The sequence below is a fragment of the Arachis stenosperma genome, chromosome 5 (assembly GCF_014773155.1).
Source record: "Arachis stenosperma cultivar V10309 chromosome 5, arast.V10309.gnm1.PFL2, whole genome shotgun sequence".
Classification (NCBI taxonomy): domain Eukaryota; kingdom Viridiplantae; phylum Streptophyta; class Magnoliopsida; order Fabales; family Fabaceae; genus Arachis; species Arachis stenosperma.
In genome coordinates this window covers 129,322,392-129,394,480 of record NC_080381.1, presented here as the reverse complement: position 1 = coordinate 129,394,480, position 72,089 = coordinate 129,322,392, and the positions used below count along the sequence as shown (strand labels likewise).

The following is a 72,089-nucleotide window of genomic DNA, read 5'->3' as shown; positions in this document are numbered from 1 at the left end:
GCATCAATCAGTAAGAATCCCTTTTGGTACATTTCCTCCTATGCAACGAAGCAAACATTTGAATAACTATTTGAATTACTAGATATCCTCATTTTGCATCAAAGCACTCCTAGAAGTGTCGAGTGACCATGATGATTCACACCTACAAAAGAACTAAAAACCATATTGTACCTGCAAAATGGACACCAACAGTTATGAACCAAAACTCGTTAGCCGTATGAACCAAATACTATATCACAATGAACCGAATACATGTTTGTGTTGTAAGTGGTATCAAATGAAACAATATTTCCAAAATACTCGTATGTAGTCCTGCTTCTTGCATCGACCCAAAATATATTTTTGATAGAGTGATCAACTTCAAGGTTAAGCTAAAAAAAATTTGATTTTTCTCTTTCATTTTTAATAAGTACTTGCCAAATTCTTTGGCATCATTTTGTTCAAAAACATTCTGTACTACTTCCTTTGTAATGTAATTCCTCACATTTTTTTCAATAAAACTTAGTTCCTGATGACTGCCTCCTGTTGCTACAAATGACTGATATGTTTTACTCGGTCTTATTCCGGCTTTCTTGTTATTTTCAACGGTACAATGCACAAACATGCTTAGCTCCCTATTTTGTTTAAGCATCTCTGCTCGATCTGAACAGCAAGGGTGTGAATAATTCAGAACAACTTTAGAAATTATCGAAAGACCAACGTCCTTCAATATATGTACATAAATCCTGGTTGGATAGTTTATTCCTACTGAGGGGTCTGTCTTCAGAGTTGGAGATATCTTAGATTTCCACTTCCTCTCTCTAATACATGTAATTAATTGATTCTTAATTTCATCTCTCTTCCAAGTGGTGTTCCTTATTTTTGTTAAAAAAACCAGCAAGTTTGGAATAATCTTTGTAGAACTTTTTAATTTCTTCGAGTGTCTTGAAAGTCATCCCAACTTTTGGGACAAATTTTTCATTAACAACACACCTGGATTGTAAAATGAACCGAAATATTGTCATAACAAGACTATTGTGTAATAACCAATGAACTGAAATATGTGAATTCTGTAAATTCAGAAACTCCTATATTCTATCTAAATCCTATTCATTATCACTTTATTCAATTGCACTTCATTCCATTCAATTCAAAATTATTGACGAATGAACCGAAATACTATCATAACAAGACCATTGTGTAATAACAAATGAACCGAAGATTATCCGTTATATAAATTCAAATTCAAAAATACCTGCGTTCTAGAATGAGCCGAAAATTATCAAAACAAACCATTGTATAATACCAAATGAACCAAAAATTGTGTTTATAAACAACACTGGATTTAGCAATTGTGTTTCATTCCATTCAATTCAAAATTGAATAATCCAAACCTCGTCCACTTGATTCGATTCAAAAGAATAATCCAAATTGCTCTCATTCAACTGATTTAAACTTGAATCATTCATTTTTTTGATACGCTATTCAAATGCAGATCGAAATCTGAAAACATCAAATACGAAGAAAAAATGAAGTTTTACATTGAAAACGAAAAAAAAAATCAGAGAAAGCAGAGAAGAAGAGAAGAAGATAAGCTTTACGTTGAAGAGGAAGCTTCACATTGAAGAGGTTTATGTTAAAAGTCTGTTATGAAAGGTGGCACGATGGGTGAAGAAAAATAACTTGGTTGAATTTGATTAGGAAAATTACATGGATGCGAGACATTATTGATTATTTTAAACTTAATACCAATAGATGTAAATTAAATTTTTATATTTTAAATAAAAATACTCGTCTTATTTTAAATAAACGTTTTTGTATTATTTTTTTAAAAGAGAACTTCAGCAGTCAAATATAGCTTTTAAATATCTCAATAAAAAATATGAATGCACATAATTCTTTAAATATGACCTTTATTTATACAATATAGACTCTAATATTATTAATTTAAAGGATTATATACACTTCTAAAATAAATACATAATATTAAATGTAATAAATATGTAACTTTTAGATATTAAATATGTAAAATTATAAATATTAAATTAAATAAAATAATTTTAAATTATTATTTCTTTAACATTAGTCGAAGTATCACTAAGAATTTCTATTATATCATATGTGACACATGTACACACAAATCTAAAGTAATGTACATTTAGTCATTTAGTAAGCAATAATCATGACATTTACTATGCAAAATTGCAAATATACAAAGATATTAAAATCATAATAATTAAATGAAGATAATACCTCACAAGGCAACTTTGCAAAACAATGGAATTGTCTAACCAAAAGTGACTCGGACTTTCCTCCTACCTCTACTCCTACACAAGTGCATCATTTTTAATTTTGACTGTTTTGGTCTCCTCACATTACGAATCAAACAAATAGAATTTCACAACTGTCCATCCTATACAAATTATAATAGGTAACCAAAAGACAATTTACACCAGAACAAAATTAGCAAATGAGGATATATAACAATGCAGGAAAATATTAAGTAATCAATAAAATAGTGAGAATATAATTGTAGTAAATCAACAATAGCAGCAATCCTGACTCAGGAAAGACTATTATAACAATCTTCCATATGAAAAATGTCTATCCTCCTCCATTATACTCCTCTTTCTTTATACACATGCATTCTCTCTATTGTTGTAATTAACTCTCCACTTTAGCATACTATAAGAATTTCCTGTGGTACACCCTCACATCACCTTTCATAGTCCTTCGTCCACACAGGTGGTTTTCTTATTCTTTTGCTTGTTGGATCTGCAATTGGTACATTCGGCCCATCATGAATTGTCGGGTTTACAATTGTTGTATTCAGCCTATTACGAATGGGTTTATTCGTATCAAATTAAGCAATTAATAAATTCAAATTCTAATTGTACTAGGTCAAGAAGAATTTTATTTGCAGGTCTTTCAATTTTACATTTCACCCTATGTTACTCATGATAATAAATGTTACGGTGAGTAACCGGAGATTGATGGATTAAATGGCGTTGGTTGGCCCAAATGTGTGAAGGAGGAGGATTCCGAATGGGTCAGCAACTCGGGAGCCTCCGTCCGACTTGTTTCTGTGAGGAGATGGGGGTGGTACCTGCAAAGACACTCCGATGCTTAAGTTAGCAAGAGTGTGAGCAGGTCTAGAGAGTATTGGACTTAGAGATACTTGAGGGGTATTAGTGTATTTATAGTGGTGAACCAATAACCACCGTTGGAGTAGTGCCATATTTTTAGGGTGGTAACCGTCCCATTATCTTAGGGAGGTTAGGATATGGCTCGTGAAAGTGGTTAGAGAGATTCTAGGGGCAGTTACTCATTTGAATGAGTGCTTATCCGCCAGCTAACCCTCGTGCCCGACTTCTTTAGAACAAGTCGTAGTGAGTACCGACTTCGTAGGGATGAAGATTGGTACTGATGAGGCCCAACCCTTTGGATTAGGTCTTTTGCTTGATCCTGGGCCTTTATTATTGGGCCAGGGTATGAACAGTGCCCCTACTCGAGCCCAATTTTTTCAAGATTTGGGTTCGAGTATTCTACTCGGGGTCGTAGCCGACTTGTTGGAGGACCGACGTGATGGTCTGAAACCGACGTGACTTTCCGTGTCCTTTTGGTTCTGATAGTTACGTCTAATCAAGCGTCGTGTCCGTTAGGGATGTGCGTAGGTATTGGTAACGGTGCATTCTCATTAATGACTGCCCCGCTTTTACCATTATGCCCCGTAGCATGTTTATAAATACTTTCCCTCTCTTTCATTTTTTCGTTTCTGCGATTTTTCAAATTTCCTCTTCCTTCGTTCGTGCTGCACTCTTGTGTTTCGGAGACTTCTACTTCTTCCAACCTTCATTTTTGGATAAAGGTTAGCTTTTCTTCTTTCGTAACATGCCTTATGTTTGCATGCTTTTATTTTGTAGATAGATAGGTTGGTTTGTAGACTTTAGTTCCGTATTTCCTCCCTTTAGAGACCGTGTTTTTGATTTTCCTTTTCTTTTTCTTTTGTAGGTTTTTGTCACTCTTTATAAGAAAAGAAATGGCTTCCGTAGATGTTCTTTCTCAATGGGTTGATGTCACGGTCCTAGGGGAGGAACCCTTGGTCGATGCTGAGTTTATCACCCACCTTCGTACTTACCACAGAATTTGTACTTCTGAGGAGGACGAGCCAAAGTATGAGTTGATAGTCCCGGGTCCAGAAGACCGGGTTTGTTTTGGGAGGGCTAATGAGGCGGCCCCTCATTTTTTCTTTATGTATGAATGTATGATCACCCGTTTGGGTGTTTTTCTTCCTTTTTCGAATTTTGAGATGTCTGTTCTGCACCACTGTCGAGTTGCCCCTATCCAACTTCACCCCAATTCTTGGGGTTTTCTGAAAATTTACCAATTTATTAGTCACGCTTTGGACTTTCCGACCTCTTTGAGGATTTTCTTCTATCTTTTCCACATGACTAAGCCCTTCAGTGGGCTAAATAACAAGCAGCAATGGGTGTCTTTCCGAGCCATTCAAGGTCGGAGGATTTTCACCCTCTTCGACGAATCCTTCCATGATTTCAAAAATTATTTTTTCAAAGTGCAAGCTGTAGAGGGCCACCACCCCTTTTTCTTGGATGAGAATTCTTCCCCTCGCTTTCCCCTCTATTGGTTGGAGGCCTCCTCTTGTGAAAAGTACGGACTGGACGAGGTGGAGGCGGCCATTGTGGGGTTTTTCCGAGAAGTGTGGGGGAGGGCCCCATACTTGGATACTAGAAAATTTCTCCAGGGATCGCCGACTTTTGTTCGGTCGCAACTAGGTAGCTTATATATATGTATATATATTTCTTACTTCCGACTTGTATCTGCCGTTTTTGAGGTAATGACAACTTGTTGTTTTTGCTAATTGTTTCTTTTGCAGATATGGCAAGGAAGAATGCTCAGGAATCTTACCAGAGAGTCCAGGAGGCTAAAGCAAGGTCCCGGGCCAAGACTGGTGGCACCAGGGCGATCATCTCTCCTCCTCCTCCTCCTCCTCAGATCGTGGGGACTCCTTCCCAACCCATTGTGATTTCTTCTTCAGCTTTGTCTCGGCCGCTCCCCTCTGCCCGACTTCTTTCTAAGCCAGAGAAGAAGAAGCGCAAGACTTTAGAGTCTGGCTCTTCTTTTGATGGTGGGGTTAAGGCGGATGCTCTTGCATTCGTCCGAAAGAACATCTATCCTCATATAAGTATGGATGATGTCTTTGTTCGGAACCACCTTACCACTCTGGCTGAGGAGAGTTTCAGGGCGGCAGGTGTTTGTGGCAAGCTTTTGGATATTTTTGAGAAGACTCCTCTCAGCTCTTTGGGGTTAACCTCGAAGGTTGAGGAGCTGGAAGGAAGGCTTCTTTCCTATCAAGAGCATAAGAAGGAGTTGAAGGAGGAGGTCACCAAGCTGAGGGCGGAGAGAGATAGCCTTCGGGAGAAGGAGAGTAAGTTGCAAGCCCAATGCAACATGGAGGCGGGTTTGAGGAAAACAGCATAGGAGAGTTACCAGAGTTTATTTCAAGATCTTGTGTCTGTGAGAAAGGATTTGCTGAATTCTCGAAATGCGTATGCCGAGTTGGAGGACTCTATTGCTGATGGCGCCGAGGAGGCTTGGAGGATTTTCAAGGAGCAGGTCGGAGTTATTGCTCCTGACTTGGATCTTTCTCCTTTAGATCCGGACAAAGTCGTTATTGATGGTGCTATTGTGGATCCTCCTGCCCCCGTAATCATTTCCGAGTCAGAATTGAAGACTCGGGGGCAGAGGATTATTGAGTCCCCTCCTCGTTCTAAGGACGCTCCGAGCTCTTCTGTTGTTCCTCCGACTTCCTCTTCATCTCCTGTGGTTGCCTCTCTTCCCGGTCCTGGTGGCGCTCTTCCTGACTCTGGTGGTGGTGATCCGTCTACTCCTCTGCAGAAATAACTTTATATGGCTATATGGGGGCTCGGCCTGTGAGTCTCCCCTTTTTTAAACTCTTTATATCTTGTTTGTTGGTGGTGTTTGAACAATTTATTTTGGCCGTTTAAGGTCGTAAACAAAATATTTAAAAATACCCTTTTTTAATAAGGGTTTTAAATTAACAAAATAAATACCCTTTTTTGGATAAGGGTTTAAGTTACCTTATGCGTGCATGCTTTTCTGATTTTGATTTTTCGAAATCCCCTTATCTTTTTCTGAAAACCTTTCCTTTTGGCTTGTCTGTTTTTCTGAGCCTTTTTGTTTAAGGACTTTAGGATAGCCTTTAAACTTTTTCCTAGGTTTTTTCAATCTCTTTTTTGTTATTCCTTATACTCAACTTTACTTTATTGAGTTCTTATGACTTAGGTTATTTTTGCAATGCGTTTTTCTTCTACTCGGTTCTTCATTCCGATTTACGGATCGAAGTATTTCCGAGTTTTTACTATCGACTTGTATAACCTCTTTACACCGACTTGTACCTCGTCGTTTTATCCTGACGACCATCTAGGTCGGTTCATGGGATTTTCACGTTTTGTCGAGCTTAAGTCGGCGCGTTTCGTAGAAAGACTTAGAAAATAGAAAGGAATTTATAAGAGATATTGTAAATGAAAAAAGATCTTTATTGATTGGGGAGGTACCTTTTTGCTACTAAAGGTTTTTAATAGCCTATTTTCCCTTAGCCTCTACTATGATGCCTCATTAAAAACCCTTCTCCAGAAAAAACCCTTTGATTTTGGGAAAAAATCATGAAGTTGGGAAAAGAGTACATCAGGGAGTAGAGTTCGCTTTTTGACTGTAGTACCTTTTCATATTACAAGCATGCCACGACCTTGGGAACTCAGTGCCGTTCAGGTCGGTTACTTTATAATAACCTTTTCCTAAGACTTCATTGACTTTGTATGGTCCCTTCCAATTAGCAGCGAGTTTTCCTTCCCCTGATTTGTTGACTCCAATGTCGTTTCTGATTAAGACCAAGTCATTCGGGGCAAATGTTCTTCGAATGACTTTTTTGTTGTACCTTGTAGTCATCCTTTGCTTCAATGCTGCTTCTCTTATCTGGGCATCTTCTCGGACTTCGGGGAGCAAGTCGAGCTCCTCTTTGTGCCCCTGTATGTTTTCGATCTCGTCATTGAGAATTACCCTTGGGCTTTGTTCATTGATTTCTATTGGTATCATTGCTTCTACGCCATAGACTAGTCGGAAGGGCGTTTCTCCAGTGGCGGATTGGGGCGTTGTCCTGTAAGCCTATAGCACTTGGGGGAGCTTTTCGGCCCAGGCTCCTTTTGCTTCTTGTAATCTTCTTTTTAGCCCTGCCAGTATGAATTTGTTGGCTGCCTCGGCCTGCCCATTAGCTTGTGGGTGTTCCACCGAGGTGAACTGGTGTTTTATTTTCATACTGGCTACTAGGCTTCTGAAAGTAGAATCGGTGAATTGGGTTCCATTGTCTGTAGTAATAGAATAAGGTATCCCATATCTTGTGATGATATTTTTGTAGAGGAACCTCCGACTTCTTTGAGCAGTGATGGTGGCCAATGGTTCTGCTTCTATCCATTTTGTGAAGTAATCTATTCCCACGATCAGGTATTTGACTTGTCTTGGCGCTTGGGGAAAAGGACCTAACAAATCCATTCCCCATTTTGCAAAGGGCCATGGAGAAGTGATACTGATGAGCTCCTCTAGGGGAGCCACGTGGAAATTTGCATGCATCTGACATGGTTGGTACTTTTTCACAAATTCTGTGGCATCTTTCTGCAAGGTCGGCCAGTAGAATCCAACTCTGATTACTTTCCTGGCTAGTGACCTTGCTCCGAGATGATTTCCGCAGATTCTACTGTGGATTTCCTCTAACACCTCGGTGGTTTTTGAGGTCGGTACGCACTTTAACAGTGGTGTTGATATCCCCCTTCTGTAGAGAATATTTCTCACCAAAGTGTAATGTTGTGCTTCCCTCCGGATTTTCCTGGCCTCTTTTTCCTCTTTTGGAAGGATGTCAAATTTTATGTATTCGGCCAAGGGGTTCATCCATCCGAGGTTTAAACCGACTACCTCAAGGACTTCTTGTTTGTCTTCTATTTTTACCACTGAGGGTTCCTGGAGGGTTTCTTGGATCAGGCTTCTGTTGTTCCCTCTCGGTTTGGTACTTGCTAACTTGGATAGGGCATCCGCTCTGCTGTTTAGATCCCGAGTTATGTGTTTAACCTCGGTTTCTGCAAAGCGCCCAAGGTGCTCCAGAGTTTTCTCCAAGTACCTCTTCATATTTGGGTCCTTTGCCTGATACTCTCCACTTATCTGGGAGGTCACCACTTGTGAGTCACTGTATATCATCACCTTTGTAGCACCGACTTCTTCTGCCAGCTTTAATCTAGCAATCAAGGCTTCATACTCTGCCTGATTATTTGAAGCTGGGAATTCAAATTTTAGGAAAACCTCTATCTGGGTTCCTCTTTCATCTACCAATATTATGCCTGCACCGCTTCCTGTTTTGTTGGAGGATCCATCTACATAGAGTTCCCATGTAGTTGGTTTTTCCTCCTGATCCCCCGCGTATTCTGCAATGAAATCGGTGAGGCATTGGGCTTTAATCGCCGTCCGAGTTTCGTATCTTAAGTCGAACTCGGAAAGCTCTATTTCCCATTGAACCATTCTCCCTGCAACATCCGTCTTTTGGAGGATTTGCTTCATGGGTTGGTTCGTACGGACTCTTATTGTGTGAGCTTGAAAGTAAGGCCGTAGCCTTTGTGAGGCTATTACTAAGGAGTAGGCAAACTTCTCTAGTTTGTGGTACCTTAGCTCAGGGCCTTGTAGAACTTTACTGATGAAATATACTGGATGTTGTCCGACCTCATCTTCTCTTATCAGGGCTGATGAGACAGCCTTGTCTGCTACAGATAAGTATAGGACGAGGTCTTTTCCAGATACGGGTCGGGTCAGAATAGGAGGTTGGCTTAAGAACTTTTTGAACTCTTGGAACGCCTCCTCGCATTCAGGGTTCCATTCAAACTGACATCCCTTTCTCAATAAGGAGAACGGTGGAAGGGATTTTAGTGCTGATCCTGCCAAAAATCTGGAGAGGGCTGCAAGTCGGCCATTTAGCTGCTAGACCTCTCTCAAACAAGTCGGGCTTTTCATTTCTAGGATGGCTCTACACTTATCGGGATTGGCTTCGATCCCTCTTTATGTTAGCATAAATCCTAGAAATTTCCCTGCCTCCACCGCGAAGGCGCACTTTGCGGGATTTAGTCTCATCCCGTGCAGCCTTATGGTGTCAAAGACTTGTGAGAGGTCTGACAAGAGGTCGACTTCTTTCTTGGTCTTTACCAGCATGTCGTCGACGTATACTTCCATTAGGCTCCCAAGGTGAGAGGCAAACACCTTATTCATCAACCTTTGATATGTGGCTCCTGCATTTTTCAATCCGAATGGCATGACCACGTAGCAGAAATTGGCTCTGGGCGTGATGAATGATGTCTTCTCCTGGTTTGGCTCATACATTGGGATTTGATTATATCCCGAGTAGGCGTCCATGAATGATAAGTATTGATACCCCGAGCTGGAGTCCACTAGGGTATCAATACTTGGCAGTGAATAAGGGTCCTTGGGACATGCCTTATTTAAGTCGGTATAGTCGACACTCATTCTCCATTTGCCATTTTGTTTTTTGACTAGCACTACATTGGCTAGCCATGTTGGGTACTTGACTTCTCTGATGAAGCCAGCTTCCAGGAGCGCCTGCACTTGTTCTTCTACTATTAGGGCTCGTTCTGGGCCGAGCTTGCGTCTTCTCTGTTGTACAGGTCGGGATCCCGGATAAATCGAGAGCTTGTGGGACATGAGCTCGGGGTCTATCCCAGGCATGTCGGAGGCCTTCCAGGCGAAGAGATCGGAGTTATCTTTTAGGAGCTTAGTCAACCCTTGTTTTAGGGTTTCCCCTAGGTTAGCTCCTATATGAGTATTTTTCCTTTCCTCTTTGCCGACCTGTATCTCCTCGATTTTTCCTCCCGGTTGTGGTCGCAGCTCTTCTCTGGCCCTTGCACCGCCGAGCTCTATTGTGTGAACTTCTCTGCCCTTTCCTCTCAGATTTAGGCTTTCATTGTAGCATTTCCTTGCCAACTTTTGGTCTCCCCTTACCGTTGCTATCCCCGCCGAAGTCGGGAATTTCATGCAAAGGTGGGGAGTGGATACCACTTCTCCGAGTCGATTAAGGGTAGCTCTGCCGATTAAAGCGTTATATGCTGACCCCACATCAATGACTATGAAGTCTATACTCAGAGTCTTTGATTTTTCCCTTTTCCAAAGGGGTGTGGAGGGGCAAAAATCCCAGTGATTTTATTGGCGTGTCACCTAATCCATACAAGGTGTCGGGGTAGGCTCTTAATTCTTTCTCATCCAATCCTAGTTTGTCAAAAGCGGGCTTAAAAAGAATGTCCGCTGAGCTTCCTTGGTCTACTAGGGTTCTGTGGAGATGGGCATTCGCCAGGATCATAGTTATTACTACTGGATCATCGTGTCCAGGGATTATTCCTTGCCCATCTTCTTTTGTAAATGAAATGGTAGGGAGGTCGGATGACTCCTCTCCGACCTGGTAGACTCTTTTGAGATGTCTTTTGCGAAAGGATTTGGTGAGTCCCCCTCCCGCGAACCCTCTTGAGATCATATGGATATGTCTCTCCAGAGTCTGTGGCGGTGGGTCTCTTCTATCCATATCATCTCGCTTTCTCTTTCCATGACCGTCCGACCTTTCTATGAGATATCTATCAAGCCGACCTTCTCTAGCCAGCTTTTCTATCACATTTTTAAGGTCGTAACAGTCGTTTGTGGAGTGACCATATATTTTAAGGTACTCACAGTAGTCGCTGCGGCTCCCTCCTTTTTTATTTTTAATGGGTCTAGGGGGTGGCAGTCTTTCAGTGTTACAAATCTCTCTGTATACATCCACTATAGAAACTTTCAGAGGAGTATAAGAATGGTATTTTCTTGGTCTCTCGAGACCGAGTTCCTCCTTTTTCTTGGTTTCCCTTTCCCTCTCTTTTGTTGAGGGAGGGAGCCCAGGTCGCCAACTCAGGTCTCTCAGCTTAGCGTTTTCCTCCATATTGATGTACTTTTCAGCTCTTTCCTGTACATCACTTAGAGAAACAGGGTGTCTTTTAGATATGGACTGTGAGAAGGGACCTTCTCTGAGTCTATTGACTAACCCCATTATGACTGCCTCTGTGGGCAGGTCTTGAATCTCTAAACATGCTTTGTTGAACCTTTCCATATAGGCTCGTAAGGATTCTCCGACCTCCTGTTTTATTCCCAGGAGGCTCGGTGCATGTTTCACTTTGTCTTTCTGGATAGAGAACCTCATCAAAAACTTCCTTGAGAGGTCTTCAAAACTGGTAACCGACCTCGGGGGGAGGCTGTCGAACCACTTCATCGCTGCTTTCGATAGAGTGGTCGGGAAAGCTTTGCATCGTGTAGCGTCGGAAGCATCAGCTAGGTACATCCGACTTTTGAAATTGCTCAGGTGATGCTTTGGATCCGTGGTTCCGTCATAGAGGTCCATATCGGGGCCTTTGAAGTTCTTCGGAACCTTTGCCCTCATTATGTCCTCGCTGAAAGGATCCTCCCCTCCTAAGGGCGGCTCTTCTCGTTCGTCACGGGAGTTGCGACCTTTGAGGGAGGATTCCAACTTTAAGAGTTTTTTTTCTAACTCTTTTCGTCGTTCCATCTCCTCTTTTAGGTTCTTTTCAGTTTCCTTTTGTCGCTCCCATTCTTGTTCTAACTGTTCCAGGCGACTGTGGACTAATCCCATGAGTTCAGTTACATGGGGTGGTCCCTCTTTCTCTGATTCGCGCCCTTCTGAAGAGTTTACCTTCGGGTTTTTTACTCCGGAGGTACCTTCCCTGTGTTGATCATTAGTTCCCTGGTGGAGGGTGAAGTCTGCATCATTATTACCTGTGTCCAGATTCTCTTGTTCAGAATCTGTCTCCACATGACCCTCTTCGGGGAATCTGTCCGCCATTAGTGGTTGATCTCTCGGGTCCCTGGCAACGGCGCCAATGTTACGGTGGGTAACTGGAGATTGTTGGGCTAAATGGCGTTGGTTGGCCCAAATGTGTGAAGGAGGAGGATTCCGAATGGGTCAGCAACTCGGGGGCCTCCGTCCGACTTGTTTCTGTGAGGAGATGGGGGTGGTACCTGCAAAGACACTCCGATGCCTAAGTTAGCAAGAGTGTGAGCAGGTCTAGAGAGTATTGGACTTAGAGATACCTGAGGGGTGTCAGTGTATTTATAGTGGTGAACCAATAACCACCGTTGGAGTAGTGCCATATTTTTAGGGTGGTAACTGTCCCATTATCTTAGGGAGGTTAGGATATGGCTCGTGGAAGTGGTTAGAGAGATTCTAGGGGCAGTTACTCATTTGAATGAGTGCTTATCCGCCAGCTAACCCTCGTGCCCGACTTCTTTAGAACAAGTCGTAGTGAGTACCGACTTCGTAGGATGAAGATTGGTACTGGTGAGGCCCAACCATTTGAATTAGGTCTTTTACTTGATCTTGGGCCTTTATTATTGGGCCTTTATTATTGGGCCAGGGTATGAACAATAATAAAACTTTATTTTTTTTTATTTTAAGAATATACAAATTAGTCCTTGAGCACACAACATCAGAATTCATCATAACTCAATATTTTGGCAGAAAGCTATGGCCAGGAGCCCATGAATCTGATCAGTTTAGCAGCTTAGATTAAAACATTTATGAAAACTTTTTTGCTGAAATTTTCGTTTTCATTTAATTTATACTAGCTAGTAATAAGTAAATAAATTACTTATGACTTAAAAAGTTTTATTTTTATAAATTTTTGTTTTCTTTTAATCTTATTTTAACCAATCTTTCTTAATAATTTTGGGCTTTTGGTACAAAAAGTTTTTTTTTTTTTAATAAAACTCAACTAATGATCTTTTAGAGTAATTTTCTCAAAAAGGAAAATTGCATGGGATCAGTTATATGTTGTTGAAGCTTATCTTGTGTTATCTAATAAGGATAATACACCGTCTTTGTAATTGTTTTCTATATCAACATCAATATGTATGTTAAAGTTTCTGGTATACACTGTCTTTGTAATTTAAACAGCTTTCATTGGAGCTGTATTCATTTATGTGTACTATACATTTGCATCTACATTCTTTTGAGAATTTACTGTTTTACAGCTTTGCAAGAGAGGAACATGTTCATGCTCAGTAGTTGGTGATTCAGGGCTTCCAACAACTTCTTCCTCCTTCTCCTCTGCTGCTTTGCCCCACATTACAGTGTAAAATCCAATTGATGTTACAGTAGCTCCAATTATGCTGCATAATTCAGAGATCATCATGTTATGAAAATAAAAAAAATGGGTTAATAGCCACATAGTATAGGAAAATCTCCAAGTATTCCGGAAATAATGGTGTTCCAATGATTTTAGCCATTGATTTCACCTATGTATTTATTTTATGACTGAGATTAACTGCTATAATTATTGAAACACTAATATTTCTGGTATACTTGAAACTCTTTCCATATTATTATATCATTATAGGTTTCTTTTATGTATATGTGTGTGACAGTAATGTCTCAGAATCAGTAGAAAATTTTTATATGATCAGCGAAATCTTTTTTTGGAAAAAAATAAATTCTTGGTTTTTACAATTAACTTTTTGAGGTATCAGTTCTTAGAAGTAACTCCCCCCCCCCCCCCCCCCCCAAAAAAAAAATCCAAAAACATACAAATAAAATATAAGAAAAAAAAAAGATTTTGCTTAGCTTCATTGGCAGTTCTATATATTCAACCAGGGAAATATGGGAACAATTCAAGCAGAGTGGTGCATGAAGGATTCTTCACCAATGTTTCTCTTAAGGATATGTTGGCTAAAAACTGAGGTGAAAATTTCATGGATGAGTTCTGCCTAATGCTAAGTTTCCAATACATTTTTACTGGGTTTAAAATACTAACTCAAAATGCCTGTAATGCGTGCATAACATTTTTGAATTTTATATCAACGCCTATATTTTTGGCCTAATATTTAGTTGTTAATCTAACATATTCTCAACACTCTTCTTTGAAATCACTGTAACATACATGTTCTGATTCACTCTTTGATGATTTAAAAACAATAATACTACGTGTGTACAAAAAAACAGCCATCCATTCGAATACATATTGAAATATAAAATACACATTAAAAAAAGAAGTTGAACAACACACGTATTTATACACATATACTTTGTAGCTGATTTTTGGTGTGCAAGTAGCGTTTTTTTTTTCCGTCAAATTCAAACACAAAATTGATAAGCGTAGGGAATATAAATTGCTTTGTTTATATGGAATTCTTCTCTATTTACTTAAGCACCATGTTCCAAAAAGAAAAAAATGAATAAAATAAAATTGAACATAATCATTACCTTCCAACATGTAGAATATCCCCAAGGAACATGATACCCATGGCAACAGCAATAACAATTGAGAGTGGCTTGAACATTGCTACATATACAGGACCCTTTAAGTGTATTCCCCATGCATATATTGCACTGCTCAAGAACTTATTAAATATTCCCTAAAAATACAAAATGTATCATCATCAACACTTTTGCAGTTTTGCATAAGGCTTTCATTTTCAGGTGAAAATTGAATTTGCAGCAGGAATCTTACAATGCAAACTATGGAGACCAATGATAAATCTAGTCTTAGTTTCCAAGCACTTGGATTTGTCTCTGCTATTAAACCAAAAGCATATGCAAATATGGCAGCAAACAAGTTGTAAAAGCAGACCATAGATAGTTCATCTGGAAACTCCTTCAAGATTTCCACCTGTCAAATAATTATCATAGAATCGTCATAAAGTTCAGAAAATATCACATATACTATCCTAAGTCTAAGAAGATGTATTTTAAAATGTTCATATTAACAAGAGTTTATGTACCTGTAGAATGAACCATAGTGTGAGTAGGATATTGCCAGTTGTGAGAAGAAAGCCACCAATGACCCAATTTGTATCCACTGATTCAAAGTTTCCATTTAATCGTTGAACAAGATGGAGAGAAGGGGAATCATCAGCAATAATGATGGATGGGCCTTTGTAGAATGTCACTATAAATGCACCTCCTATTGATATTATGCTTCCCACAATTTTAGCTTGGGTTGTTCTAGTTTTTACATCTATCTTTTCCATCCTTAAGTTGTGGTAGTAATAGCATTGTGAAAAACAAACAAAACACGGAACAAGAATGGATAATAGGGTAAGATACTAAGATAGTGATTCAGAAAGAAATTATTGATTACATCACTTATATATCTAATATTGATCATTTATTCCAACTGTAATTAATAAATACAAAATAAGATAACTTTGATTGACTTGGAGTGATTTTTATTATCTTCTGACCATTTTTGTTTTCATTTTTCTTCTTCTTTGAAACACCTTTGAGCAGCAAATGATGATTCCACAGGTAAATCCATAAATTGAGAAAGAGAAAGGAACCTGCAAATGATGGCAAGTATGAAGGTGAAAGCAGGAATGAGATTACTGATAGCTGAGGAAAGTGTGGGATTACTGTAACTAATTCCAGCATAGCCCAGCATCTGTGATGAACATCTGCAAAAAATTCACAACAATTAAGGGTGAAAAGAGCCTTAATGATGGTGAATTCCAATAGTCAACTCAAAGAAAAGGGTACTTACCCTATGACCCCAAGCAGGGCAATTTTGGAAATGATTGAGAAACTCAGTGGAGGAACCACTCTTGATCTGCAAAAACAAGATGAATTCATATAAATCCATCAAGTGTTGATGTTTTTTCTTGGAGGGTTTGTTGCTAATTACTAACCTTCTATAGAAGAAAGTGATAGGACAGAGTACAATGGTTGAAACAGAATAAGCATATGGAACAAAGACATAGTTGCTCATGCCTCCATTGCTGGCTGCTTTGAAGAGAGTGAACAAGCCTGTGTTGCTGCATTCATTCGCCACAAGCACCACAAATGGCACCAATTCCTTGTAACAACCCCTTCTATCCATCAAATATCTCTATCTTATTGTACTCTTGTTCACAGTTCGGAATTTATGTGTTGAGTTATATGTTGTACAAAAAATAATTTATTCATTTTGTATGGAACATATGTGTTTCAAGATAGTGACAGCTTTCTTTTTATAAAAAATAAAAAATATCTGTTTTGGATTAAACTGATCCTCCACTTTCCGGTCTCTAATACTGTTTTCTTATGACCACACTTTCACAACTGGACAAAGTACTAAAGTAGTAGGAACGGAAAGTGGTTACTTGAGGACACTTGAATTTGATCACTTTCAATTTGAAGATAAGAATTTGCAACTGATCCTATATATTCGATGATGATTTGTATACATCATAAGTTTTATAGTGGAATGGTTGGATTGACTTGTATTTCCTACCGTTGTTCTTTTCCTTCTATTCTTTTTATTTTTTCTCCTAAATAATCCATGTTCACTTTTTTGTTTTGTTTTGTAGATTCGAGATTGTAACTTGTGTTCATTGTTTTTCTGGATATTATTATTATTATTATTATTATTATTATGAACATTCAATTCGGTTTTTGTCTATTTATACGAAGGACAATGTAACTCTTAACTAATCTCGACATTATTATTTAGATACAATGTGAATTTTTCATTAAAAAATCTGTCAAATATTACCAAAATCAATTTCAAGACAGTTTTATTTATAATATGTGGAGATTTTAATTTAAACTCCCCAAAAAATTCTATGCAAAAAAAAAAAAGCTAATTACCAATTTCTCTGTGTTTGTCATTATAATTTCTATCTGTATTATTTTTATTGTGTCACAATATGTTATTTCATGTCAATTCTGAATTTACTGCAGAACAAAAAAAAGCCTTATTACTTATTAGCACTCTTAGGAAAGTATAATATTCATAACAGAAACCAGTGTTAAGGCCATAAATGTTTCAAGTAATAAGTGCACATCATGTTTAATAGATTAATTTTTCTATTTTTGAAAGATATCCACCACCAGGACTAATGAAATATCTTTGTCACCTAAACCTCCATTAAAAATCACACTATATTGGTGGTGATATAGTGTTATGCATTCATAAAATTGAGGGATCGAATTCAGGACCTAATGAAATAGCTACTGAAGTACTTATTTTAACATAGCTAATGCCACATCTTATGTTGAATTATCTATACGATTTGGAGAATTTTTTTTTTATTCCCTATATACCTCCAATCTTGAATTCTTGATGTGAGTTACAGCAAAACAAGAACACAGCGGTATAAAGTACTATGATTTTTTGGTGAAGATAAAGTACTATTACTTTTATTCTATTTTGTATTTTAAAGAAAACAAAAAAATACGGTTAGTTAATATTTTTTCAGTAGAGAATTTAATATGTATCTATCGTGTTGTAATAAATGGCAAAGAAAGGTATTTTTGTCTCAGATTTCAGCTCGAGGTATAGGTCGGTAACAGCTACATAGATGCTTGTGATGCTATTCTGCTGAAGATTGTGCTACTAGCTTAGTGCGGGCCTCGTCCGAGCAGTGAGCAGTTCCTGCAAAAAGAACTCCGATACTTAAATTAGTTTCTGCACAGGAATAATAATATCTCAATAACAACTATAATGATAGTGGTGAATTCTGAATATGTCGTTGCCCAGAGCCAGTCCTCCTATTTAAGGTGGTAGTGTATCTGTTATGTGGACTTGTATCCCAAGATTTTGGCTAGTGGTTGGCTAACTCTGAGATTTGCTGGCTAGTGGTTTGCTGACTCCGAGATTTGCTGGCGTGGTTAGTCAAACCGAGCTGTGACGTGGAGTTTCGAGCTTATAGGGATGGATCACAGCCCCCAAGGTTGACTTATTTTGAGTGCCGCGAAAGTGAGTTAAGCTTTAGGATACAGTTTTTCGAACGTTATAACAACATCAAATAACATACCAACATCAAACTTAGGGTTCACAAAACAATTAAACACAAGGGTTTAGTGAGTTTAGTGAGACCTTACCTTACCCAACGAGATTAGGAGTAAAACCCAATAATATTCCAATGTTAAATCATCCCTAAACAAACAAAATCACAAAATCTACTAAAATACCAAATGTAGAAACGTGAAATTACTTAGGGCAAAAAACTGGAGCATGAGACGTGAGTTTTTACCAAAAAAGTCTAAATAGAAATGACGGACTCAACAAGAGTTTCGCGTGGCCGCAAACGACTTGTCAATCGAAATTTCGTAACTCAAGTTATGGCCAAATGAAAGAGGAGATGAATAGTAAAATCTCAATCTCTCTTCCTCTCTTCACTTCAGTGCCCCTTTCTTCAAATTAGGGTGCAAATGAGCTGAATGCTCATTAAATGGTGGTTATATATGTTGGGTTTGCGCCTAACTTGGGCCTAGTTTAACCCGTTAGTGTTTTAGATCCATTTGTCTCAACTTTGGGCCAAAACCTTTAAGATTAGTGCTCGATTTTTTATTCTAAATTATTTTTTTGTCTTTTCAAAACAATAAATTCAATTTTTAAAATCTTATTTTTCTCAATAGGCAGTTCCGGTTAGACTAGAGCCTGTACTACCGGCTTAAGCAGCGGTACGCATTTTTACAAAAAATTTCCGTAAAAGATGCATTTTTCCACTCAGAAAAATTTATTGAACTCAAATTTCACCTTTTTATTTTTAAAATATCATTTCTATATTTTCGAACCTATTCCAGGCAGTTAAATTATTATTTTATTAAAGCAGTTATTCTGTTTCTTACACATTGATCACAAACATGAGAAATTATGAAAAGTTAATCCTACTTAGTCAACCCGTTTATCGAAGAAAAGTCAATTGTTAAAAAAAGTTGAGAGTGTAAAATGTGATCTCTAACCCTTCATTGCTCTCTCTCTCATATTTATTCTTGGTCCCACTTATAAAATTAATGGTGAGAGATTACACTTTACTCTCTCAATTGTTAAAAAAAATTGAGAGGATCCATTCCCGCGTACGTATAAGGGCATATGTACGCACAACTTCACATTCATGCGTACGCATGAGGCTTGCATATGCATGACCCTGAAAAGCTCTAGAGTCAATTTTTTCATGAATTCTCCACTTTTGCATGCCTTTTTTCCACTCCTTCAATCCATACTTGCCTTGTAAGCCTGAAATCACTCAACAAACATATCAAGACAACGAATGAAATTACTTTTCTTTATGAACTCAATATAGAGAACTCAAATATCCTTTTCTTTATGTTTGTATTTTAAGGCCATTAGTATGGATTACTTTGATTATTAACCCAAATTATTTGTCATTAACTCTAAGTAAATGTTATCGTAAACCAAAGTTTCACATGGCAAATACTTTACTTGAAACTCTAATATGTTGCTTCTTTTCATGCTAAAGATGGCGTAATCCACATTGCCAAGAATAACCCAAAGCCAGTAGCAGAACAACAAACTGATGCAAAGAAGAATAACTAGAAAATGCAGAGAATGGGAATTGAAAAACTATATTTTCACTAATGGAAAAATTACACACTCAAATACACTATACTCTACTCTTATATAGAAGAGAAGAGATAGAATCAAGACTCAGCTCAAGAATAGCCTTAAGGGTCCTTTCCTATAACCACAAATCAGAATTTCAATTTTACATAACTACCCTTGATCAATTTCACTCTTATCTCTAATATCCCTCCTCAAAGTGAGAGTTGGCCTTTGAGTAACTCTCAGTTTGCTTCACAATCAGCCAGGCTTCTGAACTCCGCTTTAGTCGATGATCTGCTTATGGTGCTCTACTTTCTACAAGACCAAGAGACAATGTTAGTGCCTAAAAATATACAAAAACCCAAAACAAACCTGCGATCTTCGAAGTCCAAGCCCAGTTCGCATAAGAGAAGCCATAAAGTCTAAAGTCCTGGCACTTGTGAAAGAGCAGCCTCTGATCTCTGGTTCCTTGCAAATATCTCAAGATTCGCTTAATCGCTTTCCAATGAGCAAGTTTAGGATCATGCATGAACTGGCTAACCTTGTATACTGTGAAAACGATACAACTTTGGATCTTCAAAAGATTCTGAAGTTGAAGAGAGGATAACATTGGGGTAGGCATGGGACTTGAATCTTGCATGCCTACCTTGGATAGTAAGTCATCTATGTACCTAGTTTGAGACAAGTGCATTTGGCCACTGTTTGTTCTAAAAACCTCAATTCCAAGAAAATAGCTTAATGAACCTAAATCTTTTAAGGAAAACACTTTGCCTAATTGTTTAATCATAAGGTCAATTTCTATTGCATCATTCCCTATTATAATAATATCATCTACGTAACATAATATGTAAATAACAGATGTAGTTCCATATATTATAAAAAGAGACATATCATTCTTGGTGCTATTATACCGAAAGAGTATAAGGTAGAGCTTAACTTCATAAACCACTCTCTAGGAGCCTATTTAAGGCCATAGAGTGATTTATTTAGTTTACAAACCTGTGATTCTGAGTTAATCTCAAAGTCAATTGGTTGTACCATGTAAATTGTCTGATGAAGCTCTCCATTAAGAAAAGCGTTATTGAAATCAAATTGCCTCACTATCTGTGTAAACTCTGTTCGGTTGCAGAGTGTGGTGGTGAGGCAGAGGAGTTGCTCCACGCAAGAGAGGGAGACTCATAAAATGTGAAATAGCAGAGAGAAGCAAAAGGTATGATTTTATTATTGTAAACTGATATATATACACTCAATGTGAGCCACACATTTGATAACTGCCTGACTAAATTCCTTACTCTACTCTAACTAATACTGATGTTAATTTACTAAGTGGGACAGCTTGTTATACATGCTATTAAACTATTGATCTACTCTACTACAATCTGGCTACATCCCCCCGCAAGTTGGGGGTGTGAAAATTGATCAGACCCAACTTGACTTCACAAGACAAGAAGGGATTAGGTGCTAGAGGTTTAGTCAAGATATCAGCAACCTGATTTGCTGATGAAACAGGGAGCAGCTTCAAAATGCCTTCTTGGACCTTCTCTCTCACAGTGTGGCAGTCAATCTCGATATGTTTTGTTCGTTCGTGAAAAACAGGATTGGCTGCGATATGTAGTGCAGACTGGTTGTCGCAGTACAAGGTAATTGGCGTCGGAGGTGTTGCATGAAAATCTCGAAGAAGGAAAGAAAGCCAGGTACCTTCACATGTGGCGAGCGTCATTGCTCGATACTCCGCTTCAACAGAGGAGCGCGCGATAGTTTGTTGTTTCTTGCATCTCCATGACACCAGGGACTTGCCAAGGAAAAAACAAAATCCAGACACAGACCGGCGAGTATCGGGACAAGCTGCCCAATCGGAGTCAGAAAATGCTGTCAAGTTGAGGTTGTCTGAAGCTGAGAATAGAACACCTTTGGCTGGAGCACCTTTGAGATAACTCAGGACAGGAGTGCTGCCTTGAAGTGGGTATCCGTTGCACAGTCCAGGTATTGACTTAGCTTACTTACCGCAAAACATATGTCCGGACGAGTATTTGTCAGATAGATCAGCCGCCCAATCAGTCTTCTGTATGCAGAAACATCCTGCAATTGATTCCCTAATGACTTTGACAATTTTGTGGTATAATCCATAGGTGTGGTGACTGGTTTTGCGTCTTGTAGTCCAAATTCCTCAAGGAGGTCCAATGTGTATTTTCTTTGATACATTGCTATGCCTCTGTGGCTTTTAGCGAATTCGAGCCCCAAGAAGAATTTTAATTCCCCAAGATCCTTAATTTTAAACTTGTCATCAAGCAAGTGTTTCACTCTCTCAATCTCTCTAAGATCATTCCCGCCTAAAACCAAGTCATCCACGTAGACAAGGATGCAAGTGAATGATGCAGCGGTGGACTTGGTAAACAAACAACTATCGGCCTTGGACTGAGAGTACCCAAACTGAATGAGCACGCAACATAATTTCTGGTGCCATTGGCAGCTGGCTTGTTTGAGGCCGTACAAAGAGCGTTGTAATTTGCAGACAGAACCAATTGGGGCTTGAAGACCTAAGGGTGGCTTCATGTACACTTCTTCGGGCAAGTCACCGTGTAAGAACGCGGTATTAACATCGAGCTGATGCACAAACCAGTTTTTAGTCGAAGCAATGGTGAGCAAGACTCTCAAAGTAGTTAGTTTAATCACAAGACTAAACGTATCAAAAAAATTGAACCCAGCAGTTTGGGTGAATCCCTTCGCTACCAATCTGGCTTTATGTCGCTCAACTTCACCATTAGGCTTAAACTTGGTCTTAAAGACCCATTTACAACCGATCGCCTTCTTTCCTTTGGGTAGAGGAGTCAGTGTCCATGTCTTGTTTTCTTCAAGAGCATTGAGTTCATCTCTAATTGCCTTCTTCCAACAACTATGAGTGATTGCCTCCTCATAACTTCGTGGTTCAATGTTAGTAGATAAAACAGTCGAGAAGTCCCTGTGACCTGCTGAAAGGGAATTCAAGCACACATAATTGGAGAGAGGATATTTTTTGTGGCATTGACTGGAGGGCTGTTGATCAGTGGTGGTGGATTGCATACAATGGTAGTCTTGAAGGTAGGCAGGTTTGTGTTTAATTCGAGTGGATCGGCGCACCTCTGGCTTCACATTAGGCAGTGCTGAATTCTGCATAGGTGGGTGTGATGTATCTAAATTGCGACTATGAGCAGAATCTTGTGAATGCAAATGTGGTAAAAAATGTGGATTAGTGGTAGTTGATGATGCATGAGGAGTGAGTTGAGATGCTGCCATTGGTGTGTGAGTGTAATCAAAATCTGGAGACGGATTAGGGGGCGGATATAGAGCTGCCAGCAGCACCATATTATCCAGCCGATGTGTATTAGTGTAGGGATGCAAAGTGGGATCATGGTGGAGAAAAGGATCAACATGTTCATGTGATTTATAGTTAGTAGTTGTTTTTAAAGAAATGGGACCAGTGGTATTTTTGAAAGGGAAGAACTGTTCATAAAACTTCACATTCCTTGAGATTATTATCTCGCGGATTTTTGTGTCAAGCAGAACATATCCTTTAGTTCCTGACTTAAATCCTAAGAAAATACATTTTCTAGCTCTAGCGTCAAGCTTTCTTCTATGAGAAACCAAAGTTGATGCATAAACCAAACAACCAAATACCTTGAGGCGTTTAATATCCGGTAAGGTATGATATAAGACCTGATAGGGACTACAAGGTGCTATTTTAATGTAAGGTGTTCTATTTAAAATGTGGACGGCATGAGCCACGGCATAGTGCCAAAAACAAAGTGGTAAGTTTGAATTAAAGATGAGTGTCCTGGCTACGTTCAAGATTTCTTGATGTCGCCTTTCTACCACCCCATTCTGTTGTGGAGTTTCCACACAGCTGGTTTGGTGTATAATACCCTTGGTTTGGTAGAATGAGAGCATCAAAAATTCTTGACCGTTATCAGATCGAATGCACTTAATGACTCTATTGTGTTGAGTTTCAACAAGTTGGACAAAATTTTCAATTAATTTTCTAACTTCAGATTTGTTTTTCAAAAAAAAAAAAGCCAAGTGAATTTACTTTTGTCTTCAACCACTGTGAGAAAATATTTGTGGCCCGAAATAGATGGTATAGCTATAGGTCCCCAAATGTCCATGTGCACTAGATCAAAAACATTTTCAGATTTGGTGTGACTTTCATTAAAAGGCAAACGTTTCTGCTTTGCATAGTGACATGGAGAACATGGTACATCACTATTATGATATGTAATGAATGGATATGCAACTTTCATTTGTTGTATCTTATTACATGAGATATGTCCTAAACGATGATGCCAAAGTGTTGCTGGTGCACGAAATTGTGATCACTACTTTTCACAACTCAAATAATCCCTAGTAATGGCCCCAAAGACTTGGTGCTCAATACCATGGCATAAACACAACTTCGCACAACTAACCAGCAAGTGCACTGGGTCATCCAAGTAATAAACCTTACGCGAGTAAGGGTCGATCCCACGGAGATTGTTGGTATGAAGCAAGCTATGGTCACCTTGTAAATCTCAGTCAGGTAGACTCAAATGGTTATGAATGATTTATGAATAAAACATAAAGATAAGGATAGAGATACTTATGCAATTCATTGGTGAGAATTTCAGATAAGCGAATGAAGATGCTTTGTCCCTTCCGTCTCTCTGCTTTCCTACTGTCTTCATCCAATCCTTCTTACTCCTTTCCATGGCAAGCTGTATGTTGGGCATCACCATTGTCAGTGGCTACAGTCCCATCCTCTCAGTGAAAATGTTCAACGCACCCTGTCACGGCACGGCTATCCAGCTGTCGGTTCTCGATCATGTCAGAATAGAATCCAGTGATTCTTTTGCGTCTGTCACTAACGCCCCACAATCGCGAGTTTGAAGCTCGTCACAGTCATTCAATCATTGAATCCTACTCAGAATACCACAGACAAGGTTTAGACCTTCCGGATTCTCTTGAATGCAGTCATCAATTCTAGCTTATACCATGAAGATTCCGGTTAAAGAACCCAAGAGATATCCACCCAATCTAAGGTAGAACGGAGGTGATTGACGGTCACACGTTCATAGGTGAGAATGATGATGAGTGTCACGGATCATCACATTCATCAAGTTGAAGAACAAGTGATATCTTGGAACAAGAACAAGCTGAATTGAATAGAAGAACAATAGTAATTGCATTAATACTCGAGGTACAGCAGAGCTCCACACCTTAATCTATGGTGTGTAGAAACTCCACCGTTGAAAATACATAAGAACAAGGTCTAGGCATGGCCGTGAGGCCAGCCTCCCAGTGATCAAAAGACTCAAAGATCTCCAGATGAAAATACAATAGTAAAAGGTCCTATTTATAGGGAACTAGTAGCTTAAGAATTACAAAGATGAGTAAATGACATAAAAATCCACTTCCGGGCCCACTTGGTGTGTGCTTGGGCTGAGCATTGAAGCATTTTCATGTAGAGACTCTTCTTGGAGTTAAACGCCAGCTTTTGTGCCAGTTTGGGCGTTTAACTCCCACTTTGGTGCCAGTTCTGGCGTTTAACGCTGGGAATTCTGAAGGTGACTTTGAACGCCAGTTTGGGCCATCAAATCTTGAGCAAAGTATGGACTATCATATATTGCTGGAAAGCCCAGGATGTCTACTTTCCAACGCCATTGAGAGCGCGCCAATTGGGCTTCTGTAGCTCTAGAAAATCCACTTCGAGTGTAGGGAGGTCAGAATCCAACAGCATCTGCAGTCCTTTTTAGTCTCTGAATCAGATTTTTGCTCAGGTCCCTCAATTTCAGCCAGAAAATACCTGAAATCACAGAAAAAACACAAACTCATAGTAAAGTCCAGAAAAGTGAATTTTAACTAAAAACTAATAAAAATATACTAAAAACTAACTAAAATATACTAAAAGCATACTAAAAATAATGCCAAAAAGCGTATAAATTATCCGCTCATCACAACACCAAACTTAAATTGTTGCTTGTCCTCAAGCAACTGAAAATCAAATAAGATAAAAAGAAGAGAATATGCAATGAACTCCAAAAACATCTATGAAGATCAGTATTAATTAGATGAGCGGGGCTTTAGCTTTTTGCCTCTGAACAGTTTTGACATCTCACTTTATCCTTTGAAATTCAGAATGATTGGCTTCTTTAGGAACTCAGAATCCAGATAGTGTTATTGATTCTCCTAGTTAAGTATGATGATTCTTGAACACAGCTACTTTATGAGTCTTGGCCGTGTCCCAAAGCACTCTGTCTTCCAGTATTACCACCGGATACATACATGCCACAGACACATAATTGGGTGAACCTTTTCAGATTGTGACTCAGCTTTGCTAGAGTCCCCAATTAGAGGTGTCCAGGGTTCTTAAGCACACTCTTTTTGCCTTGGATCACAACTTTATTTCTTTCATTTTCTCCCTTTTTTTTCATTTTTTTTCTCTTTTTTTTTGTATTCACTGCTTTTTCTTGCTTCAAGAATCATTTTTATGATTTTTCAGATCATCAGTAACATGTCTCATTTTTCATCATTCTTTCAAGAGCCAACAACTTTAACATTCATGAACCACAAATTCAAAAGACATATGCACTGTTCAAGCATACATTCAGAAAACAAAAATATTGCCACCACACCAAAATAATTAATCTGTTATAAAATCTGAAATTCATGCAATTCTTCTCTTTTTCAATTAAGAGCTTTTTTTCTTAAGAAAGGTGATGGATTCATAGGACATTCATAACTTTAAGGCATAGACACTAAGACACTAATGATCATAAGACACAAACATAGATAAACATAAAGCATAATTTTCGAAAAACAGAAAAATAAAGAACAAGGAGATTAAAGAACGGGTCTACCTTAGTGATGGCGGCTTGTTCTTCCTCTTGAAGATCTTATGGAGTGCTTGAGCTCCTCAATGTCTCTTCCTTGTCTTTGTTGCTCCTCTCTCATGATTCTTTGATCTTCTCTAATTTTATGGAGGAGGATGGAATGTTCTTGGTGCTCCACCCTTAGTTGTCCCATGTTGGAACTCAATTCTCCTAGGGAGGTGTTGATTTGCTCCCAATAGTCTTGTGGAGGAAAGTGCATTCCTTGAGGTATTTCAGGGATTTCATGATGAGAGGGGTCTCTTGTTTGCTCCATCCTTTTCTTAGTGATGGGCTTGTCCTCATCAATGAGGATGTCTCCTTCTATGTCTACTCCAACTGAATAACAGAGGTGACAAATGAGATGAGGAAAGGCTAACCTTGCCAAGGTAGAGGACTTGTCCGCCACCTTATAGAGTTCTTGGGCTATAACCTCATGAACTTCTACTTCTTCTCCAATCATGATGCTATGAATCATGATGGCTCGGTCTAGAGTAACTTCGGACCGGTTGCTAGTGGGAATGATTGAGCGTTGGATAAACTCCAACCATCCCCTAGCCACGGGCTTGAGGTCATGCCTTCTCAATTGAACCGGCTTCCCTCTTGAATCTCTCTTCCATTGGGCGCCCTCTTCACAAATGACTGTGAGGACTTGGTCCAACCTTTGATCAAAGTTGACCCTTCTAGTGTAAGGGTGTTCATCTCCTTGCATCATGGGCAAGTTGAATGCCAACCTTACATTTTTCGGGCTAAAATCTAAGTATTTTCCCCGAACCATTGTATGCCAATTCTTTGGGTCCGGGTTCACACTTTGATCATGGTTCTTGGTGATCCATGCATTGGCATAGAACTCTTGAACCATTAAGATTCCGACTTGTTGAATGGGGTTGGTAAGAACTTCCCAACCTCTTCTTCGGATCTCATGTCGGATCTCCGGATATTCACTCTTTTTGAGTTTGAAAGGGACCTCGGGGATCACCTTCTTCAAGGCCACAACTTCATAGAAGTGGTCTTGATGCACCCTTGAGATGAATCTCTCTATCTCCCATGACTCAGAGGTGAAAGCTTTTGCCTTCCCTTTCCTCTTTCTAGAGGTTTCTCCGGCCTTGGATGCCATAAATGGTTATGAAAAAACAAAAAGCAATGCTTTTACCACACCAAACTTAAAAGGTTTGCTTGTCCTCGAGCAAAAGAAGAAAGAAGAGAGTAGAAGAAGAAGAAATAGAGGAGATAGAGATGGCTTTGTGGTTCGGCCAAAGGGTAGAAGTAGTGTTTAGGTTGTGTGAAAATGAAGGGGTGAAGATGGTTTATATAAGGGTGGAGAGAGGGGTAGGGTTCGGTCATGTAAGGGTGGGTTTGGGAGGGAAAGTGGTTTGAATTTGAATGGTGAGGTAGGTGGGGTTTTATGAAGGATGGATGTGAGTGGTGAAAAGAATAGTGGGATTTGATAGGTGAGGAGTTTTTGGGGAAGAGTGGTAGAGGTGATTGGTGAATGGGTGAAGAAGAAGAGAGAGGGTGGTGGGGTAGGTGGGGATCCTGTGGGGTCCACAGATCCTGAGGTGTCAAGGAAAAGTCGTCCCTGCACCAAGTGGCAAGCAAAATTGCTCTATGTGCCAATTCTGGCGTTAAACGCCGGGCTGGTGCCCATTTCTGGCGTTTAACGCCAGCTTCTTGCCCTTTTCTGGCGTTTAACGCCAGTCTGGTGCCCATTTCTGGCGTTAAACGCCCAGAATGGTGCCAGACTGTGCGTTAAACGCCCAACTGCTACTTTCACTGGCGTTTAAACGCCAGCAAGTGCTCCTCCAGGGTGTGCTGTTTTTCTTTCTGTTTTTGCTTTTTCAATTGATTTTGTGACTTCCTATGATCATCAACCTATAGAAAACATAAAATAACAAAGAAAAATAGATAAAATATAACATTGGGTTGCCTCCCAACAAGCGCTTCTTTAATGTCAGTAGCTTGACAGAGGCCTCTCATGGAGCCTCACAGATACTCAGAGCAATGTTGGAACCTCCCAACACCAAACTTAGAGTTTGAATGTGGGGGTTCAACATCAAACTTAGAATTTGGTTGTGGCCTCCCAACACCAAACTTAGAGTTTGACTGTGGGGGCTCTGTTTGACTCTGTTTTGAGAGAAGCTCTTCATGCTTACTCTCCATGGTGACAGAGGAATATCCTTGAGCCTTAAACACGAAGGATTCTTCATTCACTTGAATGATCAATTCACCTCTATCCACATCAATCACAGCCTTTGCTGTGGTTAGGAAGGGTCTGCCAAGGATGATAGATTCATCCATGCACTTCCCAGTCTCTAGGACTATGAAATTAGCAGGAATGTAATGGTCTTCAACTTTTACCAGAACATTCTCTACAAGTCCATAAGCTTGTTTTCTTGAATTGTCTGCCATCTCTAGTGAGATTCTTGCAGCTTGCACCTCAAAGATCCCTACCTTCTCCATTACAGAGAGAGGCATGAGGTTTACACTTGACCCTAAGTCACACAGAGCCTTCTTGAAGGTCATGGTGCCTATGGTACAAGGTATTGAAAACTTCCCAGGATCTTGTCTCTTTTGAGGTAATTTCTGCCTAGACAAGTCATTCAGTTCTTTGGTGAGCAATGGAGGCTCATTCTCCCAAGTCTTATTACCACATAACTTGTCATTTAGCTTCATGATTGCTCCAAGGTATTTAGCAACTTGCTCTTTAGTGACATATTCATCCTCTTCAGAGGAAGAATACTCATCAGAGCTCATGAATGGCAGAAGTAAATCCAATGGAATCTCTATGGTCTCATTTTGAGCCTCAGATTCCCATGGTTCCTCATTAAGGAACTCATTGGAGGCTAGTGGACGTCCATTGAGGTCTTCCTCAGTGGCGTTCACTGCCTCTTCCTCCTCTCCAAATTCGGCCATGTTGATGACCTTGCACTCTCCTTTTGGATTTTCTTCTGTATTGCTTAGAAGAGTACTAGGAGGGAGTTCAGCAATTTTCTTGCTCAGCTGTCCCACTTGTGCCTCCAAGTTTCTAATGGAGGACCTTGTTTCAGTCATGAAATTTTGAGTGGCTTTGATTAGATCAGAGACCATGGTTGCTAAGTCAGAGTGGTTCTGCTTAGAATTCTTTGTCTGTTGCTGAGAAGATGATGGAAAAGGCTTGCCATTGCTAAACCTGTTTCTTCCACCATTATTGTTGTTGAAACCTTGTTGAGGTCTCTGTTGATCCTTCCATGAGAGATTTGGATGATTTCTCCATGAAGAATTATAGGTGTTTCCATAGGGTTCTCCCATGTAATTCACCTCTTCCATTGAAGGGTTCTCAGGATCATAAGCTTCTTCTTCAGATGAAGCATCCTTAGTACTGCCTGGTGCATTTTGCATTCCAGACAGACTTTGAGAAATCAAATTGACTTGCTGCGTCAATATTTTGTTCTGAGCCAGTATGGCATTCAGAGTATCAATCTCAAGAACTCCTTTCTTCTGATTTGTCCCATTGTTAACAGGATTCCTTTCAGAAGTGTACATGAATTGGTTATTTGCAACCATTTCAATTAGTTCTTGAGCTTCTGTAGGCGTCTTCTTCAGATGAAGAGATCCTCCTGCAGAGCTATCCAATGACATCTTGGATAGTTCAAAGAGACCATCATAGAAGATACCTATGATGCTCCCTTCAGAAAGCATGTCAGAGGGACACTTTCTGATCAATTGTTTGTATCTTTCCCAAGCTTCATAGAGGGATTCTCCTTCCTTCTGTCTGAAGGTTTGGACTTCCACTCTAAGCTTACTCAATTTTTGAGGTGGAAAGAACTTTGCCAAGAAGGCATTGACTAGCTTTTCCCAAGAGTTCAGGCTGTCTTTAGGTTGTAAGTCCAACCATATCCTAGCTCTGTCTCTTACAGCAAAAGGGAATAGCATAAGTCTGTAGACCTCAGGGTCAACCCCATTAGTCTTGACAGTGTCACAGATTTGCAAGAACTCAGCTAAAAACTTATGAGGATCTTCCAATGGAAGTCCATGGAACTTGCAATTCTGTTGCATTAGAGAAACTAATTGAGGCTTAAGCTCAAAGTTGTTTGCTCCAATGGCAGGGATAGAGATGCTTCTCCCATAGAAGTCGGGAGTAAGTGCAGTAAAGTCACCCAGCACCTTCCTTGCATTGTTGGCATTGTTGTTGTTTTCGGCTGCCATGGGTTCTTCTTCTTTGAAGATTTCTGTTAGGTCCTCTACAGAGAGTTGTGCCTTAGCTTCTCTTAGCTTTCGCTTCAAGGTCCTTTCAGGTTCAGGGTCAGCCTCAACAAGAATGCTTTTGTCTTTGCTCCTGCTCATATGAAAGAGAAGAGAACAAGAAAATATGGAATCCTCTATGTCACAGTATAGAGATTCATTGAGGTGTCAGAGGAACAGAAAAATAGAAGAAAGAGGTAGAAGAATTCGAACTTAGTGAGATAGAGTTCGAATTGTGCATTGAGGAGGAGTGTTACTCCATAAATAGAAGGATGTGAGAAGAGATAAAGTGTTTTTCGAAAATTAATTAGAAAGATTTTAAAATCATTTTGAAAAAGATTTTGAAGAAGATATGATTGAAAACTTTTTTGAAAAAGATGTGATTAAAAAGATATGATTGAAAAGATATGATTTGAAAAACAATTTTAAAAAGATTTGATTTTAAAAAAAATAATGACTTGGCTAACAAGAAAAGATATGATTCAAACATTAAACCTTTCTCAACAGAAAAGGCAACATACTTGAAATGTTGAATCAAATCATTAATTGATAGCAAGTATTTTTGAAAAAGGAAAGAAATTGATTTTGAAAACATATGATTGAAAAGATATGATTTGAAAAAGATTTGATTTTGAAAAACTTTGAAAACTTGAAAAAAATTTGCATTAAAAACAAAATCTTCCCTCTTGTGCCATCCTGGCGTTAAACGCCCAGAATGGTATCCATTCTGGCGTTTAACGCCCAAAATGCTACCTTTTTGGGCGTTAAACGCCGAGCCAGGTATCCTGGCTGGCGTTTAAACGCCAGTTTTTCCTTCTTCACTGGGCGTTTTGAACGCCCAGCTTTTTCTGTATAATTCCTCTGCTGCATGTACTGAATCTTCAGTTCCCTGTATTATTGACTTGAAAATAGAACCAAGATCAAATAAACAATGCATGCAAGACACCAAACTTAAAATAAGACACTAGACTTAAACAAGAAACAGAAAATATTTTTTGGTTTTTATGATTTTGTAATTTTTTTGTGCTTTTTCGAAAATTATATAAAAAAAAGAAAATAAAGGTTTCAGAATTCTTAATGAGAATTCCAGGAATCATTGCAATGCTAGTCTAAGACTCCGGTCCAGGAATTAGACATGGCTTCACAGCCAGCCAAGCTTTTAAAGAAAGCTTCGGTCCAAAACACTAGACATGGCCAATGGCCAGCCAAGCCTCAGCAGATCATTGCTCCAACAGCAAGTTTGATAGAAATCAACAAGCTCTTGTGATGATAAGTTGAAACCTCGGTCCAATAAGATTAGACATGGCTTCACAGCCAGCCAGATTTCAAGAGATCATCATGAAACTCTAGAACTCATTCTTAAAGAAATTCTGAAAAAAAAAACCTAATCTAAGCAACAAGATGAACCGTCAGTTGTCCATACACGAAACAATCCCCAGCAACGGCGCCAAAAACTTGGTGCACGAAATTGTGATCACTACTTTTCACAACTCAAATAATCCCTAGTAATGGCCCCAAAGACTTGGTGCTCAATACCATGGCATAAACACAACTTCGCACAACTAACCAGCAAGTGCACTGGGTCGTCCAAGTAATAAACCTTACGCGAGTAAGGGTCGATCCCACGGAGATTGTTGGTATGAAGCAAGCTATGGTCACCTTGTAAATCTCAGTCAGGTAGACTCAAATGGTTATGAATGATTTATGAATAAAACATAAAGATAAGGATAGAGATACTTATGCAATTCATTGGTGAGAATTTCAGATAAGCGAATGGAGATGCTTTGTCCCTTCCGTCTCTCTGCTTTCCTACTGTCTTCATCCAATCCTTCTTACTCCTTTCCATGGCAAGCTGTATGTTGGGCATCACCATTGTCAGTGGCTACAGTCCCATCCTCTCAGTGGAAATGTTCAACGCACCCTGTCACGGCACGGCTATCCAGCTGTCGGTTATCGATCATGTCGGAATAGAATCCAGTGATTCTTTTGTGTCTGTCACTAACGCCCCACAATCGCGAGTTTGAAGCTCGTCACAGTCATTCAATCATTGAATCCTACTCAGAATACCACAGACAAGGTTTAGACCTTCCGGATTCTCTTGAATGCAGTCATCAATTCTAGCTTATACCACGAAGATTCCGGTTAAAGAACCCAAGAGATATCCATCCAATCTAAGGTAGAACGGAGGTGATTGACGGTCACACGTTCATAGGTGAGAATGATGATGAGTGTCACGGATCATCACATTCATCAAGTTGAAGAACAAGTGATATCTTGGAACAAGAACAAGCTGAATTGAATAGAAGAACAATAGTAATTGCATTAATACTCGAGGTACAGCAGAGCTCCACACCTTAATCTATGGTGTGTAGAAACTCCACCGTTGAAAATACATAAGAACAAGGTCTAGGCATGGCCGTGAGGCCAGCCTCCCAGTGATCAAAAGACTCAAAGATCTCCAGATGAAAATACAATAGTAAAAGGTCCTATTTATAGGGAACTAGTAGCTTAAGAATTACAAAGATGAGTAAATGACATAAAAATCCACTTCCGGGCCCACTTGGTGTGTGCTTGGACTGAGCATTGAAGCATTTTCGTGTAGAGACTCTTCTTGGAGTTAAACGCCAGCTTTTGTGCCAGTTTGGGCGTTTAACTCCCACTTTGGTGCCAGTTCCGGCGTTTAACGCTGGGAATTCTGAAGGTGACTTTGAACGCCAGTTTGGGCCATCAAATCTTGGGCAAAGTATGGACTATCATATATTGCTAGAAAGCCCAGGATGTCTACTTTATAACGCCGTTGAGAGCGCGCCAATTGGGCTTCTGTAGCTCCAGAAAATCCACTTCGAGTGCAGGGAGGTCAGAATCCAACAGCATCTGCAGTCCTTTTTAGTCTCTGAATCAGATTTTTGCTCAGGTCCCTCAATTTCAGCCAGAAAATACCTGAAATCACAGAAAAACACACAAACTCATAGTAAAGTCCAGAAAAGTGAATTTTAACTAAAAACTAATAAAAATATACTAAAAACTAACTAAAATATACTAAAAGCATACTAAAAATAATGCCAAAAAGCGTATAAATTATCCGCTCATCAGTTGCATCATCTAATGTATGAATGATATTATGTGTGTGTACAAGAGGCATAGATTTAGCTACATCACCCTTTATTGTATGCATCAGTTCCGGTGTTGCTGCCAAAACAGGTTTGATCTGCATTGTATACAATCCCCCCTTTTGATCAGCATCTCCAATCGTCTTCAAGGTAAGTCGCTCCTGAATCTCACAATCATGTGCATTGAACAAAAAGGAACAAGAAAGTGCATCAGCTGCTTTTGAAATTGAAATTAGATTATACTTAAAAGTAGGGATATATAAGACATCAGTCAAGTAGAAACTTGCTGAAAAGAAAATTGTCCCACAAATGGTTGTGACAACTTTAGAACCATTTGGCATTATGACTTGAACAGGTTTTATTGTTTTAACGGATTGAAAGAAATCGAGTGAGAATGACACATGAGCACTAGCTCCTGTATCCAAAATCCAGTCATGACAATTTAAAATATGGCTGGAAATTGATAAAAGATAGAAGGTAACTGCGGATGGTGCATGTACAAATGCCAAATTTTCATTATTTGGGGGGTCACTACATTGTTGTTGGAACAAGGCAAATAGGACTTCTTTTTGCTTATCCGAAAACAACCCATCAAGACTGACTCTTTCATCCTTCTGGATTAAAGGTTCAATGCTGCTCTCTTCATTACTCGTAGCAGTTATGGAATTTACTGAGTTCATGGCACTTGGGCCATCAGTATTCCCTTTGAATTGATTCCTTTGCATGTGTGGTGGGAATCCATGCTTGTAATAACAAGTGTCTACTAGGTGACCAGTCTTGCCACAGTGAGAGCATAATTTTGGTGTTCCTCGGCCATGTCCTTTACCTCTGCCCCCACGGCCCCTACCTCTTCCTCTAATTGAACTACTTCCATTATTCTGATAAGTCCCAAATGCATTCGTATTGACAGTATTTGCCATCATTCTTGCTTCAGGATCTATTGAGTGCATCAATTGTCTCTCTTGCTGTAAAAGCGAGGAGAAGGTTGCTGCTACAGTTGGTAAGGGTGTTACACGCATGAGTTGGGAGCGTACATTCGTATATTGATCATTCAATCCTCGAAGAAACCTAATTACATGGGACTGCTCTCTGTGCTCTCTAATCATTTCAAGATTCTTTCCACATTCACAGTTATGAAGGCAAGAACACAATGCAATAGGTCTAAACTCATCTAATTCCTCCCAAATACTCTTCAACTTAGTATAGTAAGAAGTGATAGTGAGTTCACCTTGTCTCAACGAAAATAATTCTTCTTCCAGATCTGCAATTCTGAATAGGTCCCCTTGATCGAATCTGTGCTTCAGGTCCATCCATAGCTCGTAAGCGTTGTTGCACCATAAGACGCTCTGGAGAATTTCTGGACTGAGAGATCTGTGTAGCCAAGATAGAACAAATGTATTACAGTGATCCCAGGCTCCGAAGGAAGGGTCGTCCCTCTCTGGCTTCACTAGGGTTTCGTCGATAAATCGGAGTTTGTTCTTCGCATTGAGTGAAAGGGTCGCTGACCTTGACCACGAATGGTAGTTCGAGGTGGTTAATGGAGCATCCGTGAGTGAAATTCCAGGGATTTCGCTAGGGTGCAAATAGAAGTGACTAGACAAATCTTGCAGTAAATTCGTGTTGGATCTTGACGCTTGTGCTTGAAACGCGTTGAATTGGGCCATCATGTGTGCGAATTTCTGCATATCGCTCGCCGAAAACGCTTGGTTCTCTGAATTCGCCTCTCCGTCATCCACGCTCGATTCCATTGATGATCGAATCGTGTAAGCACTACTTCACACGAATCTCCTCAAAGATGTGATCTTGTGCAGGGTGGTTACACTCTTTTTGCAACTCCACGCTCACCTCACTATGTGGAAACTCTGTTCGGTTGCAGAGCGTGGTGGTGAGGCAGAGGAGTTGCTCCACGCAAGAGAGGGAGACTCAAAAAATGTGAAATAGCAGAGATAAGCAAAAGGTATGATTTCATTATTGTAAACTGATATATATACACTCAATGTGAGCCACACATTTGATAACTGCCTGACTAAATTCCTTACTCTACTCTAACTAATACTGATGTTAATTTACTAAGTGGGACAGCTTGTTATACATGCTATTAAACTATTGATCTACTCTACTACAATCTGGCTACACTATCCAGTCTGAGACACTGTGATGCTTAGGATTAATCTCATTATGGTAGGTCAAATAACAGGGCTAAAAACCTGTTCAAAGTTGAATCCCTCTGATTGATGAAAGCCTTGAGCAACAAGGTGAGCTTTATACTTTTGGATATGTCCATTTGGTAGTCTTTTAACTGAAAATAGCCACTTACATCCAATAACTTTAACACTATTAGGTATATTAAGCAATGGCCATGTAATTGTTCGCATCAAAGCTTTATATTCATCTTGCATTGCTTTATACCAATAAGGGATTTTCAGAGCTGCAGATGCATTCTTAGGTACAATATTGTCAGCTTCTACTTTGGTGACCTTGGTCAAGAGAGCTTTTGCCTTGATAATACCAGCTTTAGCTCTAGTGACCATAGGATGATTATTCTTTGGTGGTTCAATTGAAGGGGCAGGGGGAGGCATGTCTCTGTGCTAGTGGTTGGATTAGCTCCAAGTTGACAAGATTGTATAGTAAAAGGTAAATAATCTATGGAATAAGATTGAGGGTCAGTAGATGTTGAAGTTTGAGATTGTGGTTCAATGTCTCCAAGAAAAGTTGTAGAAGAAAAGTTGTAGAAACAGTTTCTGTAGAGGATGGTTGTGAAATTTGTTGAAAATCTCTCTTGTTACAACTCTTAGCTAAAATCTTAGGAATAACATCAAATTTTATGTTTTGTACAGAGTTGACAATAGCCATATCAGAATTTGAAAATAAGATTTTGTAGGAAAAGATAGTTTTATCGAACACCACATTTCTAGATATGTGAACTTTACCTGTAGGAGATAGGCATTTATAGCCTTTATAATTTTGTGCATAGCCCAAAAAAATGCACTGATGTGATTTATAACTAAATTTGTTTTGATTGTATAGAACGAAGTAAGGATAACAAGATGAACCAAAAACTTTAAGAAAATTATAATCAGGTTTATGAGTATAAATGAGTTCATAAGGAGACTTTCCTTTAAGAGTTTCTGTAGGTAGCTTGTTGATCAAATAAGCTGAGTCAGAACCGCCTCATCATAGAAGGTGAGAGGCATCCCAGTTGTAGAGAGCATTGCCAAGGCCATTTCAGTGAAATGATCAGCTCTTCCATTTTGTTCATGAATATAAGGACTTGAATATCTATGCTCAATATCATTTTGCTAAAGATAAGTAGTAAAAGCATTAGACATATGTTCCTTTCCATGATCAATTTGAAGGCATTTCAATTTGTGGTTGATTAAATTTTTAATATAAGCTTTAAATTGAATAAAGGCATTAAACACTTGAAATTTGTTTACTAAGAGAAATAAACAAGTGTAACGAGAGAATGCATCAACAAATATTACATAATATCGATAACCTAAATGAGAAATCATAGGAGTTGGACCTCAACATCAGAATATATCGATAACCTTAGCTCTTGCACAATTGTCACAAACCATATTCATTTTAGGGTATTTTGAAGGGTTTTAACATGTTGGAGTTAAAACCTCTCAAATTACCCTAAAAGATGTCGTTTATGTTCTATTTTGGGATTTTGTTTTTAAATGGAATTAAAGAATGAATTTTGAAGTTGATTTGAGACTTTTGTTTTGGTGAAAAAAGAATTTAAAGAAAGTGAAATAGATTTGAATTATTTTTAAAGAGAGATTTTGATATTTGGAAGGACCTGAGTAGTATGCAAGGGTTGTGGCTTAGTCCCACTTACTCTGGGTCAACATTTTGAAAGATTATGATTTTGAATTTGAGTTATGACCTGATAAGGATCGTAGTGGTGTACTGCTTATTCAGTGTCGCGATAGACATGGGGATCGTGGTTGTTTACTGCCCACGAGTTGTGAATGTATTTGTGGGGATTGTGATTATTTACTGCCCACATGTGTGCTGTTTTCCAATTAAAAATATCTGTGGGGATCGAGATAGTTTACTACCCATAGATGGAGGGGATTGAGGTAATTTACCGCTCACCAGTTTTCAAGAGGACGATGTCTGGATTAGCTACTGGACATGTCGGGTTGGTTATATAATCGACAAATGAACTCATCAGCCATATGACAGACATGCATCATACTTGTTTGCACATACTTCTCTGTGATATGTGTTTCTGAGATTGTGTGTGTGCGCGCTTCTTGACTTGTGACTTTTTCTGTATCTCTGGTTTGTTGAAGTTATTTGTATTATGAGGTTTGTTGCTATTGGCCATCTGTTGAAGATTGTAAGCATTTTGTTATGGAATTCCTGTGTAACAAATAATAAAATGAACATAACTATACACATCTATCCTATTAAGAAATCCCCAATTCTTACCCCCTATTTCCACCACCTTTCAACTACAGGTGCGAAGGTTTAGTGCAGAGGTACAGGAGCATAGAAGATTATGTTTACGAGTTGAGTTGTTAGATTTTATTTTTTCCTCGTCATTTATTGTTTTGGTTTTTAGAGGGCTAGGACTAGTATTTGAGGATCTTTGAATAAGTATATGTATATAATGCTACGTGGATATATATATATATATATATATATATATATATATATATATATATATATATATATATATATTTGTGATTAAATGGTTTAAAGTACAGACTCTTTGTTTTCTTGGCTAAAATTTCACTTTGTATTCGCAAAAGCTCAATATTAAATAAAGATAGTATAGAATAAAAAAGGTTTAGAGGTAAGCAACGCCTGAACTTTTGGAACGAACACAAGATGCCAAAAGTTAGGGTGTTACAGTCTCTAGTTCAGGAGGATCAAACCGAAATCGTCAATCAGTATCAATGACAGCAGCCTCTAGTTTAACTCATGTTGTTGCGTCTTCATCTCTTCATGTAATGACATTTGCGAGAGATTTAGTGGCATCTCCGTCTTTCGCAGCTGATCTACACTGCGATGAGATTGCAGAAATAGGTGCTAACAGAAATACTCCTTTATGATCCTGATTTTTTGGGAGGTTAGAAAACCAGATGTCGTGGAAGATGTACTAGGGGATGACGATGATGTAGAGCCCGTCATGATTGATGATGATAGATATGATGATATAGGGAGGAGCATTCCTGTTGGGGCTAGTGAATCATCGAGTTCAAAAACTCAACAGTACCCGTCGCATTTTTCAACTCTAGACTTAGATGCCATGAGATAGCAGGGGTTCCTGGATGTAGTATCCCGTTTCGGGGCCAAAAATTCACAGGATACCACAAGTCTAGCTGAGTTCTAATTCGGTCAGCAATTTCAGAATAAAAAGGAAGTTGTCTTATGTGTGAAGACTTATAGTATCCGCCGTGAAGTTGAGTACAAAGTGCTAGAATCAAACCATGCCAAGTACTATGAAAAATGTAAGGAGTTCGAAAATAATTGTAGATAGTTGATTCAGCTCATTCGATTTACTAGGAGCTTGTTACTTGAATTTATTCCATTCGATTTATTGGGGTCTAAACCATGGACTTATAATTAAATCGAAGCTTGTTATTTTGATTTACTATAATTAAAATCGTCTTACATTCAAACTTACTAATTCGAATTTCAAGCCATAATAAATCAATACAATTAAAATCTTTTTACATTTAAACCTACTGATTCGAATCTTATTGATTCAATTTAACACTAAAATGGTTAATTCAAATTTAATAAATTTGATTTATATATAAATGTCAATTAAGACATGCATGTAACATTTTTTTTAGGATAATATTTTTTTAGGACATTTAGATAAATTTAAAACTCTAATGTTTTGTTTATGTGATTTGCCCTTATAAAATATATAAAAAGTTATATGGTTTCAGTGTTTCACTCCATTATTTATTTATTTTGCCTCCATATAATTTTATTTACATACATTAAGACAAGCATTAATTATTTACTAAGATTGATTTATTACTAAGATATATAATTTAGTTGAATTTATCGTAAAGAGGTGGATGTAAGAAATATATTAATGAATATCCAAAATCTTTTAATAATTCATAAGTATATTTTTTCTACAAAAAGATAAAAGATTTAAATTTACATTCCTTTAATCAGTATGAGACTTATTACTAATCAAATAATTTTTAATTAAAGATTATTATACATTTATTTTCGCATTTTACATTATATCTATTTTCTTTAAGCATATTTTTGTTTCTACCAGTTAAATTTTCTATATGCGTCACCGATGTCATATAATAAGTATATAAAATGACCATCATTAGGAACCTGCCATGAACTTATGGCTTAGTTGAAAACCGAACCGTAAATTTGATTCCCATAAGGTCATAACCATATATTAAGTTGTTATACTACATCTTCTTTATATAAGGTTAAATATAGGAAAAGTTGTTTGTGCCTTGCCATTTACACATTTAATTTGTGTCTGTTTTCTTTTCAGAGTAAGAAGTGTTGTAGCTATGCAAGAATGGAACATTCTCACTAGTTAGTGATTCTAGGCTACCAATAACATCTTCCTCTGCCTCTTCTTTTGATTTTCCCCACAATACAGTGTAGAGTCCAATTGATATTATTGTGGCCCCAATTATACTGCAAAATATGAGGAAGGAGTTAAATCATATTTTGCATTGTATGGTTTGTTTTCTGAGTATGAAGAAAAGCTAAAAAGAAAAAAAAAATGATGTATAAGTGGCGACTTGAATTGATTTTATGAATGATACTAAGACCTGTTTGAAAAATTTTTAAACTAATTTTTTTTTAATTTTTGATTTATAAAAAGTAGTATTAATGTCTGGTGTAATTTTTAAAACTAAATTGCAACTTTCTAAAAAGTTATTTAGAAGCTTATAAAAAAGTTTAAAAAAATGACTTCTTTCATAATACTTTTACTTTTCATTACATTTTTATAAAATAAACACTTTTAGAGTTAAAAATCTAAACACAAAATAACTCATTTATAAGTTACTTTTAACAGAGTCATTTATTGTTTAAGTTATTTTATCAAAAGGAGTTTAATTAAGTTGGTTACCGGTGTATGAGTTATGTGATATTTCAATACAATATAATACACTATTATATGGTGTGGTTTCATTAACTCTTACTCTATAAAAAGCACATGCCTTCATATTGCGATTGATAGTTTATTTTGTATGTTTGCTTCAATTCCCTATGATATAAGCATAATAAAGAATCAAATGTTGAAAGGGAAAAGAAAAGTGAATTAATCCTACCTTCCAATATAGAGAGTGTCACCTAGGAACATGACTCCCATGGCAACAGAAATAACAATTGATAGTGGCTTGAATGCTGTTACAAAAACTGGACCTTTTATGTGCATCACCCAAGCATAAATTGCATTGCTCAAGAACTTTCCAAGTAAACCCTAATTTAAAAAAGAAAATACAAAACATAGTTCCATCAATAAATTACTATAACTTAAGATCATATAAAATATGAACGCTAATACGGACACATAACACGAAACGATAGATATGATTCATATGATTTAGAACACGCAAACACATCAAAATTTTAAAATAATAAGACAAGAACACGATAAACAACCAATATTAACAGTTTTGAACCCCCTGTTAACACTATATCTAAGTATTTGAAGCGTCAACAAATTTTAAAAAAATAATTAATAAAAAAGATATACATGTTACGTGTCATAAAGTGTCATGTCGAACATATTGACACATCGATTAAATGATTTTTGCTTTATAGTTGAGAATTTATAGTCCAAAGAGGTGTTAGTTATCTTACTGAGCAAAGAATGGAGACCAATGAAATGTCTAGCCTTATCTTCCAAGCACTTGCATTAGGCTCTAAAATTGAACCTACAATTGTAGATATGATGGTTGAAGTCACGTTGTAAAAGAAGAGCATACTTAGTTCATCTGGGTAATCCTTCAATACATCCACCTATAAAATTAAATTAATACACAAATTATAATTTGATCCTCTACTTCAGGGATATAATTATATAAGTCTAAAGTGCAAGCCATAGTGTCTCAAAAGGTTATCCAAATAACATTTTATTTTATTTTTTTAATTGTTATCAATTAAGAATTTTATTGTAAAGAATTTGAATTGTATGTACCTGTAAAATGTACCATATTGAAAAAAGTAAATAGTCAGCTGTTAGAAGAATTCCAGCAAGGACCCAATTTGTGTCCACTGCTCTGGGAATGTTAATTGGTTGTTGTAGCAGGGGCAATGAGGTAATTTTGGTATGAGAATTGTTGCTGATAGATGGACCTTTGTAGAAAGTCAACACAAATGCTCCTGCTATTGATATTATGCTTCCCATTACCTTAGCTTGACTAGTTCTACTTTTTACATCTATCTTTTCCATCCTTAATTGCAATTATGGCCATAGAAGAACAAAATAAGAATCATAAATAAAATGAGAAAGAATTCATTAATTTATAAGGTTCCTAAACATTAATTAATTGTAACTATTTGTTTCCTTTCCTTTAGTATTTAAGAGTCTGTTTAAGAAAATTATTAAGTTATATCATCATTTTAGACAAACATGTTTCTAATGGTTCAATTCATATGAATATGATAAGTTGTTGCCTTTGATACATTGAAAATTTGAAATTATAGCTCTATGGCTAACACATGAGTGTTTTAATATTTTGAGCATTTTGGGTGTCTGGTATTGCATTTAAGAGGAGCAGCATACTGGTATGTATATATAACATTTAAAAAATTAAAATTAATAAAATCGCTCCTATTTTCACAAAATCACAAAAATAGAAACAAGAAACAAATCAAACCATTTGTTCAAAAGTGAGACACATTTCTGCCTCATAATTTCTTCAATTTAAGATTTAGGAAAAAAGTTTATACGTACTCCACTCTTAAAAATATATAAAAAGAAAAAACTTTATCAACTGTTTTTATTTCCAATCTAACCCTCCTCTCTATATCCATCATCATCGTCACACTCCTCTCTTTATTCCATGCCCGCTCTACTATTGTACCATCCCATCCCTTAACAGTAGCACCCCACCATTCACCGCACTACCCTCATCATTGCCACTCACTACTACACCACCACTGCCACTATGCCTGAATTGAACCACCCCATCATCAACATTAACAACAATAACCACTATTCCTCCCCTTCATTCTCGCTATTATTGTTAGCTCCACAATATTTTAAATTGAGTTTTGATGATTAACAAGCACAAATGTATATTATTTCTTTAAGTAATATAAGCAAACAAGATAAAATTTGAACTTTATAAAGTCTGGTGACTTAAGGATAAATAATCTTAGAAGTTGAGTATGAGTCAACAAATTATCTATCCCATCTAATAAACTTTCTATTTCCCTCCTCTCTTTTCGTCACTACAAAAAAAATGCTTAATACCATTGGATTTAACACTGCAGAGCAAGAGTGTCTTTACCAGTAGATTTACTGGCGGTTTAAGCATCGAAATCGTAGTGAGAAAATATTACCGGCGAATTCTCGTTTTCGACAATAAATTTGCCACTAATAATTAGAGAGAAAACAGAAAAAATATGTTACTGTTAGATTTATCCGCTAATAAATCCGATGGTAATTGTGCCCTAAATTCAACCGCATATCCTCTTCACTCTCGTTTGAATTTCTTTCTCTCTAACAATCTTGCCCCCTCACCGTTCCTGCTACCAGATTCTGTCGCTGTTGTTGCCACCGCTTCTGCCACCCTCTTCTTCTTGGTGCTGATGCTTTTCTTCAAGTAATGCTTCTAAATTTTACTTTTTCTAAAATAGGAATAAAGTCTAATTTGTTATTATAATTTTGTGTTTGTTATTTTGGTTCTGATTTGTTATTATAATTTTGTGTTCGCTATTTGATCCTAATTTGTTATTATAATTGTGTTCGTTATTTAATTCTAATTTATTATTATAAGTAATTATAATTTTGATTCTGATTTATTATTATAATTTTGTGTTCGTTAGTTGGTTCTGATTTGTTCTTATTCTAATTAAAACATGTCTTCAGGTGTTGTTGATTAAATTATTAGTTTGATTATGAATAAATTAAAACACCTAAGTAGTTAGAAACTCAACTAATTAGTTAATTGATTAAGTTATTTTAGATATGTGTGGCTGTTTGTAAGTTTTAATTCATAATTGAAGTTGGCTGGATTTATATGAACTGTAAACATGGATATATGTCCAACTTTAGGGGAGATTATGCCAAATTTTTTTTCAAATAATATAAATGTACACAGAATTTATGTTATAGTTGTTGATTTATGTAATTTAAAGTGTCTATAAACTTTATCTTTGCTATTACATTATTTTTGTGACTAGTGTTAATTGATATTCTCTCTACAGACATGACAAGAGTTAGAGGTGTCATGGATCGACTACGTGATCGACCCCCTCTACGCCGACTACCTCTGTGGACGTCACAGGCAATGGATGCACAGGACCAATCGTTCATCATGGTCCCTAACCCCAACTACGTAGTTCCTGCTACTACGCCAATCCCGCAACCAGGAAGTCGTACATCTGCTTCATCAGATTGGACTCCTCCACCATTTTCATCTGCTTAGTAAAGCACTACCTCGACGACGGCGCCTCCAGTAACAGACACCATGGTGTCGGAATCCTCTCACGGATTCTAACCAGATACCTCTTTACCACCTTCTATCGTACGGAAGACGATTTAACCTGATAAAACTTCAGCCTGAATACTATTTTAAGTATTTTATATGCAAACCATTTTAGTTAGTCAATTTAATTTAGTTACACTCAATTTTATTAGTTTTAGTGGATTTAGAAAACAAGAAGAAGAAGTGTATTCAAGAAACAGGGAGAATCAGAGATTCTTGCAGCACTTGAAAGAGTTGAGTCTTTCAAAACCATTGCCAGAGGAAGAGAGTGACAGAGTGTTGCATCGTCATTTCATGGTTGCTAACACGCTAGGAGAACCTTGCTGCTGCTATAGGACCACCTTTTGGGTTTTATTTACAAATCTTTTTAACTAAGAAATAAAAATAAATCCCCTTCCTCCTCTTCCCATTCGTTCTTCCTTCAGTCTGAACCATCAACGCGAACTTAAGGAGGAGGAGGAGGCGACGTAATGGTGACAATGATAAAGAGGCGACATTGACGATGACAAAGAGAAAGAAAAAAAATATGGCGACATACAAAAATTAAAAGGGTGAGAGGAAGGAGGAAGCAGGAAGAAGAGAGCCAGAGCTACGAAAGCAGAGAAGAGGAAAAAGAGAGGTGGCGCTAAGATAAAGAGAAAAAAAATGATGTAAGAGAAAAAAAATGATATAAAGACAGAAGATGGAGAAGAGAGAAAGGAGGAGGAGTGACTGAATAGAACAAATAGACAAAACTCTAACCTAAAAGTAGAATGAAAATTTAAAAAAGTTAAATAAAAATGTTTAAAAAACTGTTATTAAAATTTTAGTTTAAATTTTTAAAATATTTTAATTTTTTTAATTTTTATTTTTAAAAATATTAAAAAAATTAAAATTTTATATTTTAAAATTAAAATTTTAATTTTAATTTTTAATTATTAAATATAATATAGAGTCGGACTTCTTAATATCAATTTCAATGTCCCTAAATAAACATAGCGTAAAGACATAAATTTTAAAAAACTGAAAAAAAATTACTAACAAATTACTAAGGTCGCATTGCGTACAAGGCACGTAAGTAAATAAAATGGGTTAGTTATCTATTTATAATTGTTTAGTATATATATAGTTGAACCTCAAATAGACAAAAATAAAATAACAACTTAGCTTAAATAAGCTAAAATTATCTGTTATCTTTAATTCAGAAATGGAAACAATGAAACCTGAAAAAGACTGCAAGCAAGAAGGTGAAAGCAGGAACCAAGTTGCCAATTGATGAAGCAAGTGTTGGAGAACTGTAACTAATTCCAGCATACCCCAGAATTTGAGATGAACTTCTACAGAAACACATCACCATCAAAATCCAAATAAAAAACTACAACATGAGATTCCTCTGGATCATAATCATTTATTTATTTATGAATGTTGCCAATTTGACACTTATTAATTAATAATCTAACATTAGAATCATCTAGAATAAAATGCACATCTACGTAGTTTCAAATTTCACAAAAAGGTTATACATATATATTTGTAATTTAATAAATCTAATCTATGATGAAAAATCAATGACTTTAAATACTATGCATTTTACTTTCTAAAGTGCAACCAGCAGTTTAAAATTAAAGATCCATAACAATTACTTTGATCATACTTTAAAGTAATCAAGCTAGAGTGCCTTTTTTTTTACCCTATGATCCCAAGAAGGACAATTTTGGAAAGTATGATGAAACTGAGTGGAGGAACCACTCTTGATCTGCAAACAGAAATGAACAAAACATGAAGATAGATATATTATATCATGTTGATGCGAGAGCATAATAATAATTAACCATATAATCAATTTGGAAGAAGAATAATTTAATAAATTCAAACCTTTTGGAGATGAAAGGTGCAGGAATAAGAACAATAGTAGCAATAGCATAAGCATATGCAACAAACACATGGTTGCTCATGCCTTTATTGGTGGCTGCTTTGAACAAAGTGAGTAACCCCATATCATTGCACTCTATACCAATAAGCAACAAGATTGGAAGCAGATTCTTGTAGAAGGACCATCTTCTTGCCATAATTATGACTTTGATTTCCTCTGATTTTTGGTATCCGAATGAAGAGCACAGCAAAAAGTTCAGTTCATCAGTGAGAGTGGACTCATTTTGATTAATTGTCTCTATGTCATATCAAAGGGGTGTGACTATCGTTCTAATAACCGGACCAATTTTTGTCCGGTTCAATCACGTGAGCCATTTGGTTCAGAAAAAAAAAATCGATTGTGAGAGAATTGGTAAAAAATTAAAAAATTAGTTTAAAATCAATAAACCAATAATGGAGTCGATTTTTTAGTATTTAACCAATTTAAAATAATAATATATAAATATATTATGTATTTTACATATAAATATGTTATTTTATTATATTCTGTTTAATTCTTATTAAGTCTTAATTGGATGTGATAAAGCATCTATGAAAAATTAAAAGTTTCTATTATTAAATATGTAGTAACGTATATTACAAGATTGTATCCAACCAAAAAATTATGAAATATGCATGTCTTTTTTCTTATTTTCTTATTTTGGTAGCTTTATATTATTTTTGCATTAAGTTAGAGAAAAATTATATCAAAATAATTTGACTTGTTAAGTACACACATTTTTAAAAGTTAGAATCAAAACACAAATTTTATTTGGACGCGAGTTTTTTTTTGTTTCAAAGATAGCTAAGTTATTTTAGCTAAAATAGTGAAAGGTATGGCCCAAATTAGAACTACAATAAAGACATTATTGAAAATGTTCCACCAGTAAAATAAATACTAAATTAATCAACTTGGTTGGTCGAGTAGTCAGTTCACTCGTCCGATTAAGTAAGTGTCGGGGGGTTCGAAATCCGCCTTATGCATGCAATAACCCATTGGGCAGCGGCAGACCCTTAAATAGAACTCACATCAGCGAGTTCTTAACCTGTCAGGTTGGGGGATATCATTTGAGTAAACAAAAAAATTAATTAATTAATTGAAGAGAGAAAATTTCATGTCTTCCATCTAATTCTTTTCAGCTTCTTCAAAAAGATCTCCATGTTCCTAACTCGCCAAATCAACCACAAGATAGTCGCTACCAGAGTCTTCATTTTCTTTCCACTTGAGTTGCTCCCAACTGAATTCATCATCCGAAACCACCATTTCCATGGAGTTTCTTCCTGGTTCGGTGATGGAAGATTGTTACTTCTCCAAGCTTCCCTTGCATCTAGGCAGGCCCATAAACAGTAAAAGACCGATTCATCTTCTATTTAACATCTTGGACAAGTAGATGACACTGATTGTAACTTTTTTTTCAATTTTTATTTCACTGATAATCCTTTATGCATAACTTTCAAAAAAAAAAATTTGATATTTGGACGCGAGTTTGAAATAAGTATTCTGTGTTTTTAAATTTTTTCTCAAATGAAATAAGAATGTTATGCTTCTAAGGTATGCTATTACATTGTAATATGTTACTGAATGTCTATTTATTCAATTTCTAAGATTATTTTAAGCTTTTTCAAGTACAGATTTTATCTACCTGGTTTGCTTATATTATTTAAAGAAATTTTTTTTAATACATTACACACTTTGAATAATGTTAGATAATAAATAATAAAAATATTTTATTATATTTAAATTAGCCATCAATATTTAAAAATGTGAACTAAAATATATTATTAGATTACTAGGCTAAAAAAATTAGACTCATAACTATTAGCTAAGAGTAATAGGCAAAAATAATAAACTTGAATGGTCTTTTAATATTTTTTGTTTGAAAAAATAATACTAAAGGACTAGTAAAATTTATTATTTTTTACTATCATTTTCTATTAATACAATTCTTTTAGTTTAGCAATACAATAACATATTTTTAGTTTATATGTTTAAAATTTATTGTTGATTCTCAAATATTTTCCTTTGAAAAACAATAGAGCTAACAAAAAAGGAGTAAAACTCACGTAGAAGGAATGAGGGTGAAAATGTAGTGGAAGTGCTGGTGGCAATGTTGAATAGGAGTGGACGGACGGCGATAGAGGATGTGGTGGTAACAACAATTGTGTTAAAGGGCATATTAACACATTTAATTTAAAAAGAAGATTAAAATTGATTCGTTACGTACAAAACTAATAAAAATTAAACATTATGGATTGTTTATAAATTTTTTTAATAAATATTAGAAAAATAAATCATTTTTTTCTAAAGATAATTAATAGTGGTATTTTATTCAATAGAGAAATAAATATAATATCCAAAGTTCATAACAAAAAAAAAATAGAAAAAGGAGATTCTCAAATATTCACGAATAGGTAAAATTGTAAGAAAAAAATAACATAGAAAAGTAAATAAGGAAAAAATCTTAGGGCACATAACGCAAAATAGATAGCTCCTGGTTCAACTTAAACAATGTTGCTAGCACTTTTTCCAGAGGCTCCTTGACATGCTCGAACACTCGCCGACACCTCTCCTTTCAAATATTCCAAGCTATAATTAAAATCAGTCGAGCTCTTTAAGGCTTTGTTCCTTGAAGTCTAGTTTGTTATCCCTGCGCTCATATTGACAAGAACCTGTGGACTCTCAAAACCTCATATCAAATTTAATGCAATTAACATCTACAAGCTACAACATCAGAGATGAATAGATAAGTTCCTTGTCATTAGTAATATTTATTTATTGGAAAAGTATGAGGAGCCAATGAAATATTTATACAATGTGTACAATGGAGGTTTATGGAGTATTAGAGATATAATTATTAGTGTTACTTTTTCCATCAGCTGAAGCTTTTGGGATGAGTGGTATCATGACATGGTATTAAAGCGCTAGATCCGAAAGGTCAAGAGTTCGATCCTTGGTGAACCCAAAAATTAAACTAATTTTTCGAGAAGATGTTTATTATCCCTTGTACTCGGATGGTTATTCTAAATAGTATAGGAGATGTTCATTTCATAACTCAATAGCCATTGTACACATTATACAAATAGTCCATTGTCTCCCTAGCAGGATCCTAAGATATATCGGACTCCGTTAACATTGAGGCACAAACAATCCTCAAACAATCTAAGGTTGTAAGCACATAAGTTCGGGCTCAACCTAACCAATCTTAACCTTTATTGTATTGAAAACGTCAACATGATTTTAAATTGTTGTTGTATCAGGGTCTAATTTTACATTATCGAGTATGCTCTGGATGTCCACCCTATTTTTAATGGCAATGACAAATTTAAAATATTAAAATTGATCAAAATTAGCAAGGCTACAAATTTCATGTTTATCTCATTCATCTTTTCAAAAATTTGTATTGTGTTTTGTTTATTAAATTTGTCCAATTAATCGCTAATTCAAGTTCCAAACTCGTTATCTATGGGAATAAATCACAGGAATAAGAATGCAATTTATTCTTCCTAAACTTTGTCTTATGTGTAATTTATACAATTTTGCATTCATAAATGTATAGCAAGAAATTAACCATGCCCTCATGTTGTCAAAGACTTTTTGACATTCAGAACCTAAAATCAAATTTAATGCAATTAACATCTAAAGCTACAATATCAGAGATAAAGATATATGTTGCTTGTTATTTGTAATATTTTTTTTTACAAATCAATAGTTGATCTCCATTTTTTACGCCATGATAATAATAATAATAATTGGGTACAAGCAAACATTATGCGGATATTTTAATGTGATATTTTTTTAATAAAATAACACATTTGTTTGTGTTAATAAGATGAAATACATGTGACTCTGTTAATATCGAGTCACAAGCGAACCTCAAAAAATCTAACATTGTATAGATATATGTTCAGACTCAACCTGACCAAAGTCAACCTTCATTGCATTGACAATGTCAATATAATTATAAATTGTAGTTGTATCAGGGCGTGATTCAGTATACCGGAGTACCATTCAGATATCTAACTTATTTTTAATAGCAATGACAAATCTAAAAAATTGAAATTGATTAAACTTAGTAAGGCTATAAGTTTCATGATTCTCCCATTCATCTCTCCAAAAGTCCATGTTGAGTGTTTTGTTTATTAGCTTTGGCTAATCAATCGTTAATTGAATTTTCAATCTCGTTATCTATGAGAATAAATTACAGAATAAAAATATAATTTATTCTTCCTAAACTTTGTCTTATGTGTTGTTTATATATTTAGGCATTCAATAAAGCATGAATTCAAGCAGAAAGTGATGATGATTTATGAACGTATTGCAAGGAGTTATTCCTTCGGCCATGTTGACAAGAACCTCAAGACTCTTAAAACCTGATATCAAATTTAATGCAATTAACATTTATAAGCTACAATATTTGAGATGAATAGACAAATTTTTTGTCATTAGTAATATTTATTTATTTATGGGGAATCAATATTTGAATCCTATTTTTCACTCCATGATAACAATAATAATTGGGTACTAGCAACCATCATGCAGATATTTTAATGAGATATTTTTTATATAAAGTATCATATTTACTTGTATTAATAAGAGATGAGATATATCGGGCTCTGTTAACATCGAGGCACAAGCGAATCTCAAACAATCTAAGGCTGTATGCACATAAGTTCGGGCTCAACCTGATCAATCTTAGTCTTTATTGTATTGACAATGTCAACATGATTATAAATTGTTTTTGTATCAGAGCCTAATCTAGTATTTTGAGTATGCTCTGGATGTCCACCTTGTTAATGAAAATAACCAATTTAAAATATTAAAATTAATCAAACTTAGTAAGGCTACAAGTTCCATATTTCTCCCATTCATCTCTCCAAAAACTCGTATTGTGTTTCGTTTATTCAATTTGTTCAATCAATCGCTAATTCAGGTTCCAAACTTGTTATCTATGGGAATAAATCACAGGAAGAAAAATGCAATTTATTCTTCTTAAAATTTGTCTTATGTGAAGTTTATAAAATTGGACATTTCATAAGTCTTGAATCCCTATCGAAAGTAAAGATGATTTTTAGATGTATAACAAGAAATTAACCATGCCCCTATGTTGCCAAGGATTTTTTGACACTCAAAATCTAAAATCAAATTTAATGCAATTAACATCTACAAGCTACAATATCAGAGATAAAGAGATATGTTTCTTGTTATTAATAATATTTATTTATTTTTTGCAAATCAATAGTTGATCCCTATTTTTTACACCATGATAATAATAATAATTAGGTACAAGTAAACATTATGCGGATATTTTAATGTGTTTTTTAATAAAATAACATATTTGCCTGTGTTAATAAGATATGAGATACATGTGACTATGTTAATATCGACACATAAGCGAACCTTAAATAATCTAAGATTGTATATATAAATGTTCCGACTCAACCTAACCAATCTCAGCCTTTATTGCATTGACAATGTCAATATGATTATAAGTTATAGTTGTATCAGGGCCTAATCCAGCATACTCGAGTACCCTTCAGATATCCAACCTATTTTTAATTGCAATTACCAATCTAAAATATTGAAATTGATTAAACTTAGCAAGGCTACAAATTTCATGTTTTTGCTATTCATCTCTCCAAAGGTTCATGTTAAGTGTTTTGTTTATTAGGTTTGACTAATCAACTGTAAATTGAGTTTTCAAACTTGTTATCTATAAGAATAAATTACAGAATGAAAATACAATTTATTCTTTTTAAACTTTGTCTTATGTATTGTTTGTACATTTAGACATTCAATAAAGCATGAATTTCAGTAAAAAGTGATGATGATTTATGAACGTATTGCAAGGAGTTATCCCTGCGCCCATGTTGACAAGATCTTCTGGACTCCCAAAACCTGATATCAAATTTAATGCAATTAACATCTACAAGTTACAACATCGAAGATGAATAGACAAGTTATTTGTCATCAGTAATACTTATTTATTTATGGGGAATCAATAGTTGATTCCTATTTTTCACTCCATAATAATAATAATAATAATAATAATAATAATAATAATAATAATAATAATAATTGGGTATTAGCAAATATCGCGCAGGTATTTTAATGGGATATTTTTTGTATAAAATATCATATTTGCCTGTATTAATAGGACATGAGATATATCGACTTCCGTTGACATCGAGGCACAAGCAAATCTCAAACAATCTAAGATTATATGCACATAAATTCGGGTTCAACCCTGACCAATCTTAGTCTTTATTGTATTGACAATGTCAACCCGATTTAAATTGTTGTTGTATTAGGGTCCAATCTAGCATTATCGTGTATGCTCTAGATGTACACATTATTTTTAATGGCACTGATCAATTTAAGATATTAAAATTGAACAAAATTAGCAATGATACAAGTTTCATGTTTCTCCCATTCATCTCTCCAAAAACTTATATTGTGTTTCGTTTAATAAATTTGTCCAATCAATCGCTAATTCAATTTTCGAGCTCGTTATCTATGAGAATAAATCACAGGAATAAAAATGTAATTTATTCTTCCTAAACTTTGTCTTATATGCAGTTTATACAACTGGGTATTTCATAAATCTTGAAACCCTCAATAAAATAAGGATGATTTATAGATGTATAGCAGCAATAAGTTAACCATGTGCCATATTGGCAAGGACTTTTTGACACTCAGAATCCAAAATCAAATTTAATGCAATTAACATTTACAAGCTACTTTATTAGAAATAAAGAGATATATTGTTTGTTATTTTGAATATTTATTAATTTTTTGCAAATCAATAGTTGATCTCTATTTTTTGCACCATAATAATAATAGTAAAAATAATAATTGGTTACAAACAAATATCACGCGGATATTTTAATGTGATATTTTTTAATAAAGTAACAAATTTGCCTGTGTTAATAGGATATGAGATATATGTGACTTTGTTAATATCGAGTCACAAGCGAATCTCAAATAATCTAAGATTGTATAGATATATGTTCATGCTCAACTTGACCAATCTCAAACTTTATTGTATTGATAATGTCAACATGATTATAAGTTGTAGTTGTATCAGGTAGGGGTGTTCGCGGTACGGTTTGATTCGGTTTTGAGAGAAAGGTCATCAGATCCGATCGTCTAATTAAATTGCGGTTCGGTTTGGTTCGATTTTTTCAATCAATTCAAAAAAAAATACAAATTGGTAATCGTATTATCTCTACAAATACATGCTAAAATTCTACAAGCGTGATCCATAAAGTTTTTCACATGCATAATACACATTCCACGAGAAAATAAATCAATAATGTACTGTAAAAATGAATTCTGATGTGAAGAAAAAATAAAAGTGGAGATATTATTGGAAAAAAAATGATGAATTAACTGAAATAAACTTTTATTGAATAGTACAAAATACTTAGTAAGTTTAAGGTCTTATGTTCATACATATGGCATAGCAAGAGGCAACTTTTAACACAATAACATAATAAAATTGAAGGCTTATCTCCCTGTGTAGCTAGGAAAATCGTATTACATCAACATATACGTGATGAAACAAAAGTGAAACATAAAAGAATAATATTACAAAATTTGAAAAATTGGATGATGAATCTCAAATGGTAGAAGGGACTAGATCCTGTTTACAAAATCAAGATCCTGATTGCAAAATCAAGCAATTTACAAAATCATTAAACAACCAGCAACAATACCAATAATAAAGTAATTCAACAATATCCGGTTCCTCATAACATGTACTAAATCATTAGATACAATGATGGAGGTAATCTAATACTTCAAATCTGCTTTCATTTTCTCATTATTCAAATTTATCGTACCATACTGATTTCAATCTAACCCTATCAAGATCCAGAACCACCAACACTTGATAAATCATACTAAATCACTTCAAAACTTAAAAGTAATTCAGTAATTCAACAAAATAGCAAAACAAAATAAAACAGAAGCAGTTTCAGTAATTCAACAAAATAACAGCAAGGCAGCAACAATGAAATAATTAAGTCAACAACTACCAGCAATTCATCAATAATTATTGATTTATTGAACAGAAATTAGTTAAATTACTTAATTACATACCTGACTCGGAGGCTTGGGCTCCATATCTTAGTTGAATTGGCGAGAAGAAGGTTGCTGTCTGGTGCTGTGCTGGGTGGTGGCTCGGTGGGAACTGGTGTCGGTGGCTCGGCGCTGCTGGAACGAACGTTCCTGGGTCGGTACTTGCTGGGAACTGGGAAGAAGGCGTCGGTGCTGGTGGCTAATGGGAACTGGGAAGAGTAAAAGGCTTCGAGAAGAGCCTGAGAGCAGCAGAGAGTGACTGCGACTCTGCGAGGGCGAGACTAAGAAAAGAAAGTGAGAGAATCTTAGTTTCGAAATCGGGGGTGGGGGTGTTATGTTACTTAGGTCACGACTTGGGGTGTGTTCGCGCTTGGGATTTGGGGGAGGGGGTAGGGGTTGGTTTTTTTAGGGGTTTTTCATAAACCGGTTCCGTTCGGTTAGTTTGGAGTTTTAATGGTCAAATTCGAAAACCAAACCGAACTACAATAAAAACAGCAAAACTTATTTTTTTTTGGTATTTCAATTTTTGGTTTTTTCAGTTATCGGTTTTTTCGATACGATTAGTCGGTTTAGGTCGGTCTGGATCAGTTTTGAACACCCCTAGTAACAAGGCCTGATTCAGCATCCTCGAGTACCCTTTGGATATCCAACCTATTTTTAAAAGCTATGACCAATGTAAAATATTTAGATTTATTAAACTTAGCAAGGTTATACGTTTCATGTTTCTCCCATTCATCTCTCTAAAAGTCTGTGTTGAGTGTTTTGTTTATTAGCTTTGGCTAATCAATCGCTAATTGGGTTTTCAAGCTTGTGATCTATGAGAATAAATTACAAAATTAAAATACAATTTATTCTTCTAAACTTTGTCTTATGTGTTGTTTATACATTTAGGCATTCAATAAAGCATGAATTCCAGCAAAAAGTGATGATGTTTTATAAAACTATTGTAAGGAATTATCCCTGCGCCCATGCTGGCAGGAAACTATGGACTCTCAAAATCTAACATCAAATTTATTACAATTAACATCTACAAGCTAAAACATCAGAGATGAATAGACAAGTTCGTTGTCATTAGTAATATTTATTTATTTATGGGGAATCAATAGTTGATTCATATTTTTCACTCCATGAAAATAAAAATAATTCGGTTCTAGCAAACATCACGCGGGAATTTTATTGGGATATTTTTTATAAAAAGTATCATATTTGCCTGTATTAATAGGATATGAGATATATCAGACTCCGTTAACATCGAGGCACAAGCGTACCTCAAACAATTTAAGGTTGTATGCACATAAGTTCGTATTCAATCTAACCAATCTTTGCCTTTATTGGATTGACAGTGTCAACATAATTATAAATTGTTGTATCAGAGCCTAATGTAGCATTATCGAGTATGCTATGGATGTCCACCCTTTTTTTAATAGCAATGACTAATTTAAAATATTAAAATTAATCAAACATAGCAAGGCTACAAGTTACATGTTTCTCTCATTCATCTCTCCAAAAACTCGTATTATGTTTCGTTTATTAAATTTGTTCAATTAATCGCTAATTCAGGTTTTAAATTCGTTATCTATGAGAATAAATCACACGAATGAAAATGAAATTTATTATTTCTAAACTTTGTCTTATGTGCAGTTTATACAATTAGGCATTTCATAAATCTTAAATACCTGCAGAAAGTAGTGATTATTTTTAGATGTATAACAAGAAGTTAACCATGCGTCCATGTTGCCAAGGACTTTTTGACACTTAAAGCCTAAAATCAAATTTAATACAATTAACATCTACAAGCTATAATGTCAGAGATAAAGAGATATATTGCTTGTTATTTGTAATATTTTTTTTTATTATTTGCAAATCAATACTTGATACCTATTTTTTACCCCATGATAATAATGATAATTGGGTACAAGCAAACATCATGCGAATATTTTAATGTGATATTTTTTTATTAAAGTAGTACATTTGCCCGTGTTAATAGGATATGAGATATATGTGAGTCTGTCAATATCGAGTCACAAGCAAACGTCCAACAATCTAAGATTGTTTAGATATATGTTCAGGCTGAACCTGATCAATCTAAGCCTTTATTGCATTGACAATGTTAATATAATTATAAGTTGTAGTTGTATCAGGTCCTGATCCAACATCTTCGAGTACCCTTCGAATATGTAACATATTTTAATAGCAATGATCAATCTAAAAGTCTGTGTTGAGTGTTTTATTTTTTAGCTTTGTCTAATCAATCACTGATTAAGGTTTCAATCTCGTTATCTATGAGAATAAATTACGGAATGAAAATACAATTTATTTTTTCCTAAAATTTGTCTTATGTGTAGTTTATATATTTGACCATTCAATAAAGCATGAATTCTAGTAGAAAGTGATAATGATTTATGAAAGTGTTGTAAGGAGTTATCCTTGCGCCTATGTTGGCAAAAACCTTTGGCCTCACAAAACCTGATATCAAATTTAATGTAATCAACATCTACAAACTATAATAAGAGAGTTGAATAGACAAGTTTCTTATATTAATAATATTTATTTATTTCTAGAGAATCAATAGTTGATTCTTATTTTTTTTCTCCATGATAATAATAATAATTTGGTACTAGCAAATATTACGTGGATATTTTAATGGGATATTTTTTGTATAAAATATCATATTTTCCTGCATTAACAGGACATGAGATATATCAAGCTCTATTAATATCGAGGCACAAGCGAACCTCAACAATTTAAGATTGTATGCACATAAGTTCGGGCTCAACCTGACTAATTTTAGTCTTTATTTTATTGACAATGTCAACTTGATTATAAATTGTTGTTGTATTAGGACACAATCTAGGATTATCGAGTATGTTCTAGATGTACACCCTATTTTTAATGGCAATGATCAATTTAAAATATTACAATTGATCAAAATTAACAAGGTTATAAGTTTCATGTTTCTCCCATTCATCTATCATAAAACTTGTATTGTGTTTTATTTGTTAAATTTATCCAATCAATCACTAATTCATGTTCCAAGCTCGTTGTCTTTGGGATTAAATCACAGAAATAAAAATGCAATTTATTCTTTCTAAATTTTGGACATTTCATAAATCTTGAATCCCTGCAGAAAGTAATGATAATTTTTAGATGTATAGCAATAATTTAACAATGTGCCCATGTTGCCAACCTAAAATCAAATTTAATGCAATTAACATCTACATGCTATAATATCAGAGATAAAGAGATATGTTGCTTGTTATTTGTAATATTTATTTATTTTTTACAAATTAATAGTTGATAATTATTTTTTATACTATGATAATAATAATAATTGGGTACAAGCAAACATCACGCAGATATTTTAATGTGATATTTTTTGAATAAAATACCACGTTTGCTTGTGTTAATAGGATATGAGATATATGTGACTCTGTTAATATCGAGTCACAACCGAACCTAAACAATCTAAGATTGTATAGATATATGTTTAGGCCCAACCTGACTGATCTCAGCCTTTATTGCATTGACAATGTCAACATGATTCAAAGTTGTTGTCATGTCAGGGCTTGATCCAGCATCCTCGAATACCCTTCGTATATTCAATCTATTTTTAATAGGAATGGCCAATCTAAAATTTTGAAATTAATTAAACTTAACAAGGCTACAAGTTTTCTGTTTCTCCTATTCATCTCTCCAAAAGTCTGTGTCGAGTGTTTTGTTTATTAGCTTTGGCTAATCAATCGCTAATTGAATTTTCAAGTTCGTTATCTATGAGAATAAATTACAGAATGAAAATAGAATTTATTTTCCCTAAAATTTGTTTTATTTGTAGTTTATACATTTGGGCATTCAATAAAGCATGAATTCTAGCAGAAAGTGATGATGATTGAGGTACGTAAAGTACTACATCATGTTATTGATCAGGACGATCTTGTTTGGAGACAAGTTTGGGGCAGCGGTGCACTAAAAATTTTTGCCTTTACTGTGGGACTTTACCAGGATCGTTGAATTTAGTTGGGGATTGGCATACCTAGCACACTTGTACAAATCTCTTTGTAGGGCATCTTGTTTCGATTGCAAGGAGGTCGATGGTCCATTACCACTTTTGCTTACTTGGGCCTGGATCTGTCTACCATTTCTTGCGTCGATTCCTGTTAACTCCCAACTTTTTTTGTTTGCAAAAACGTAAAACTATTTGTTAACGACTTCAACTATCTTAATGTTTCGGTTTAAGGTGTGTTAATAAAATAAACAATATCAGGTAGCGTAATTGGGAGCATATTGATGACCATATAGATTTCATTCTTTTGCTCACTTTAAGAAGTCATTAGATGAATTGCAAAAAGGCCAAGTATGTTTTCATGATACAAGTGTCTGTGCTTGGTATGATTATTATTTAGTGTGTAATCATGAGTTTCTTTTATGTGTCCAGTTTGTGTAGGAGGTTTATGGTGTTTGTCTAATTGAGCCAGATGTGATTCTGGCAAATATTCGCCAGCATTCAATTGTGTGGAGTGTTTCAGTACCATAGTTCTGAAAATCGAATCGGACCGATTGGTTCAATCGGGTTAATCGAAAACCAATCTCCTAGTTGGTTTGGTTGAAGCAAAAATTTGTCTGACTAAAAATCGGTAAAAAAATCGGTTGAACTGACAGTTAATCGGTGAACCACTTGAACCGAACAGGTTTTTTTTTAAGATTTCAGATTTTTCAATTTATAAAAAATAGAAACCCCCATTTTCTCTCTCTCACACATGAAACCCTACCTTAGCCAAACCCTATTAGAGTTTAGAGGCTCAGTTGCAGCCACTTCAAACTTCAGTGCCCTCTCTCTCTCTCTCTCTCTCTCTCTCTCTCTCTCTCTCTCTCTCTCTCTCTCTCTCTCTCTCTCTCTCTCCCCTCGCCATCATTTTCCTTCTTCCCAGCCTCCACCGTTGCCGAAGGAGACAACACCCACTCCATTCACTACGTATCTCAACTCACTCTCTCTTCATTGCCTGCGCCATTGCTGCTTCTTCGCCCCTTGCCGTGGGTCGTTGTTGCTCAGCTCCTCATCATCACTGTCCCACTCTTCGCCGAGGGTCATCGCTGATTCTCAGGTCCTCATCGTGTGTCATTTCTGCTTCTCTGCCTTCTCGCCAGTCTTGTTATTACTTTTCTGCTTCAAGTCATGTCCGCAGTTACTGATGTTCTGTAGCCATGTATGTTGTGAATGATTGATGTGTTAGTGCGTGGTATGCAGGAATGGAAGAGAAGTGGGTAGTGTTAGAATTTGGTTAAATTAGTCCCACATTGCTTAGGATAGCAAATGGAGTGGGTGGCCTAGCCTATAAATATGAGGCTAAGTTCTCCATATTTTTTGCACCAGTCAGAAACACTTAAAGCTTGTATCTCATTTTTCTTTTCCTCTATACTCTTTGATTAGAGAGTGTTGTGAGGTGTAGTTAAATATTTACTTTGAGAGAGTGTGGGTGTACTGGGGTGCCGGTGTTAGAGAGAAAGAAGTCTATGTGTTGTAACAATTTTCACATAGTGATATTCTCTGGTTGTCATTTGGCAATGGCCGTGGTTTTTTTCTCCGGTAATTGGAGTTTCCACGTTAAATTCTTGTGTTGTGATTGTGTCTATTTTATTTCTCTGTGAAAGGTATTTCTCAAGGGGGAATGGTGTATTATTCCCAACAATGTGGTATCAGAGCTTCGGTTCGGTGGGATTTATTCTTAGTATGCTCTGTGGTTGCAGCCTAGTCTGACCTTCCACATCAGAAAAGAATTTTGTCCTGTAACTTGAGATTGATCGTTGGTTGCTGTTGTTGTTGCTGGAAGGCAGTGTGACACTGTGAGAGTGCAGTTTGGAAAGGTTCTGGCTAAGGAAAGACTTGGTATTTAAGTGTGTCCATTGTGACCCACCTCTCTTTCCTGGGGACCCTTTCTAGTGCACGGTCTACAGTTGAGTTATACTATTCCAGTATATGGTTGCAACAATGTCAGGATATTCAAGTGCTGTGAAGCTTGAAATAGAGAAATTTGATGGAAGAATCAATTTTGGCTTATGGCAAATACAAGTCAAGGATGTGTTGATACAATCAGGTTTGCACAAGGCGTTGAAGGAGAAGATCTCTGGTTGCTCTCTCTATGAGAGAAGATGATGTTCTTTAGAAGATAAGAAGTATCCTCATGGTATTGCCGCACTGCCATGGATAAGGATAAGTTGTGGCAATCGGGTCCACAATTACACACGGGAATTGGTTGGCGTTGAGATGCAAGGTGTGTGGCGGAGTTATGTCGATGGCTGAAGAACTTCCAGGAAAAGCCAATTCGGAAGTTGCACTATGAATTTTCAATAAGGTTTCGATCTGTACCAAGGTAAAATGTTTGGAGTGGTCTAATTCCAAGTGAGTATACTTTCATGGTGGAGTATGATAGTTCTCTGAACTATGATTGTCGGTATAGACAATGGCAGCAAAGAATTATTGGTGTTGACAATGGAAGCTGAAGATGTGTGACTATTTCAATCAAGGTGGAGATTGTTAGAATTTGGTTGAATTAGTCCCACATTGCTTAGGATAGCAAATGGAGTGGGTGACCTAGGCTATAAATATGAGGTTAAGTTCTCCATATTTTTTGCACCAGTCGGAAACACTTAAAGCTTGTATCTGACTTTTCTTTTCCTCTATACTATTTGATTAGAGAGTGTTGTGAGGTGTAGTTAAATATTTGCTTTGAGAGAGTGTGGGTGTACTGGGGTGCCGGTGTTAGAGAGAAAGAAGTCTATGTGTTGTAACAATTTTCACATAGTGATATTCTCTGGTTGTCATTTGGCAACGGCCGTGATTTTTTCTCTGGTAATTGGAGTTTCCACGTTAAATTCTTGTGTTGTGATTGTGTCTATTTTATTTCTCTGTGAAAGGTATTTTCTCAAGGGGGAATGGTGTATTATTCCCAACAGGCAGATACCAGCATTTGGGAACTAGAAATTCACGAACGAGTTGCAAACCACATTAAAACCCTTTTAATTTACCATAGTTTTGGAGTTTGCAAACAAATAAGGAATAGTGATTTTGATGTGCGTGTGCAGGGGAATAGGAACAAGAACAGGAATAGAGAAAGAGAAAGGAGGTGCTCTCATGGATTAGTTACTAGCATTTTTTTTAAGATGATGTTGTTGCTAATTATGGGAATTGTTGCTGATTTTTTTTTATTTTTTATGACTAGTACTTTTGTAAAGTTAAAAACTTGATTGTTGATGTTTTTGTGGTAGAACATTATGTGTTTGTCATTTAGGTGTGTTTTGATCTATTTTAGTTATAAATTTTGATCAATTATGTATAATTTATTATGTAAAATTGTGAAATTTTGAATTTTATTAGGTTAAAAATTATTGAATTTAAATATTTGAAATTATATATTGAATTTTTAATAATTTTATTTAATATATAATTAAACTAGTTGAATCCCGGTCGAACTATTGAACCAGTGAACCAGTCACCTTACTGCTTCATTGACCAGTTCGGTTATCGCAACCTTGTTTAGTACCGTTAATATCATTTGAATGCATTGAGTGGCATGCAACTGATAGGTATAAGAGATAGCTTGGTTTAATATAAGGCGTTCCTCATCAGGAACGGAGTCTAAACCGAGCTCACGGAGAAGTCCTGACTATACCTAAGAATCTTGATTGGTCCTCCGAACATTCATTTTGGGTATTGCAATGGACGAACAGTTATAGTCACGTTCTTGCTGATCTTCCCATGCAAGCATAGCATCCCCTAGAGCTTTACATGTACTGGTACCGTAGAAAATACGACAACCACTTGAACTTGTCGAATCTTGTGGAACAAGATAACCAAGAGGGCAATCCGGTAGATGATAATGAGAATCAAGTGCTACGACCACAGTCACCGCCACCACTAGAACCACAACAACAGCAAAACATGTGAAAAGCTCTAAGAGGCGACCAAGTTCCGTTACTATGGGCAATAGCTAAACTGATGGAGTCGTGTCGATCAGAGATAAGTCCCACACCATCTTGAGTCACCACATGTTGTCGCAAGTTACTAAAGAAAAAGTGCCACGCATCAGAAGTCTCTCCCTCCACAATCGCAAATGCAATAGGCACAACAATGTTGTTGTTACCATCCTGTAAAACTGCAACTAACAAACAACCCTTATGTTTTCCACACAAATGAGCCACATCTACCTGGACAACTGGTTTGCAATTTTTGAATGCTCTAATGCAAGGGTAATAACTCCAGAAGGCTCGATGTAATACCTGAATATCAGTAACCAAGTCATCGCCTTGATATGCAGGCATAGTTTGAAAACGGACGGCAGCTGATGGCTCTTTATGACACATGGCTTTAAACCATATGGGCTGAACTTCGTACGATGATTTCCAACCTCCGAATATTTTTTCCACCGCCTTTTGCTTTGCCAATCATGCTTTGCGATAACTGATAGTGGAATTGAACTTCGACTGTACTTCCGCAATAACTAATTTCACCTTTATAGAGGTGTCAGCATCTACCAACGGCTTTATTGCTTCTATAACTGTGTTGGAATTCAGCTTCAAATGGTCCTGAGAAATGGTGGCTCTGGTACAAGTGTGACTACCATTATACCTCCATATAACCCAATAGTACTTTCTGCGGAGCATGTTAACCCTGATAAGCCAATCACAACCTGACCCATACTGTGTACACTTGGCATAAAATATCAACGATTCTGACTATACACCCGGCAATCTACATCTCTGCGGATGGTATAATCTTTCACCACCATAATGATAGCTTCCCTGGAACTGAATTCCATTCCCACGGCAAATTCACCGTCTGCCACAACAGGAAGTTCTGCTACAACGACGCCATGCGATAAATATTTAATAAATAAATATTAAATAAGTGAAATCAAAAGTAAAATCTATCGATAAATTATAAATCATAAATAAATCATTATGAACTTATATTAAATTTATTCACATAAAAAATAAATATTCACTAAATTAATATAAATATATACATATATTTATTTATAATCAAGTAATTATCTCAATTTTAACCAAATAAATACATAAATACATAAATAAGTGCTAATTAAATTAAACCAAATAAATAATAAAATACAACCTTATCTTAAATTTAACCAAATAAAGACATAAAAAAATGCTAATTAATTATATTTTCACATGTCACGTAGCTAATTAATCGATCAATAATATAACAAATAATAAAATTCTAATGTATCGTATAAATATCCAAATTACGTACCTGCATTCATATATTCAAGAAACTCGGGTGCATGTATGGCCTCCAAATTCAACGTGCGCATGAAAGATGGCTCCTCAAACGGATGTTGGTTTGCTAGTGCATTTGCCACTTCTGTCACATCTGCCTCCATAGTACCGTCAGCTTGATCTTCGTCTCCATCTGGACCAACGAACTCGTAATTGCTTTCAAAATCTTCCTCACTGTCACTATTGTAATCTTTCTGTTCAATATTTTGGTCGATTTCAGATTGTTCGAACTCAATATACAATTCAATGAATAACAATTGGGAGCGACTTTCAATATACATTGAAAATATCCCTTGCATGCTCGCTTCAGCAGTTACATATTTGGTTTGAAATTAAATGAATCCACCAAATACCAATATAAAATACCTATATAAAATACATTACACCCTCATTGACATTTGAGAATCTATCTTTTTACAAATCACATCTTTTAGTTCTTCAAATGAGATTGTGAATGGAATAACAATATCTAACAGACTCTCACATACAAATTTTACTCCTTCAGATGTTTGTAACAAAATTTAACCATAATAAAAAGAGTAAAGTGAAAATTATATTTCTGAAGATTTTGATTTCAAACTAATTAGCCCTTGAAGAAAAATAAAGTACCAATTTAGTCCTCCACGATAGCAAATAGTGGACATGTTATGTCCTTCTATCAATTTATCACGTAAAATTTAACTATAGTGCTTATATACACCATTAACTACTATGACGTGTCTTTTTATGAAAGATTGTTATGTAGATAACAACTTTTAGAGCGAAATTTCACCTGTTTTAGTAAGATTCATTATAAATAGAGAATAGTTGATAAAGGTTATATGAAAATTTAAGATAATGAATGTTTCACTGTCCAAAACTACATTGCTTCTATGCTTATGTGACAGCAACAGGACACTCACTATTATAGATAATGAAATATATGGACAACTCTATTTTAATTCACACTATCCATTGACGGAAGGACATACATGTCAACCGTTTACTATCATGGAAGACTTAATTGATATTTTTTTTTTCTTCAAGAACTAATTAGTCATAGGTCAAAATCTTTGAGAATCTAATTGTCACTTTACTCTAATATACTTTAACACAATTCTATCATTCATTTTTTTCTTGCCTCAAAATGAATTTCATTGTAATTTTTTGAAACACAAAGAAAAATACAACCAGAGAAAGAAAGAACTTTTGAAGGAGCTGAAGGAAGAAAAAGAGAGATATGATAACGAGAAATGGGTTGTTTTATATATATCCAAACAATCGGTTGGTTTAATTTCCATTTAGTAATTTAAAATATTTTTTAAGACAAATCCGACAGTCCGATTTTCTCTATCACAAAATTAAAAAAAAAATTAACAATTACGGTAATCGACCGGTCCAATAGCACCATGCAAATTCAAAATTCCAACCTCACACAATTTAAACGATCCGATTTAGATTTAATACTCAAAATGGCCCCTGAAATTTGACTTCCGACACAATTTAGCCATTAAATTTTCAATTGACTCAAATTGTACCCTGAAATTTTGACCCGTGCTTCAATTTGGCCCTTCCGATGTTTTTCGTCACCAAAAAGCTGACTTGGCAATTTTAAATGACACGTGGCACTGTAATAGTTAGATGACATGGCCAAAAATTTCAAAGCATCAATTTAACCCCTCACAATTTGAACATAAACCTAACGGTTTGATAAAAAAATTATAAAATAAAATAATAAATTATATAAATATCCTCATCTTCTTCCTCTCACATCTTCTTCCTCTTCTTACATCTTCTTCCAACATCCACCATCCAACAATCACCATTGTTATCATCACACTAACCACTGCACCACCAAAATATATTATAACCGATTATTAGATCTTAATGGTCTTTATAGAAAAAATATGAAATTATTTTGCAAAATGTCATTAATATCCTTTTTCTTTATCATCTTTTTTAAAAAAAGAACCTCGAGTTCTTCCACCAACCTTTTCAAGTGTGGCCATTGACATTCATGAAGGTTAAGGCGCTATGAATCTTTTCGACAGGGAATTGTTCTCCATATGACCCTTCCTTCATGGCACTTTATCACCTATATATGTAACTAAGCATTGTAATTTGAGATTGCAAATTTTGGGTCTTTCTTTTCTGATATTTCAATTTTTAAATTTGTCAAATAGGCATCGACAAAACATTTTACATCCATATTTATTAGGACTCCCAAGACTTATTATCCTAGGTGTTAATAGGTGTTAATAGAGACTTGGTGGTTTGAGATTAAAAATTTAAATATTTGAAAAAAATGAGTCAAATAAAAGAAAGAAAATAGAAAAAATAGCAGTTGTAATAGAAAAAATAAAATATAAGAACTAACATTCTTAACCTTTTGTTGTGTATTCTGTGAGATTATGTTATTTGCAATAGGAGTCAGGGAAGGAACAAACGAAATTGAATCAGGCGTAGTGATGTACAAAAACGGGAGTGAGAGAGAGAAAAAGAAGAAAAAAAAGGTAAAATTAAAATTTTAAAATAAAATTATTATTTAAAATATTTAAATATAAATATAATTATTATATAATTAATAAAATGGTTGAATCTTAACCATTAGTTCAAATTTTCAGTGGTTATGATTCAAAAAGAATTTTGGACCACCAAGAATCAAAATATACTTTACCCATTTAAGAAAACTCCTAGTATGTTAAATACAAAAATTATTTGTCACTAATAAAAATAAAAGTTTATCTATTTTATGTCTTACGGAGACATGTTAAGTTTATAAATTAATAAATTTTTTATTAAAAATATAAAATTTTTTAAAATTTTAATGTATTTATTTTATATTTATTAAATGAAAATATTTAAAAATTTTTAATAATAATAAACTTATCATGTGTACTTAGTACACACGTTAACTACTACGATTTTGGGGAATTGGGACTGCGTTAGGTTTTATGTTCAAATTATTAGGGGTTAAATTGATGCTTTAAAAATTTTGGCCATGTCATTTAACCGTTACAGAGCCACGTGTCATTTAAAATTGCTAAGTCAGCTTTTCGTTGACGAAAAACGTTGGAAGGGCCAAATTGAAGTACGGGTCAAAATTTCAAGGTACAATTTGAGTCAATTAAAAATTTAAGGACTAAATTGAGTCGGAAGTCAAATTTTAGGGGCCATTTTAAGTATTAACTCATCCGATTTATATACCAACTTTGTAAATTTTAAATTGCAGCCACTGAGTTAATACTCAAAATGGCCCCTCAAATTTGGATACAGACTCAATTTGACCCCCGAAATTTTAATTGACTCAATTTGAACCCCCAAATTTGAATAAGTGACTCACGTTAGCCCTTCTGTTAATCTCCGTTAACGGCACGCTTACCTGGAACGTTAAGTGACACGTGGGCTTGACGGTGGGCTTATTAAACGATGTCATTTTCTCCTTGGCGGGTAATCTCTCCTCAAACGACAGCGTTTTCCATGCTAAGGTTAAAATTCAACAACACCAATGATCAAACCAGTCAAAACAGGGAAACTCTTCTTCTTCTTCTTCATTCTCTCACATGCAACATACTGTGGAAGATCAATGTCGCTGCTAGTGTAGGGTTCTCATTTTGTCACATGCGTTCTCGTTTGCTAGCACGAGAAAGAAGAAGCTGCGAACCACTGTTTCTCCAAAGAAGGTTAGTAACGCAAGCATTCTATATTTGGGTTCAATGTTATGTTTTCTGTCTTCTCTTAGTTGGGGTTTACAGGCCATTAATTTGTGCTCTATTTGATACTCAAATGGATTGGGTCCATTGTGAAAGAAGATAGTTTTAGTTATTGATCCTCTTCTGTTAGGGTTTTTTTTCTTTTAAAAGACTAATTATGATTAACGTTAACTATGTTACAGAGAAGAAAGGATATATAAATTAGAGTTGAATCATTTTTAGAAGAGTTGAATCATTTGTTTCTGACATATTTATACTAAACATGCTAGTAAGGAGAGTTATGAGTACTGGCACTTAGTGTTGAAATTATGTACTATAGAGTACATATAGAGTAAAAATTCAACTTGTTTCAATTTGAGATGTTTAGTTTTACTGTTAGCATTTTACTTCAACTCTTCTAAACGATTCAATAGCTGAGTTATTTTTGAAAATATAAAATGAAAAATTCATGAATGAGTAAATAGATTATGCTTGTCAATGTGATAATGCAGAGCTATTAATTATGGACAACAAAAAATTGTGTAGCTGTTGTTACACGGATAAATTTTATATATGAATTTTTATATTTTCTGTTCTAAAAAAATATTGATTGACATGTTAATGTAGAATCATCTGATGCATGATATGAAAGGGCTTGGATGTTGAAGTTAATTTGTTAATTGTTTGAATTATATTTGTAGATGGGTGATTTGATAACCATTGTCTATCATCATGGAGGCAGCTTTGTTACAAAGAATGATGGCAGTGTAGTTTACGAAACAGACAATACGGATGAATTAACTGGACTAGATGAAGATAGATTGGATGTATTTTCACTGAGGGATTACTACAAGGAGCTCGGTTATGCTGACATTGTTGAATGTTGGTGGCTTATTCCTGGGAGACCTTTAAAGAATGGACTGAGAGCACTTTTACATGACAAAGAATTGTTAGAGATGTGCTATCTTGCAAAATGAACCAAGGAAGAGTCCACTTATATCTTGCAAAAATGGACACCTATATGGTGTGGAGATGATGGCTACCAAAGGTTTGAAATTCACGGCTGGCCTACTAACATGGCAGTTGATTTAAGTAAAAGCATCTGCACTTGTAGATTCTGGCAGATAACATGTCCAATTTGATATCTTAATTAACATTTTTAATGTATGGCATTTAAGAGTTATAGATCATGACTAATTAAGATTTGAATCTGTAGGCATGCCGTGTGTCCATGCATGTGCAGCAATTTCAAGGATAAATAAAAATCCTGAAGACTTTTGTCATCATTGGTTGACTATGGAGGCATATAGGGCTACATACATGCATTCCCTAAATCCAATACCGGGTGAGGAACTGTGGAAAAAATCTGAATACAACAGACCTCAAGCACCTAAAACTAAGAGAAGGCTAGGAAACTTTAAGAAGAAAAGGAGAAAGGACGCTGATGAGGAGCCTTCGAGCAGTAAGAAGTCTAAAACTACAACAAAGTTAAAGAGAATCTATAAAGAATTTACTTGTACCTACTGCGGTGTTAAAGGACACACTAAAAGAAGTTGTGCTCATAGAAAAGCTGATGATATTGCAAGTGCTCTTGCTGCTGCAGCAGCAGCTGTTGTAGCTAAATCCAAATCCCAAGATGGAGCTAGTGCAAATGCACCCGATGATGCTGCGACAACTGCTGGTATACAAACTGTGGATGCTCCACAGGTTTCGGAGATTGACATCACCCAACCCACTGTTTCACAGCCACAAATTATAGAGCAGGTACCAATATATAACACATTAATTAATTATATTTAGAAAAATTTCATGTGTTTATTCATCATCTATGAAATATTTCTAATTACATGTAGGTGCCTCCACCTCCACCTCCACTCACAAGGCCGGATAAGCTGCCGCATAAAAGAAGAGCAACTCCCAGTGTGGACCCAATGCAAGGAGCTAGTTCTGGGACAGCGTCAAAGTTTACTGAATTTATGAAATTTATCCCCACTCCGGGTTTCAAAGCACCAAGGAAGAAATAGACTTTAAATTATGTTGTCTTTTGTGGATGAATTGATAAATGTAATCCAAAGTGTATGTTTTGAGGTTATTTTGTGGCTGTTTTGTAACTAAAATTTACATCAGTGGTTTATACCTTTTGTCATGTCTTGTATAGGGCTTTGTTTTGGAACCTTTTAAATAGCCCTTTTGTTTTGTGACTGTAATGATGACATTCTAGATATCACTCTTGGTTTATCATGTGTTAGAATGGTTATTGGCATGACTATGGTTGATTTATGAAATCAGATTTAAGGTTTATTATTATAACTTATTTTGCAATTTAGAGATTTGGTAGATAAAGTACAAGTTAGTTTATTATTGATATTTGTAGATTTGTAATCAATCTCTTGTTTATTCTTACCATTTTCTTTTTACAGGTTTAGTCACAAATTTTAATTTACAGAATCATACCTATTTGTAATATCCTTATTGAATTTGTAGGTTTAGTCAAAACTTACAATTTACAAAACAGATTTGTATTGAAAAAAACATAATTGTAGTGACATTAATTCAATTTTATTCATCACTTTCTTACACCCAAGGCATAGCCAATGGCTACAACTACAAACAAAACAAGAAAAAAACTCAAAATACTATTCCATATTTTTAAATTCTTAATTTCAGCTTCTATTGCACTAATCTTCCAACCCACGTTCATCTTCCAATACTCAATGCTATTTTCAGTTTCATGTCTGCCAATCATGTCTTCTTCTTCCACGCCATTTGCCCACACAAAAAGTCCACACCATCTATTTCCAGATGTCTATCACAACAAGAACCACAAAATAAATTATGCATGTATTACAAAAAGAAGATGTAAATTCAAGAAGGAAGCAATTCAAGAACTCACATTATAATTTGGACATCGAAAAAATGGTCTTTCTGGATTTGCTTCTATTCCAGACCAACGAAGAACAGGACGCATTCCACAACCACACCAGTGTGGAACCTTCCAGATCTAGCTCGATTTGGATTCCTTTCCAAACTTCCATGTGAATGAGATCTGTTGCAGCTTCTGGAACCTTGGCTGGTGCTCCTCATCATCTTCTTCAACACCCAAACAACGATATCAATTTGGGAATTTGGCACTTGTTAGGGTTTTATATTCATTAAAATGGGGGCTAAATTGAGTCTAAAAAAATTTTTCCTACGTCATCAACGTTTAATAAGGCCACCTGTCAAGCCCACGTGTCACTTAACGTTCCAAGTAAGCGTGCCGTTAACAGAGATTAACAGAAGGGCTAACGTGAGTCACTTATTTAAATTTGGGGGTTCAAATTGAGTCAATTAAAATTTCAGGAGTCAAATTGAGTCTGTGTCCAAATTTGAGAGACCATTTTGAGTATTAACTCGCAGCCACCACATAATATCTAACACACCCAAACTCCATAACAAAACACAACATACATGAAACCTTTTGTATCTGAAAAAAATTGAGCCTAACACACTTATCCTGTTGGTGAAAAACTCCAAAATGAGGTCCACGCGCTGCCATGGCAAGTGCGGGAAAATATGAGTGCGTTTAATAGAATTACTTTTCTTTACCCTCCTTGCACTTTGGGAACTGTTTCCCGTGTTACCCTTTCACTCTTGGGATTCTTTCCCTTCTTCCCACAAACCCCACTTTCCTTCTATTGTTTCTAGATCACACACAGACAAACACATAATAGCCAAGGGAAAGAGTCTCAAATCCCACTTTTTTTAAATTCCTTCCTTCTCATAGGTTTTTTTTTTTTTTTTTCCCTCAGCTACCTTGAAAGCATGGAAAGGAACCAATGGAGTTCATTATAGCTTAGCTCGCTTTTAGAACTTCAAGTCTTCAACATCTTTAACTGAAACTATAACACACCAGTTGCTGGGTGAGTTTCAGTTAAAAAAATTCGATATATACAATTTTATGTCTTATGATTAGTCTATCAATATGTACTTTTTGTATGTTACTTCAGTCTGAAATGATTCGTTCACCAGATATATATAATAAAGATTTGTAAATCCTGTACGATACATGTTTGTATTATTGCCTCTTTGGAATCTGAGTGCCTAAAGCTGCAAGCTCGTTAGGGGAACTTTTGTTGTCCTATTATTATTATTATAGTGTCAAAATGTGACTACGATTTATGTTGGGTTGAATTTGAGACTTGAAATTGCATATATTTATTTATGGGTGGGGCTTTGTGATCTGTGTGGGAATTGGGGGGTGTGTCAGATCAAAGCATGCACCAAAATTGGATTTTTGAGCACACCCATTTGAAGATGGCATGGATTCACCACCATATTCAACAAAAAGATGGTTACTTGAGCTACTACTACCCTCCACCACCACCACTACCACCACTATTACCGCCACCATATTTGTCCACACCTTCAACATCTTCTTCAGCTTCATCTTCATCTTCATCTTCATCACCATCTTCTGGTACTAGGATTAGTCCTGCTGTTCTTTTCATCATAGTAATTCTTGCAGTTTTATTCTTCATCTCTGGTGTCCTCCATCTGCTTGTTAGATTTCTCATGAAGCACCCTTCTTCATCTGCATCTGCTCAATCTAATAGAAACCATGAGATTTCAACCTCTGATGCACTACAAAGACAATTACAGCAGCTTTTCCATCTGCATGATTCTGGTTTGGATCAGGCCTTCATCGACGCTCTTCCGGTTTTTCAGTATAAGGAGATTGTGGGGCTGAAGGAACCATTTGATTGTGCTGTTTGTCTGTGTGAGTTTTCTGAGAAGGATAACCTCAGGTTGTTGCCTATGTGCAGCCACGCCTTTCACATAAGTTGTATAGACACATGGCTTCTTTCGAAT

At 35.9% G+C, this 72,089-nt stretch overlaps 4 protein-coding genes across 6 annotated transcripts in view; 1 reads left to right on the top strand and 3 right to left on the bottom strand.

Moving 5' to 3' along the window:
* Nucleotides 1-12,950: 12,950 nt before the first annotated feature.
* Nucleotides 12,951-16,035, bottom strand: LOC130979500 (WAT1-related protein At5g40240-like). The gene is made up of 7 exons (XM_057902955.1): nucleotides 15,778-16,035; nucleotides 15,633-15,698; nucleotides 15,433-15,546; nucleotides 14,875-15,124; nucleotides 14,604-14,762; nucleotides 14,357-14,508; nucleotides 12,951-13,266 (listed from the first exon to the last, which is right to left on the bottom strand). The coding sequence occupies exons 1-7, from the start codon at nucleotides 15,966-15,968 to the stop codon at nucleotides 13,083-13,085; spliced, it is 1,116 nt and encodes a 371-aa protein (XP_057758938.1). The 5' UTR covers nucleotides 15,969-16,035; the 3' UTR covers nucleotides 12,951-13,082.
* A 19,359-nt stretch (nucleotides 16,036-35,394) lies between these two features.
* On the bottom strand, nucleotides 35,395-36,203 carry LOC130981388 (uncharacterized mitochondrial protein AtMg00820-like). The gene is made up of 2 exons (XM_057904992.1): nucleotides 35,832-36,203; nucleotides 35,395-35,526 (listed from the first exon to the last, which is right to left on the bottom strand). Exons 1-2 carry the CDS (start codon nucleotides 36,201-36,203, stop codon nucleotides 35,395-35,397), a joined length of 504 nt encoding a protein of 167 aa, XP_057760975.1.
* Nucleotides 36,204-39,976: 3,773 nt separating this feature from the next.
* Nucleotides 39,977-46,449, bottom strand: LOC130979703 (WAT1-related protein At3g28050-like). The gene is made up of 7 exons (XM_057903226.1): nucleotides 46,161-46,449; nucleotides 45,976-46,041; nucleotides 45,509-45,622; nucleotides 41,789-42,044; nucleotides 41,452-41,610; nucleotides 40,917-41,068; nucleotides 39,977-40,275 (listed from the first exon to the last, which is right to left on the bottom strand). Exons 1-7 carry the CDS (start codon nucleotides 46,352-46,354, stop codon nucleotides 40,101-40,103), a joined length of 1,116 nt encoding a protein of 371 aa, XP_057759209.1. The 5' UTR covers nucleotides 46,355-46,449; the 3' UTR covers nucleotides 39,977-40,100.
* Nucleotides 46,450-70,848: 24,399 nt separating this feature from the next.
* Nucleotides 70,849-72,089, top strand: part of LOC130983118 (RING-H2 finger protein ATL46) — a 5,796-nt gene continuing 4,555 nt past the window's right edge. For all 3 annotated transcript variants that reach the window (XM_057907302.1, XM_057907300.1, XM_057907301.1), the window contains exon 1: nucleotides 70,849-72,089. This exon is cut by the window's right edge and continues 597 nt beyond it. In XM_057907302.1, coding sequence (XP_057763285.1) covers nucleotides 71,496-72,089 — 594 coding nt within the window. In that variant the 5' untranslated portion in view covers nucleotides 70,849-71,495.

Bases quoted from the DNA above. Each gene is read 5' to 3' on its own strand.
- LOC130979500 (XM_057902955.1), bottom strand. From the start codon at position 15,968: ATGGATAGAAGGGGTTGTTACAAGGAATTGGTGCCATTTGTGGTGCTT. The intron at 14,763-14,874 runs GTACATAAACTC...ATTATTTGACAG, and splicing joins CACTATGGTTCATTCTACAG to GTGGAAATCTTGAAGGAGTT. The intron at 14,509-14,603 runs GTAAGATTCCTG...TTGTATTTTTAG, and splicing joins TGGTCTCCATAGTTTGCATT to GGAATATTTAATAAGTTCTT.
- LOC130981388 (XM_057904992.1), bottom strand. From the start codon at position 36,203: ATGCCTCCCCCTGCCCCTTCAATTGAACCACCAAAGAATAATCATCCT. The intron at 35,527-35,831 runs GTTTTTAGCCCT...TCTTGCGTGGAG, and splicing joins AGGGATTCAACTTTGAACAG to CAACTCCTCTGCCTCACCAC.
- LOC130979703 (XM_057903226.1), bottom strand. From the start codon at position 46,354: ATGGCAAGAAGATGGTCCTTCTACAAGAATCTGCTTCCAATCTTGTTG. The intron at 46,042-46,160 runs GTTTGAATTTAT...TTCTGTTTGCAG, and splicing joins GCACCTTTCATCTCCAAAAG to ATCAAGAGTGGTTCCTCCAC. The intron at 45,623-45,975 runs GTAAAAAAAAAG...GTGTTTCTGTAG, and splicing joins GTCCTTCTTGGGATCATAGG to AAGTTCATCTCAAATTCTGG.